General features: G+C 51.5%; 2 protein-coding genes and 2 long non-coding RNA genes across 8 annotated transcripts; 2 read left to right on the forward strand and 2 right to left on the reverse strand.

The window, feature by feature from the left end:
* Positions 1 to 32,054: 32,054 nt before the first annotated feature.
* Positions 32,055 to 36,919, reverse strand: LOC106021215. 3 transcript variants are annotated; one of them, XR_005873892.1, is made up of 4 exons: positions 35,656 to 36,906; positions 35,061 to 35,329; positions 34,559 to 34,634; positions 32,055 to 33,083 (listed from the first exon to the last, which is right to left on the reverse strand). It is a non-coding gene; the product is annotated as an uncharacterized LOC106021215 (long non-coding RNA). The 3 variants fall into 3 exon arrangements; XR_002382957.2 differs by having other exon boundaries at positions 34,559 to 35,329; positions 35,656 to 36,919; XR_005873891.1 differs by lacking the exon at positions 34,559 to 34,634 and having other exon boundaries at positions 35,656 to 36,897.
* Positions 36,920 to 37,048: 129 nt separating this feature from the next.
* Gata2 (GATA binding protein 2) lies at positions 37,049 to 45,241 on the forward strand. Of its 2 annotated transcripts, none has more exons than XM_013114246.3 (6): positions 37,049 to 37,280; positions 37,931 to 38,203; positions 38,621 to 39,262; positions 40,793 to 40,938; positions 42,838 to 42,963; positions 43,500 to 45,241. In XM_013114246.3, the coding sequence occupies exons 2-6, from the start codon at positions 37,975 to 37,977 to the stop codon at positions 43,797 to 43,799; spliced, it is 1,443 nt and encodes a 480-aa protein (XP_012969700.1). In that variant the 5' UTR covers positions 37,049 to 37,280; positions 37,931 to 37,974; the 3' UTR covers positions 43,800 to 45,241. The 2 variants fall into 2 exon arrangements, with proteins under 2 accessions (XP_012969700.1, XP_012969701.1); XM_013114247.3 differs by having other exon boundaries at positions 37,952 to 38,203.
* Positions 45,242 to 47,759: 2,518 nt separating this feature from the next.
* Positions 47,760 to 59,605, reverse strand: LOC121137241. Of its 2 annotated transcripts, none has more exons than XR_005874483.1 (5): positions 59,578 to 59,605; positions 53,777 to 53,842; positions 51,159 to 51,240; positions 48,075 to 48,195; positions 47,760 to 47,948 (listed from the first exon to the last, which is right to left on the reverse strand). It is a non-coding gene; the product is annotated as an uncharacterized LOC121137241 (long non-coding RNA). The 2 variants fall into 2 exon arrangements; XR_005874482.1 differs by lacking the exon at positions 59,578 to 59,605 and adding an exon at positions 58,420 to 58,625.
* A 73-nt stretch (positions 59,606 to 59,678) lies between these two features.
* Positions 59,679 to 60,708, forward strand: Dnajb8 (DnaJ heat shock protein family (Hsp40) member B8). The gene has a single exon (XM_005071142.2). The coding sequence runs from the start codon at positions 59,921 to 59,923 to the stop codon at positions 60,611 to 60,613; it is 693 nt and encodes a 230-aa protein (XP_005071199.1). The 5' UTR covers positions 59,679 to 59,920; the 3' UTR covers positions 60,614 to 60,708.
* Positions 60,709 to 64,946: the final 4,238 nt, after the last annotated feature.

The raw sequence follows: 64,946 nt of genomic DNA on the forward strand, positions 1-64,946 counted from the left end.
GTTGAAAGATAAAGCAGCAGGCTGGAGAGATGGCTCAGTGATGAAGGGTATCGCTGCTCTTCTCAAAGACCAGAGTTTGGTTCCCAGCACCCACACTGGGTGGCTCGCAACCGCCTGTGACTCCAGCTCCAGGGGTTCTGACGCCCTCCTCTGGCCTCTGCAGGTACCTGCACACCTGTGGCATATGCTTATATACATAAATAAAGTTTACATAAAAAAACAAGCAAAATGAAAGTAAAATCGCAAATGCTAGGGAATGTCCACAGTAGGTTTTAAAGTGGCTGAAGAGAGAATTAGTGAACTTGAAAGTAGACTGAGAGATCATTTTACACAGTGCATAAAGAGAGAATGAAGAAAAGGACTCCAAACCTAAGCACACCAGCATTTGCTCAATGGAAATGCCAGACAGGGAGAGGAGACAGAAGTAAAGAAGAATTTTTGCTACAGTTATGACAGAGAACTTCCTAGTGTTCTGGCAGTTCAATTAACTCCAAGCTGGACAGACATGATGACCCATGAAGGGGACATGGCAGGGTCAAAGCACCAAAGTCAAGAACGATGGTGAAGTCTTGAAGACAGCAGGAAAAAGTGGACTTGCTTTCCTGGGAGAAAGTGTCACGCCGCAATCAGGGGCACATTTAGTGCGAAGAGAGATGAGATAAAGACATTTCCGCACATACAAACCCTGAGATGATCTGTGGGTAGCAGGCAGACCCGTTTTGGGAGAAACACTGAAGGAAGTGCTTGGGGCAAGCCAGACACAGGAGACTTCAGACAGGGAGCAAAACTCACAAAACAAAAGCCAGAGAACTAGTAAGGTAACAACAACTTTTCTTTTCTATCTCTCTCTCTCTCTCTCTCTCTCTCTCTCTCTCTCTCTCTCTCTCTCTCTCTCTCTCTCTCTCTTTTTAGAGGGTTTTCCTGTGTAGCTTTGGAGCCTGTCCTGGAACAAGCTCTTGTAGACCAGGCTGGCCTCAAACTCACAGAGATCCTCCTGCCTCTGCCTCCCAAGTGCTGGGATTAAAGGCATGCACCACCACTACCCGCTGTAACAATGCCGTTTTAATAGAAGTAGAATTATACTTAGTGTAATTAAAAGTGAAATACAGTAAATACATGTGTGCATTCTTCTTCATTTATCTTAAGCAGTTGTACAAAACAGTATATGTAACCTAATGTACTATTGAGTTTACACTGTATTCAAATGTGACATTTAGTACAAAGGAAAACAAACAAACAAAAAAGACAGGAGACACAGAAAATAAACAATGAAAATGTCATGTATAAATCCAGTCACATCACTAAAAACTTTAAGGATGAGTGGGCAATTCAGTCCGAGACTGTCAGGGCCAAGGGGAAGCTTACTGGTGGCACACTGGCCTTGTCTGTTCAAGGACATGAACACAGCACTCAGTACGGAGGCAGGGAGACGCCAGAGAGTGTCACACAAGGAAACAAGCCCAACTACACATTGTCTACGGAGGTCCACTTCAGAGTCAGGTGATGGAAACAGGTGCGTCAGGCAGGCAGCTGCCACTAGAAGTCTGCATGGGAAAAATGGATTTCAGGGCACTGGGGATGCAGCTCGACAGTAGAATCCCTGCCTAGCATAACAATAAATAAGTAAATGAACACATACTTTTAGTTAGGTGTAATTTTGATTTGTTCTTTTTTTCTGAGATAGGGTCTCACTATGTGACCCCGGATGCTGGGATTAAAGGTGGGCACCACCACCCTGGCTTTAGGTTGGATTTTAAAGAAGAGAGAAAGGGTCTGGAGAGAATTCCCAGTGGTTAAAAGTACATTCTTCTCTTGCAGATCTGTTTCCAGCACCCATGTCAGGAGGCTCATAACCATTTATTAATTCCAGCTCTAGAGGATCTGACGCCCTCTTCTGGCCTCTGGTGGCACAAGCCCACACATAGATACATAATTAAAAATAAAGATGGCTCTTGAGGGAGAGAGGCAGGGAGGACTTATATTATTGGACTTAGCAATGAACTTGGGGATGACACCATCGGTCTTCAGAAGCAGTAACGCTCATGGAGCTGCCGTCCTATACGACAATGGCAAAGCCCTCTTACAGAACTCTGAGGGACCCCTTAAGGTGCTGATGCACTGAGCCCCAATAGAGCAGCTTATGAAGCAGTAACTTAATCTTCTCACACATATCAACTATGAACTGCGCAGCTGTGTTATGGGCTGTCACTATGTGACAGGAGTTTGTGGCTGTGTCCTGCATAGTTTTCTCCTTCAGGCGTCATGTGACCAGCAGCCATCACGGAGCAGAAGTTTCTACGGTAACCTAGAGAACTGTTGGCCTAGTAGCAGGTCTGTGGTGATGGAGTTTCTGACATTTGCGGTAGATGCAGGGGATAGGTCATCTCCAGATCCCCACCCACCGTTACCCCCAGCTTCCAGCTGCCTGTGGTTCTAGGGGGTGGGTACTAGAGTGTATAAGAAACACAAGTTACCTGGAGGTGGGATTCCATAATGCCACTCCCGTGAGGGTGCTCCCCCATGATGGGGTGTGACTTTCCAGTGATCTGGCTCCCGTGAGGGTGTTCCCCCATGATGGGGTGTGACTTTCCTGTGATCTGGCTGCTTGTGAGGGTGTTCCCCATGATGGGGTGTGACTTTCCTGTGATCTGGCTCCCGTGAGGGTGTTCCCCCATGATGGGGTGTGACTTTCCAGTGATCTGGCTGCTTGTGAGGGTGTTCCCCATGATGGGGTGTGACTTTCCAGTGATCTGGCTCCCGTGAGGGTGTTCCCCCATGATGGGGTGTGACTTTCCAGTGATCTGGCTGCTTGTGAGGGTGTTCCCCATGATGGGGTGTGACTTTCCAGTGATCTGGCTGCTTGTGAGGGTGTTCCCCATGATGGGGTGTGACTTTCCAGTGATCTGGCTGCTTGTGAGGGTGTTCCCCATGATGGGGTGTGACTTTCCAGTGATCTGGCTGCTTGTGAGGGTGTTCCCCATGATGGGGTGTGACTTTCCTGTGATCTGGCTGCTTGTGAGTCACCTGTGCTCCTGCAGGTAACCCCTCACCCATGCTCCTGTGGGTAAATACCTATGTTCCTGTGAGTGACCCCTCACCCATGCTCCTGTGGGTAAATACCTATGTTCCTGTGAGTGACCCCTCACCCATGCTCCTGTAAGAAACCTCTCATGCCTGAGCCTGTCAGTGATCCCAAGCCATTGGTTCACTGAGTTGGACTTCATGGAATTCTTTTGGTGTATCATTGGTACCCTATCTGGGGGAAACAGACTTTTTCTTCCGTGTCTGCAGAAAAAAGTCACAGCAGCAGTAACATTATCATATAGGGTCATATAGGATACATTGTAGCTCAAATGTCACACAACTGTACATGGGTAATACAGAGGCAAAGGCTAAGAATAAAAGCAAAGTCCCTACACTCTGGGCTGATGAGATAGCTCAGCAGGTAAAAGTACTTGTCACGCGAGCCTGACAACCCATGGCCCTAACACAGTCAGTCTGAAGAAAGACAACTTGGGGGCTAGAGAGTGAGTCAACAGTACTAGCAGCAGAGGACTACTCAGGGGCTTGAGTTTGATTCTCAGTACCCATGCCAGATGGCACCGTAACTCTAGTGCTGAGGGATCCAATACCTCTGTCCTCCATGGGCACCTACACCCACATGTACACACCGCAACACAGACACACATGCATGCGTACAATTAGAAATAATAAAGTAAATCAAAGCAAGACAGCTTTATACGTAACAAGATCCAATGGCAATAGAGTGAAGGACAAAATACATATAATTATCTTAAGATGTGTTGCACCCGCCGGGCGGTGGTGGCGCACACCTTTAATCCCAGCACTCGGGAGGCAGAGGCAGGCGGATCTCTGTGAGTTCGAGGCCGGGCTGGACCAATAGCCTCCGAAACAATACAGAGAAACCCTGTCTCGTAAAAACCAAAAAAAAAAAAAAAATGTGTTGCACCCATACAGGAGAATAATACTCAGAGGGATGAAATTTGATGCATGCTACCATGTGGGTGAAATTTCAAAGCATTATGCATAAGAAAGAGGCTTGTTACTATATAAACTATGGAAATTGCATTTTTTCTTAATGAATTTGTACCTTCCGGTATCCATTCCATTAAAATAACAAATGCATAGCTATCTGACAAAGGGACTCCACATCTTTGGATTCTCCAAGGCAACCGTGTAAGTGCTGGAAGGTGGTGAAGACTTCCATCGTCTGTAAGAGTGAAACGACGGGAAATAAGCTCATCGTCCAGTCCTGGGGGAGGGGGCTAAATAAGGTCTGACATATTGATTCACTAAACAACGCAGGAGCTGAGGCAAACAGGCCATCTTAGTAGTTTAGCAAGTCGGCCTCAGATACACCGGAGTAGTAAGAACATGGTAAAGTATGTAGTACAATGTCTAATGCGAATTCTGACAGACTCGTCCCCCTCAGCAGGGATCAGGAGACTGGGAGGGCTGGGATCCATGGCATGTTCCCCAGCCTCGGGGCTGGCAGTCTGAGCTGTAGGTAGCTGGGTAGCTGGAACAAGGCCAGCTTTTCCTCTCTCACCCTTCATCTGTGGCACCCTCAGAACTCAGAGCTAAGAAGTCTATGACCACCCAGGGCACCAGGAGGAGACAGGGCTGGAGTCCCATTCTAGGTAAACAAGGCTTTCACCCAATTAGGGCCTCTGGTCCGGGTTGGGAGATGTGGAGGAGGCTGGGATGGACTGGGGACTGGGAGACCCACTTAGCTCCAGGGTCCCTCTGGCTGTGCTGAACATCCTTCTCAGGAGTGTCTGACTGTGAGGTTGTGGCGGGTGTGGCTCCAGGATGATGAATGCCAGGACAGCAGCAGGATGGATAAACCTCTCACCACGAGGACTGGTCTTCATCCTCACTTCATCCTGCTGTGGGAGCTCTGAACAGGAGAACGCTCCAACGTGGAGCCTTGTGTAAAGCTGGCTCCTGATCCCTGACACCACGCACTCCTCCAGCTGGCCACCACAGCTCCTTGGAGCATGCTCTCTGGCCCCCTCAAGGGTTGGTCTCACTCTCAAGGTTCTTATAACCTCTGGAGGTTATAAGAAGTCAACTATCACTTTAGGCCTGCAGCTAACTGGGTACCCGGACCATCCACCTCTGCTCCCTGGGAGCACCTCAAGGTGGTTTCCGTAAGTTGGGGACTATTGCATAACTTCACCAACTGCCATGCCGGATATATTTTGCAACCCAGGCCACTGTGCCACACGTGCTGGTTGGCACAGCCAGGCTTCCCGCAGAGACCGGAGGAAGTCTGAGAGTGAGAGGTGCTGACTGACTGCACCCCGACACCTGGGAACCCCAGGCTGCCCCTCCTTCTGCGGGTCACACTTGGACCCAGTTGGAGATGACGGTCCCACTGTTGTGCTTCAGAGGGGAGAGAGACACCCACATGCCAATCAGAGGGGTTTGGGCTTTTGAGAAGCCACCATCACGTGTTACAAGCTTTTCTTGGAGCTCAAGGGGAGATACAGACTCAAAGTCCCATTGGGAGAGTTCACCTCACACACCCTGTGGACTGACTCCCACCATATTAGGCAAATACCCAGAATGCATAGAGTAAAGCTTAGCCATGTTCAAGGACACATAGACAGAGTTCCAGGGACTTGACAGATATTCTGGTCACTGGGAGGATGTGAGGGGTCCCTGGTAGGTAAAGGAAGAGAAGATCTATCTCCCCTCATCCTGTGCACCTCTCAACATGGGCAGTATGAGTGGGTGACCGAGCTAGCTCAGTCTTGGCTCTTTCCACATGTTCCTACAGACCATTGTCCCCAGTTGTTGGGACGCCATGGATTCAGAGAGGAGGATGTTCCCAATGCTTTGAGTTTCTGCCAGAGCATGGCCAGGGGTCACGGGGAAAGTGGGAGCAGACAAGGAATGGGACACATCTCCTTCCTCGTTTGGGTTGTCACAGAAACACTGCTGTGTTGCACATTCCTGATGTGTCCCCTCACTACTGGAAGAGCTGTTTGCTGAATCCACTCTTAAAAATAATGCCGAGGAGCCGGGCGTTGGTGGCGCACGCCTTTAATCCCAGCACTCGGGAGGCAGAGGCAGGCGGATCTCTGTGAGTTCGAGGCTGGACTGGACCGACAACCTCGAAAACAATACAGAGAAACCCTGTCTCGTAAAAACAAAACAAAAAACAAAAATAATGCCGAGGAAAAGGAGCTGCTCCCTGAGGGTCAGACATCTGCTTGGGGACAGCCTGGTCCCGACGACTGGCCAGGACTGAGGGTCAATGACACAGCCCCCTACTCTGCTCTGGCCGCAAGATAACAGAAGGTGCTCTAGCCCCGCTCTCCTCCAAGACCTACACTGCTGCACAGCTCTCCCCAACCCTCCCCTGCCCTCCCCCAGCCCTCCTCAGCCCTCCCCCAGCCCTCCCCAACCCTCCTCAGCCCTCCCCAACCCTCCTCAGCCCTCCTCAGCCCTCCCCAGTTCTCCCAAACCTCCCCCACCCTCCCCAGTCTCCCTTGCCCGCCCCAGTCCTCCTAGTCCTCCCAGTCCTCCCTCTCCTAGTCCTCCTAGTCCTACCTGTTCATCCTGCACCTTCACTCTCCAAAGAGATGCCCACTTCTGCCTTTCTTGGAGTCTGTTCTCTGGGGAGCCAACTTAGCAGGGAATCTGCTGGACCACAGAGCAGCCAGACCCAGGATATGGATGCTCAGTTCCATCTGTCAGTATCTGCCTCTCCATATCGGTCGGTTCCAGCCCATGTGGTCCTGGATGTCCTGCAGGCTGCCTGAAGCTAGTATGGTACCCACTAGTTTGAAGGAGAACTGCTTCGACAGGTTTGTGCCCATCAGGGTTTCTCTAGCGAGATCCCTACGAGATCAGAGGGCACATCGCATGGCAGAGCTTGGGTTGAGTCTATATACCTCTGCGTTGGTCTGTTTTGGAAATCTCTATTGTACGCCAAGGACAGGGAAGGCTTCTGGTCACCTTTTAATTCCTACAGTAAAGGGGATGCATGTGACACTACCTCCATGCAAAAACCAAGACGGCCACCAGCACTTCCCTACCCACCGAGCAGCAGGAGTAATGCCATGTACAGAGGGACCACTGTGCTGGTTAAATAGTTTTGTCAACTTGACACAAGCTATATTCATCTGGGAAGAGGGAATCTCAACTGAGGGATTGCCTCCCTCAGATTGAACTGTATACAAATCTGTAGGGGCATTTTCTTGATTAATGGTTGATGTGGGAGGGTCCGTTCCAGTGTGGGTGGTGTCACCCCTGGGCAGGTGGCCCTGGGTTGTATATGAAAGCAGGCTGAGCGAGCCATGAGAAGTAAGTCAGTAAGCAGCCTCCCTCCACGGTCCCTGCCCTTCTCCCCCAGTGATGGACAGTGATGTGGAACTCTGAGCCAAACAAACCCTTTCCTCCCCAAGCTGCTTTTGGTCATGATGTTTTATCACAGCAATAGGAAGCAAACGAGACTTGGGAGACAGAGGCAGGTGGGTGTCTGTAAATTTGGGGCCAGCCTGGTCTACATAGTGAGTTGCAGGCCAGCCAGGGCTACATCTAAAACAAACAAACAAACAAACAAGCAAACGACAACAAACTAGGACACGTGCTCACTGATGCCCTTCAGTTACTCAGCCAGGAGTCACAACCCCTCTCAAGGAAAAGCTGAGGAAGGGCTGCATATGACCGAAGACTCTGCAGGTGTTGGCTTGATCCAGGGCCTTAAGAAACAAACCTGGTTTTCTGTGGTTGGGGTCTGTTTCCTCTTTGGGGCTTATTCTTGGGGATCCTCTCGACTTGTGTGGCTTTAGCCCAGTCATTCTGGCATGCCACACATACATCCGTGGGGTGCAGAGTAGGACCATCATCGCATTCTAGCTGCCCAAAGCCCTGGACTCACCTTGACCAGTTTATTGGTGCGGCGCTGCCATTCATCAGTCAATCCCTGCGGCTTGAAGGGATTTCAGCGTCCTAATTGGTCACAGCTCACATTCACCTGTGTTTACAGAGCATCTGCCTGGTGTTAGGCCCTGTCTCAGGTTCTTGGATTACAGAGCTATGTTGCTCATTCATTCATCCTCACAAACTCACTTCCCAGTCTGTTTTCAAATAATCCATTATCTGATTTGATTCACACGAAGATCGTGTATAGGGACTGTTAGAGACAGTAGCTTATCTGCAGATAAGCTAGCAGAGTCCAGAGGGTTGGATAGTTCACGGACAGTAGATGCCTGATAAACCCTGACCCGGGGGAGGAGCAGATGCCAGCGGGCCTCAGCTTGCCTGGCTAGAGGTAGCAGAAGGTTGTAGATTGCAGAGGAGCCAAAGTCCCTGCACCCAAGTGGGAGGAAACTGAGGTGCTGCGGCTGTAGCAGCTTGGAGCCCAGCATGGCCCACCAGGATCTCTAAGCTGTAGGACTTACAAAGTTCCTTTACCTACAGCCGGCAGACCGGCTATGGGAAGTTTTACTGTTCCATGCCACAGAGACAGACATGGCGTTTTATGAAGTAGCCTGGGGGTGTCATCCTGCTCCTCCACCCCTGGCTGTCCCTCTCTATCCTCTGACATATTTGGTGGATTTTCTTCCATCGCTTTTAGCTGTCCCCTGCATGAGAAGGTGACTGTGTCAACTCAGGGGACAGAGAGGAAGGTCCCTTCCTGTGAGTCCATAAGAAGAGTGAGCCTCACCCCAAGAGTCCCCTCCTGTAGTCATGCAGCCACGGTCACAGGCCTCACCTAATCTACAGGTGAATCCAACGGAACAAATATGGCAGTGGGCCAAAGCGGAGTGAGGCCAGTTTCTGTCTCAGTGTGGAGTTTGAGGTGATGTGGCTGACTTGTGTGCCCACAGGAACACAGTTCCAGGTTCTCCCTGTCTCGTGTTATTGTCACTTTATTTGGAGGCTTTCTCGTGATACATGGTGCCCTGACTCCACCTATCACACCTCTCCCAGGCAGCTGGAATTGGGGAAGGTCCCAGAGACACTCCACTTTCCTCTAAAGGAAGGAGCTGCTAGATTAGTGTTTCTCAACCTGTGGGTCACGACCCCTTTGGCAAACTTCTATCTCCAGAAATATTTACATTACATTCATAACAGTTATAAAGTAGCAATGAAAATGATCTTGTGGTTGGGGTCCCCACAGCATGAGGAACTGTATTAAAGGGCCGCAGCGTTAGGGAGGTTGAGAGCCCTGCTCTGGATGGGGGGGCAGCTGTGGAAGTGGCTGGGGCTGGAGTCCAGTTGTGATCAACAAAGGTCAGCTATGCAGCTGGTCCTTGAGTCCCAGGGGTTACAAGTACCATCCTTGGCTTTTCTTTTAATGACTTCTTTTTATATAATTTATTTAAATTTATTTCATGTGCATTGGTGTGAAGGTGTCAGATCCCCTGGAACTGGAGTTACAGACAGTTGTGAGCTGCCATGTGTGTGCTGGGAATTGAACCTGGGTCCTTTGGAAGAGCAGACAGTGCTCTTAACCGCCAAGCCATCTCTCCAGTCCCCATCCCTGGCTTTTTAAAATGAGGGTTCTGGGGAGCAAACTCAGGTCCTCAATCTTACAAGGGAAGCCCTTCCAACTGAGTTCCTAAAAACAAACATTTGGACACAAGTTCACACAATACCAGCCTCCACACCTCTGAAGGCTTGTCAGGCTGCAGCTTGAGTTTCAGCTTTCAGTTGTGTTTCAAGAGAACTGTGCCTGCTCCCATCCCCCGAGGCTCCCACCCAACAAGAGCACTGCTTTGTTAGGTCATCACAAACCTTTTGGAATAAACAGCTAATTTTTCCCTGTTCCAAATGGGCTGCCCTCAGAAGGTGATGTCTTAGGCCTGTTCTCTTTGGTAAGGCATTTGTCTTTGCTAACCACAAGCTTGGAATCTAGAAGGCTAACAGGACAAACTGCATCTTCTCAGCTGCAACCTAGAGAAGGTCATCTGCTGGTCTCCTTTCCCTGTGTGGTGCATTGGTTCTCCAATGTCTTAGACAGAGTGTCTTAATTAGTTATCAATGCAATGACCAAAAGCAATCTGGGGAGGAAAAGGTTATGTAGCTTACACTTCCACATTATAGTCCATCACTGAAAGATGTCAAAATAGGAACTCCAGCAAGGCGGGAACCCGAAGGTGGGAGCTGATGAAGAAGCCATGGAAGGGTGCTGCTAACCAGCTTGCTCATCATGGCTTGCTCAGTCTGCTCTCTCATAGAACCCTGAACCACAATGGGCTGGGCCCTCCCACATCAATCCATGATAAGAAAATGCCCTTATGGAAGCATTTCTTCAACTGAGGTTCCTTCCTTTTCATGGACTCTAGCTTGTGTCAAGTTGACATAAAACTAGCTAGCACACGCAGGGATGCTAGACCTTCCTCTTTTGGCTTTCTCCCTCACAATGGTCAAACGTATCCTCTAGGAATTTCAGGAGCAGGGTAATATGAAAGACAAATTTCTTAAGAACCTGCAAGTCTGAAAGTATCTTTATTACTTGGCTTGATGGATAGTTTAGTTGGGTATAAACGTTGAAGCAGGAAACCATGATTTTTTTTTTTTTTTTGGTTTTTCGAGACAGGGTTTCTTTGTTTTGGAGCCTGTCCTGGAACTCACTTGGTAGACCAGGCTGGTCTCGAACTCACAGTGATCTGCCTGTCTCTGCCTCCCGAGGCCTGGCGAAACCATGACTCTTATGTGTGTTCTTCCCCCAATTTCAGGACAAAGCTGGTGAACTCTTTGTGCTCTGATGTCCCCTGGCTGGGTCTTGGCTTCTCCCATCACTGGTTTAAGTTTCAGTATTCTTGCCCCTACCACAACCTGGTTCCAAAGACTCTACAGGAACATCTTGAGGCAAAGTGGAAAATGAAGTCTGTGGTCTCAGAAGTCAGCAGAAGATTTGGGGAGAGTTTCAGGGAATCAGAGCCTGGATTAGTGTGAGGAATGTCTTCCAAACAGTAGGGGCTTAGAAGGGTGTTCTCAGAAGGAGTGAACTCCTAGACAAGGGAGGCATGCAAGAACTGGTGGCCATCTTGTAGAGAGTCTCTAGCCATGTTGAGGGGAGCATAGCAGTCTGGGTGAATCTGAGGAGCAGTGAAGTCGGGAGCAGTTTGAAGATCGCCCCTTTGGTCTGAGCTGAGGTAGAGGTAAGAGCTAGTGGCCAGCTGTTTTGCTTTTCTGATCTTCAGCTTGAAGCTTGAATCCCAATATCAGTCTCTGGGTCTTTTACTTTTTGTGCTACCGAATCTCATCCTACCATGCAACCAAGAGGTTGTCATTTTGCATCCCACCAACACCATATGAAAAATCTGGTTGGTTCACATCATCTCCACACTAGGTTCTGTTAACACTCACCAGTCATGTTTGTGAGTTCATTTGTGTTTCCTTGAAGATAAATGATGCTAAGGAATTTGTTGTTTCTATTGACCATTCAAACACCGTCTTTTATGAAGTGTCTGTTCAGACTACTGGTCCATTTAAAAGGCTTGTTGTGGGACCTCAAAAACTTTCTTTCACAGAGAAAAAATTAAGCAATCACAACAATGTATCCAACCTGCAGAGGCTGTTTCCTATGGCACAAGAGCAAGGAACACTTTTCAGCTAAATTTACAGGACAGGTGCTATCTTGATGACAAAACAGACATCATGGGTGTAGATGCAGATGTGCTAACAAAATGTTAACAATTTGAATTCAGCAATGTATCAAAAGAGTACAATGCATGATCGCCAGACAAGGCTTACCTCAGGAAAGCAATGTTGACTAATATTCAGCATCAATCTACATAATTCACTATGGTAAAAGAGCAATTATGAGCCCAGGAGGCTGGGAGGTGGCACAGTGTTTAAGACTGGTGCTCTTGCAGAGGGCCTGGGTTTGGTTCCCAGCACCCACATGGAGGCTCACAACCTTTTGCTACTTCAGTTTCAGAGGTGATCCGACATCCTCTCCTGACCTCCTTGAGCACCAGGCACCCATGTGGTGCATCTACATATATGTAGCTGTGCTGTGTAGCAGTTTGCTCCAAGATTAAAACATTCCATCCTTCAGGGAAACAAGGAAGACTGCTGAGAGTCATTCTCAGATAAGCTGCAAAGGTGATTCTCAGATAAACCCAGCAGTCAGGAGAAAGCAGAGAAGAAACAAAGCCAGACTGAGTCGCCTGGAAAAAGCTCAGGCCAACTGAGTCACCTGAAGGGACACTGTTCAACCCTTTGAGCTGCCTGCAGGCTGTGCAGTGAGCCCCAGGGTTTTTTAGCTTTTGTGAGCTGTCACCATGCTGAGGTGGGCCTTGGTGAGGCAGCTGTCTGTGAGTCATATCTGCTCCTATATGTGACCTGTCACCCACACTCCTGTAAATAACCCCAATATAACTCACTGGCTAACCAAGTTGGACTTGGTTGTATTCCATACTTTGGTCTGTTGTGGGTTCTCATCCTGGATGAGTAGACATATGTTTTGCCTCTCTGTAAGCAGGGTTTTTCATCGGAACTGAGATCTTTTCTGTTCCACCAGCCATCTCCCAAATAACCACTCAGAGACTTATTATTAACTATAAATGCTCAGCCGGTAGCTCAAACTTATTACTAACCAGGTCTTACCACTACAATGAACCCATTTCTATTAATATATGTGCTGCCCCAAGGCTCATGGCTTTTACCTCTCCAGCATATCCTACTTCCTTTCCAACTGACTGATGACTCCTCTGACTCCACCCTTCTTCTTCCCAACATTCTCTTTGCCCCAAAATCCTGCCTAGCTTTCACCCATCCACTTTTTATTAACAATGAGAGCACACATTTTCACAGTATACAGAAGGATTATTCCACAGGTCCTCTCCCCAGGAAAGATCTGTCTCACACAAGGACAAAACACTCAGACATATAAAATAAATAAATCTAAAACTAAATGAAGCCATCGTGAAGAGTCACAGAAAATATTTAGCATAAACTAAAAAGTAAAGAGTCTCAGCAAACTAGGAATAGAAGGAACAACAGTCTAATGAAGGGTGCCTGGGAAACCTACAGTTAACATCACAGTCAAAACCGAAGGACTCAATGGTACAATTAGGGTCAGCATTTGTTGACCAATGTAATAAGGCAAGGAAAAAATAAATGTCATAAAAATAAAAAAGGAATACATGGGCTGGCAAGATGGTACAGCAGATAGAGGCACTTGCTACCAAGCCCAGTAACCTGAGTTCCATTCCTGGGACCCACATAGTAAGTAGAAGGGTAGGACTGACTCCTGTAAACTGTCCTCTGACCTCCACATTTGTGCTATAGTATTGGTATACACACACACACACACACACACACACACACACACACACACACACACACACAGAAAGAGAGAGAGAGAGAAGACAGGAAACATGTAAAACTATCTTGAAGTTGGGTTGTGAGCCTTAGCCTTTAAGAGCTGAGCTATCTCTTCAGTCATGAAAACCTTCTTTATCTATAATCAACATGGGTATTACTCAAAACACTAATTAACTGAGAAATATAAAACTACTAGAATGCTGGGCAGTGGTGGCACAAGCACTCGGGAGGCAGAGGCAGGCGGATCTCTGTGAGTTCGAGGCCAGCCTGGTCTTCAAAGAGAGTTCCAGGACAGTCTCCAAAACCCTACAGAGAAACCCTGTCTCAAAACAAAACAAAACAAAACAAAAACCTACCAGAATAAGTGATTATACTAAGTTTTGAGAATAAAAATTAATACATAAATTTATCATTTTATACAAACTAACAATAAATGGGAAATGAGTTTTATCTTAATCTTTATTGATTTATTTATTTTTATTTCATGTGTATGGGTGTTTTATCTGCATATACATATAGGAAGCCAGAAGAGGGTGTTAGATCCCTAGAAGCAAGAATTACAAATGGTAGTGAGTCACTCTGTGGATGCTGAGAATCAAACTCAGGTCCTAGCCCTAAGGTGTCACTAAAAAGTGTTTTATAATAACCCTTATAGATTATCCAGTCCCTAAATACATGTGCATTAGAGCAATACTAATGGCCCCAGAGCTGTATTTGTATATACATATGTGTATCTGTGTATCAATAATAATTAAATAAGAGCTGGAGAAATGGCTCGGCGGTTAAAGGAACTTGATGCTCTTCCAGACAACCCAGGTTCAAGTCCCAGCACCCCCAGGGCAGCTCACAAGTGCCTGTAACTTCAGTTTCAGGTGATGCAATGCCCTCTTTTGTCCTCTGTGGGCCCCAGCCATGCACATGGTGCACAGATATACATACAGGTGAAACACTCACACACATAAAATAAAAAAGTTAAGAGATCCAGGCTGAGCTATGGGAGTCCAGTTGAAGAGAGGGAGGAAGGATTATACAAACAAGAGGGGTCAAGACCATGATGGGGAAACCCACAAAGACAGTTGACCCAAACTTGTGCGGGCTCACAGACTCTACACCAACAGCTGGGGAGACTGCATGGACTGAACCAGGCCCTCTGCATGTGGACGACAGTTTTTTAGCCTGGTCTGTTTGTGGGACCCCTGGCAGTGGGACCAGGATCTATCCCTAGCGCATGAGCTGACTTTTTGAAGTCCATTTCATATGATGGGATGCCTTGCTCAGCCTTGATGGGGGTGGACTTGGCCCTGCCTCAATTGGTTGTGCCAGGCTTTGTTGACTCCCCATGGGAGGCCTTACCCTTTCTGAGGAGTGGACAGAGGTGGGTTGCAGGGAGGTGATGGGAAAACTGTGATTGGTATGTAAAATGAATTTTAAAAAGTAAAATAATAATAATAATAAAGAGGCCATGTCTGGTGGCACACACCTTTAATTCCAGTACTTGTGAGGCAGAGGCAGGCAGATTTCTATGAGTTCAAAGCCAGCCTGGTCTACAGAGTGAGTTCCAGGCCAGCTAAGACTACATAATAGAGAGACCCTGTCTCAGATAAACAAAAACAATTGTTTTAAATAATAAAATCAGGGGATGGAGAAAAGAGTCAGCCGTTAAGAGCACTTGATACTCTTGCAGTTTAACTCCTAGCTGCCGCACTGGATGGCTCACAGATTGCTGTAACTCTAGAGCAGAGGATTCAATGTACTCTTCAGATTTCTGCCAGCACCTCACCACACACACACACACTCACACACACTCACACACACACACTCACACACACTCACACACACTCACCACACACACACACTCACACACACTCACACACACTCACACTCACACTCACACACACTCACACACACACTCACACTCACACTCACACACACTCTCACACACACACTCACACACTCACACACTCACACTCACACACACACTCACACACTCACCACACACACACTCACACACACTCACACACACTCACACACACTCACACACACTCACACACACTCACACACACACACTCACACACACTCACACACACTCACACACACTCACACACACACTCACACACACTCACACACACTCACACACACACTCACACTCACACACTCACACACACTCACACACACTCACACACACTCACACACACACAGAATCTCTCTCACACACACAATTAAAATTTAAATTTAGCAGAGTGTGGTGCATATGCTTTTAATCTCAGCAGTTGTGAAGAAGAGGGGGATGGAACTCTTTGAGTTCAAAATCGGTCTGGTGTAAATAGTGGATTAAAGGCAGGTCCACCAATGCCCTGCGTGTAATGTATTATTCTATAATTGGGCTTTTAAAAACATTTTTATTAGCCAGGTGGTAGTGACGCACACCTTTAATCCCAGCACTGGGAGGCAGAGACAGAAGGATCTCTGTGAGTTGGAGGCCATCTTGGTCTACAGAGCAAGTTCCAGGACAGCCAGGGTTTTTTGTTTTGTTTTGTTTAGAATTTCATGCAATGTGTTTTGGTCATAATCACCCCAACTCCTCCCCGTAAGTGTTCCCAGATCCACACCTACCTCTCTACCCCCAGAAACTTCTTGTCTTTTTTTCTCTAATTTTTAGACACGGTCTCACTCTGTAGTCCTGACTGGCCTGGCATTTACTGTGTAGGCTGACCTTGAACTCAGAAATCCACTTCCTTTGCCTCTTGAGGGCTGGGATTAAAGGCGTGGCCACCTCTACCAGCTTTAAAAGACTGTGGAAGAGTGCTTTTATGTTTGCTGAACAATTAGGAGGAAGGTAGACATTTCCCACACATCCCCTGCCCCGTACAGCTTATTCTCTCACTGCCAAACTCCTTCAGAGCATCCTAAAAAGGAGCTAGAATCCAATGCCGTTGTCACGTATCTGTCATTCATCAAAAAAGTTGTAGGGGTGGGGGCTGTGGCTCAGCAGTTAAGAGCACTAGGACCTGGGTTCAATTCCCAGCACTCACATGGTAGCTCACAACTGTCTGCAACTCCAGTTCCAGAAGATCTAAAACCCTCACACAGACACACATGTAAGTAAATGCCAATGTGCATGAAAAGTCATTAAAAAACAAAGCTGTGTTCAGAAAACAAAATCAAAAGTGAGGAACCTAAGAAAGTGGCTGTTAGAGGTACGAGGCATTGACTGGGATGGGAAGGAGGAAAGTGTGGGTAGGGCTAATCAGAATACATTATATGCATTTGTGAAACTGTCAAACAACAAAATTAATTTATACATGTAAATATGCACAGACAGGTATATGGGCATACATATATTATGCAGATATATGTGCATGTGTATGCAGATATGCATTGATACGCATATATATGTGTATTGTATAAGGACGCACATAGATATGTATATGTGTATATATGTATGCACATATATGTGCATGTTTATACATGCATACATAGATATGTATATGCATATGCATATGTGTGTGAACAGGTATGCATTGATATGTATATGTGTATGCATGTGTATGTATATACAGATATGCAGATATGCAGATGTATATACATATATGCACATATATGTGTACTGTATGCAGACATATATAGATACATATATGTGCTGTGTATTATGTATGTATGTTTTATGCAGTATGCATCGATATGTATATGCATGTATATATAGGTGTGTACATGCATACAGGTATGCATAGATATGTAAATACATATGTGTGTTATGCATGTATGTATAAATATGGATATGCATATGTGTGCACACAAATACAAGTATGCATAGATACACCCGTGTGTATACAGGTATGCATAGATATGTATATGTATATATGTGTGTAGTGTGCAGCATAGATATGTATACGTGTATATACATATACACATATATGTGTATGTTATATAGGTGTTACTTTCTTAAAGCTGCTTGGGCTGGGTACAGCTCAGTTGGTAGGGTGCTTGCTTAGCATATGTAAGACCGGGACCACCTCATGAGCCAGCCATGTAGTTCATACTTGTCATCCCAGCGCTCTGGAGGTAGAGACAAGAGGATCAGAAGTTCAAAGTCATCTTCAGCTACAGAAGAATTTGAGGCCAGGCTGGGCTACCTTGTGCTCATACTCCTGCCCACCATAAAGGAGAATCCCTGGTTTGCTGCTGGCTGAATGTTATTATTCTTGTCTGGGTAACACTTTTTAAAAAACCTGTCAGCTAAATGAAGAATAGTTTTGCTTTCAGTTTTTGTTAGTTTGACTGAGGATGAGGGCATTTTTTCTTCTCAGAGAGCAGCCTATTATTCTCTTGGGTTGTTTGTCTTATTGATTTTTAGGAGCATTTTGCATATTATAGATAACGACTATTGCTTCATTATATACATGGCAAATGTCCCTTCTCAATCTGTTGCTTGACACTTGAATTTGTTTGCAGAAGTGGGAATGTGTTGCAGAGTGAGTCAATCCTTTCCCTTACAGCTTCTGCTTTTTCGGCAATGCTTAGAAAGGCAAGTGGAAAAAATTGTCCTTTTTTTTTGAGACAGGGTTTCACTATATAGCTCTGGCTGGTCTAGAGCTCACTATGAGGTCCAGACTGGTCTCAAACTCATAGACCCACCTTCCTCTGCCTCGCGAGTGCTGGATAAAAGGTGTGCACCACCATGTCAGACTTCAGAACATTGTCCAGTTTACAGTAAAAACCCCTTGTCTCAACAGTATCCGTGTTTAAACCGGCTGTTAGGTACATAGGTTCTGTTTTGTTGTATATGCATGTGTGTGTACTCATGTTTGAATGTGTATGGGTGAATATGTAAACATGGATACACAAATGCATGTGGGGCCTAAAGTTACCTTTGGGTGTCTGTCTTAGGGTCATCATTTCTGTGATAAAACACCCTGACCAAAGTAACTTGGAAAGGAAAGGATTTATTTGACTTACACTTTCACATCACTGCTCATCGCTGAAGGCAGTCAGGGCAGGAACTCAAACAGGACAGGAACCTGGAGGCAGGAGCTGATGCAGAGGCCATGGAGGAGTGCTGCTCACTGTCTTGCTCCTCGTGGCTTGCTCAGCCTGCTTTCTTATAGAACCCAGGACACCAGCCCAGGGGTGGCTCCCACCACAATGGTCTGGGCCCTCCCATATCAATCACTAATTAAGAAAGTGCCCTATAGGCTTGTCTACAGCTCGATCTTTTTTTGTTTTTATTTTTTGCTTCTGTTGTTGCTTTGTTTTTCAAGACACTGTTTCTCTGTGTAGCCTTAGCTAGCCTAGAACTCGACTTGTAGACCATGTTGGTCTCAAACTCACAGAGATCTGTAGGGAGAGGTCTTGTGCCTCTGCTTCCTGAGTGCTGGCATTAAAGGCGTGCGCCACCACCGCCCAGCCACAGCCTCATCTTACAGAGGCATTTTCTCAGTTGAGGCTCCCTCTTCTGCAATGACCCTACCTTGTATCAGGTTGACATAAAACTAGTCTGCACAGTGTCTTTCTCAATCACTTCCACTTCATCTATTGAGGCATGGTCTTTCAACCTGGAGTGCCCCATTTTGTGGCTCATCTTGCTAGATAATTTGCTCAGGGGATCCTGTTTCTGTTTCCCAAGTACTGTGATTACAGGCTACTGCTATGTCTGTCCAGTTTTTGTTTTGTTTTGATGTGCATGGGTATTTCGCAGGCATGTGTGCCTGTTGCCCACGGAATCCAGAAGAGGGTGTCAGATCAATCCCATGGAACTGGAGTTATATGGTTCCTAGATGCCCAAGGGTGCTGGGAATCAGATCTGTGTCCTCTGGTGCAGTCAGTGAGTGCTCTCAGCCTCTGAGCCACATCTCCAAGTCCCAGTGTCTGCTCAGTTGTTTTTGGTTTGTTTTGTCTTTGCTTGGGTTCTGGGAATCTAAACATCAGAAAGCATCTACTGAACTGTCTGCCCAGTCCCACACAGATATTTTAAAAATATTATTCACTTAATTTCTTCTGTGCCTAAGTTTATTATACTTCAGAAGAAATGGGATTTTATATTTATGTGTACAGGTGTTTTCCCTGCATGTATATCTGTGCAATGCATGCATGCAGTGTCTACTGAGGGCACTGGACCCTGGGCCTGGAGTTAAGAGAGGGTTGTAATGAGCCATTTGGGTGATGGAAATCAAACCCAGATCCTCTTGAAGAGCAGCTGGTGGCTTCTAACTGCTGAGCCATCTCTCCAGCCAGGAAACTATATAGAAAGAGATTTGGGGGGGAGGGGTGCTAACACAGGATCTCACTGTATAGCCCTGGCTTGTGGAATTCAAAAGATTCCCTTGCCTTTGCCTCTGCCCCCAGTGCTGGGATTAAAGGGGTGAACCACCACCACTCCCCACAGTCTTCTCCATCTTTATTGGCTCTACACGTGGTGACACTAAATGTCCTTTGCATCTTTGTAGTGTAGCCTGCTTGTAAACCTGGCCCACGCGGCCATGTTTCAGTCATCGGTGTGTTGTGTAGATGCAGCTCAATCAGCAGAGTGTTGTCTACTGTGCACAAAGCTCCGGGTTCGAACCCTGACGCTTTATAAAACCAGGCGCCCATCTTAGTGAGCCACTAATTTTATTGGCACGGCTTACAGGACCAGGGATCACTCAGAGGCAACTGAGTCACAGAAAAGAAGCCCACCCCAACATGGGTGACGGAGTCATGCAAACTGCATCCCTGGAGCTCTCCACGTAGACTGCAGGCAGCACCAGCAGTCTCTCCCCAGCAATTGTTAGCTGCTTTTATAAACCTGGGGAATGTCCCTGTGAGTCCTGCAACTTTCTGAACTTGCTGGAGTCTTATAAGTTGCCTAAGTCTTAAGTCTCCCTCCAAAAAGGAATATTTTCAGGAGATCACTATGAAACAGTATTCCCCTTCTAACTTCCTCTCTGACCTCTGTGCCAGCCAGAGAAAGTTCTCTGTTCTGTGAGTTCACCAAGTTCATGTGAGCTAAGGTCCTCTTCAAGGTCTAGGTGAGTCAGTGGGGAGTGTTGGATATTGGTCCTTGAAGGGAGCTGCCTTCCCTTTCTCTCTTGAGCACTAGGTGAGGATCTTGGCTCTATCACTATTACCACAGAGCAGCAGTGTTATCTGACCAAGGCCTGGACCCTCCAAAACTGGGCCAGAAAGCCAGCCTTCTTTTTAAAGTCCTTACAGTAACAGGGCTGACTGACACAGGTGCATTCTGGTGTGTGGCTTTGTTTGCACAGGCTGCACTTCCAAGAACCACCTCCTCCTGAGTTCCCCAACCCAGGGGTGGTAACTGTTTGTGACTCATAGCTGGAGTGTCACTGTCCCCTGTTTTCCTGGAGTTCCATCCCCTATACCACTATGGCTTTGAACCAAAATTCTGTTTTGTTTGCTAATGTCCTTCCCTTTCCTTCCCTTTCCTTTCTGAGACAGGGTCTTACCGTGTAATTCTACATGATGGCTTAGAACCCCCTATGTAGCCCAGGCCAGACTCAAACTCACAGAGATCCCCCTGCCTCTAACCCTCGAGTGCTAAGATTAAAGATGTGTGCCACCACACCCAATTTAAAGTTTTAACAAATTGCTCAGTTTTCTTTTTAAATTTTTAAGCTTTGGAAATTTGGCTCGTGTTTACTGGAGCATTTATAATAATTAAAATAAAACCTTAATTTCTAATGACAGGAAAGCAATTTAGTAAATTGAAAAGTATTAAGCACCGAACAAAGGTTGAGAGAAATTCTATAAAAATGAGAAACTATGATGAAACAGCTTTTCAAATTGAAAGATTTTTATATATACTTTATTACATTTGTTTTAGGCTGGGCATTGGTGGCGCACCCCTTTAATCCCAGCACTCGGGAGGCAGAGGCAGGAGGATCTCTGTGAATTGGAGGCCAGCCTGGTCTACAGAGTGAGTTCCAGGACAGCCTCCAAAACAATACAGAGAAACCCTGTCTCGAAAAACCAAAAAAAAAATTGTTTTAGATAATTTCACACACATACAAAACATATACTGACCACTTCCAGTCCTCACCTGCCCCACTACTTTTTATCCTGCCCCACACAATTATATTGTCTGTATGTGCGAGCACGCATGTGCATATGTAGCATGTGTGTGCGTACGTTCCTGTACACAATGCACACGTCTGGGGGTTAGAGGACAATGAGAGCATGGCTCCTCCTTCCTCCATCCGGGTCCTAGGGATCAAACTCAGGTGTTCAGACTTGCTGGTAGGTGAAGGCATGTTTAAAGGAGTCCACAAATACCCAGATAAAGAATAAACGGTATTTACTTGGTATACTATTTGAGGAACATTCACACAATGATGGCAAATAACCCCGAGGTCTTCCTGCTCCTGGAGACACAGCCTCTGCCCTTCCGGATGCTCCCACCACAACCCAAGCCAGCCCCTACTCTTCCTTATAAGGGGTCATGTCTGCACACCGGAAGCCACACACTAAGGTGTGGCCACCACCCCAAGTCCACAGGTGGAACAAGATGCCACTACAGGTAGGTTCCTTTACCCACTGAGCCATCTTATGAACCCCTTTTTCATTTTTTACAAGTGAGTTCTGTTTTGTAGGTTAGATGCCAGATACCCCAGCCACCTTTGTAGACTGTTCGCATTGAAGACGGAAAATGAATGAGGGAAGAAACAAATCTTGGTAGATGAAGAAAGACTCACAGGGTTGCTCACCTGCGCTGTGGTATCTGTGTCCAGCTGATGGAGCTCTCTCCCGACTCCTGTGGACTTCCTCACTCACCCTGCAGTGGCCTTGAATGCACGGGCTTTTTTGTGTCTGCTTAGGATTCCCAAGACTTTCAAGAAAGCAGAAGTGGCCGGGCATTGGTGGCACACGCCTTTAATCCCAGCTCTCAGGAGGCAGAGGCAGGAGGATCAGCCTGGTCTACAGAGCAAGTTCCAGGACAGGCTCCAAAACAATACAGAGAAACCCTGTCTCAAAAACAAAACAAAACAAAACAAAAAAAACAAAAAAAAAAAAAGAAAGCAGAAGTGGGAATAGATAATCTAGGCTTGGGCCAGGATACTTGGAGACACCATTTCTACCACCCAAGGTCACTAGCAAGAGCCTACCAGTATCTGGTCAGAGGAGGACTGTCCTTCTCAGAGGCAAAGCCTGTAGCTGGTTTTGATCAGGGCATGCTCAGCTGTAAGAAGTAAACGCCCACCACGGACCAACAAATGGGAAAAGCATAGAGGTGCGATATTGTCTTAGGGAACTGTAAAGGGCATGCTGTAACTGGCCTAAAGCCCTGGGGTTTAGGGTAAAACAGCAGGAACTGGGCACACATTTAATCCCAGTACTCAGGAGGCAGAGGCAGGCAGATCTTTAAGTTTGAGGCCAGCTTGCTCAACAGAGCTTCAGGACAGGTAAGGATGCACAGAGAAACTCTGTCTCAAAACAAAACAAAACAAAAACAAAAAACACAAACAAACAAACAAAAACCCAAAACAAAAACAAAGGTGGGGAGGTGGGGCCGTGGTGGCTCACGCCTTTAATCTCAGCACTTGGGAGGCAGAGACAGGTGGATTTCTGTGCGTTCGAGGCCAACCTGGTCTATAGAGCAAGTTCCAGGACAGTTAGGACTGTTATACAAAGAAACGCTGTCTTGAAAAGAAGAGAAAAGAAAAACAAACACAAAAAACCATCCAAACAAACAAAATACATAGCATAGTACCCTCTCTCTCTCTCTCTCTCTCTCTCTCTCTCTCTCTCTCTCAGCTCTGTGCCCCTGTATGGCTATGCTCTCAGGCAGGCTTCTGTGTGGCACAAAGATGGCAGCAGCAGCTCTGTCTGACCAGGAGAGCAGATCCTGAGGAAGAGATGAGTGTCCGGGTGATTCTCCTAGGCCTGAATTATGTCACTGCCCACAGCCAATGTGTCTTACTCCAGGCTGGGGCTTGGGGGGAGCACGGGTGCTCTGCACTGAGTCCAAAGTGGAACCCTGTGTGTTGTAAGCACCAGTCCTGCAGCCCAGTCTCCACAGGTGGTCTAACCTTGCCCACAGCTGGCCTCCGGCCCTACACTGAGTCTTGGGCTTTTGTTTATTTTCATTCCAGGTCTTGTCTCCGGCCTGATCACCAGCCTTAAGCTGCCTGTGCCCTAGGAAATCCCAGGTACTGTTCGGCCCAATGGCCCACCCGAAGCTGCCAGTCTTAGGCCCCTCCTGGTCCCTGCTATGGCCTCCTCTCCCAACTGAACAAGAAGTGGGCTGGTGAGGTAACATGCAGCACCTGGGGAGAGGGCTGAACCGTGTAAGCGAGCCAGGAGGACAGCTCGGTGGCTGGAGGATAACAAAGGACCAGCTCTCGGGGCTTCTGGTACGGCAGGAGATTCCCATAGGACCCTGGCTGCAATGTCCAGAGAGAACGTTGCTATGGTAATCTAGCCGGGAAAAGACAGCAGCAGGGAGCAGGGGAACAGCCATGCAGTTGGGAGAAAAGGTCAGGTTTTGGGTAGACAGACTACAGGGTGGGACCCTCGCCACACCTCACCATCCTCCAGGTACTTCTCAGCCCTCCATGCTGCCACCTGTTTCCAAATGGCTGAGCAACTTCCAAAATGTAAATGAACCCATCCCAAACAAGGCCAGTAAGCCAGGGAGTTCTTTTTTGGTTTTTTATTTTGTTTTGTTTTGGTTTTTTTGTTTGTTTGTTTTTGAGACAATGTCTCTACATAGCCCTGGCTGTCCTGGAACTCTGTAGACTAGGCTGACCTAGAAATCAAAGGTCCACCTGGCTCTGCCTCTTGTATGCTGGGTAATTAAAAGTGTGTGACACCACTGCTCATGAATCTGACTCAGAGCTGCAATTTGTCTTTCAAAGTTGTGTCTCACTTAGCTCAGAGGTCATCACAGGGACCTGAGTTCCATCCCGAGCACACCCCACAAAACCATGACAATGACAGAGAGAGGGAAAGACAGAGAGAGAAAGCACAAAAATTGATACAGATGGAACTGAATTAATGAGATATATTAGGGGAATTGCATGTTTTGATTTATTTAAGAGACATCTTATTTTCAATGAAACTTCTCTCTATTCCCTTTTGCACTTTTCTATTGTGTTTCATAGGGTTTGTTGACACTTTTGTTTTGCACTTATTATGGGGTGGGTGAGGGCCAGAAGACAACTTGCAGAAGTTGATTAGCTCCTTCTGCTATGTGAGTCCTAGGGATTGAATTCAGGTCAGGTTTGGTGGCAAACCTTTATCCACCGAGCCATCTTGTTGGCCCAGTCAGCGCTCTGTATGTAATGTGTCCCTGAGCTCTTGTAAGAGGCTTCTCCTCAAGCCTCCTCATGGCTTTGCTGTGCCTACTGCCTTACCACACCTCTAACTGCTGCATACAGTGGCTGCATCCACCTTTCATTTACTCCCACTGTTTAGAGGAAGGCCTGGATATTAGAAAGCGTATCCTCTCCCAATTCTTACCATAATCTGATGGTTTATTAATCTGTATGATGAGTCAGGTCTGGCTGCTTCACTGTATTGGTACGTTGGACAAAGTTCAATATTGCACAGTCAGGGACCTTTATAGTATGGCTGTGTCTCCTTTAAATGTTGTTTGCATTAATTCCTTGACGAATTAGTTGCTAAGTGGTTTTCTGGTCCTGCAGGGAAAAAACAAGTCAGAAGGCCCCAGTGATGGAAGGGAAATCAAAACTAACGCAACCACTAGTACTCAGTGTCTAGGTGAGAGACACACTCTTTTTGTTTTGTTTTGTTTTTTCAAGACAGGGTTTCTCTGTATTGTTTTGGAGGCTGTCCTGGAACTCGACAGGCTGTAGACCAGGCTGGCCTCGAACTCACAGAGATTCTCCTACCTCTGCCTCCCAAGTGCTGGAATTAAAGGCATGTGCCACCAATGCCTGGTTGAGACACACTCTTGACCCAGGGGATGGGAATGGGCTGGCACCAGGTGCTCAGAGGAGGTTCTGCAGAACTTCAGCATACAGGAACTCAGGCACAAATTGGCCAATCTTGAAGTGTTTCACAAGAAGCAAGACATGAGATTCTTTATATGCGGGCGGGCATTGGAGATGGCACAGGCTGGAGACTTTGTCTGCCAACTTGATAAGCCAGGCTCACAAGATTATTTCAAAGGCAAGCTCGAACACAAGACCAACTGTGGAGACAGAACCAGAGGCTCAGAGTGGGAAAGAAAGTTGCATAAGGCTGCCCAGCTGGCAGAGGGTGTGGATGACGTGGGAGGGGTGTGGGTGGTGTGGGAGGGGGTTTGAGTGGTGTGGGAGGAGGTGTGGATGGTGTGGGGTTGTGGATGGTGTGGGTTGTGGATGGTGTGTGGGTTGTGGATGGTGTGTGGGTTGTGGATGGTGTGTGGGTTGTGGATGGTGTGGGTTGTGGATGGTGTGGGTTGTGGATGGTGTGGGTTGTGGATGGTGTGTGGGTTGTGGATGGTGTGGGTTGTGGATGGTGTGTGGGGTTGTGGATGGTGTGTGGGGTTGTGGATGGTGTGGTGTGGATGGTGTGGGGTGTGGATGGTGTGGGTTGTGGATGGTGTGTGGGGGTTGTGTATGGTGTGGGTTGTGGATGGTGTGTGTGGTGTGGATGGTGTGGGTTGTGGATGGTGTGGGTTGTGGATGGTGTGGGTTGTGGATGGTGTGGGTTGTGGATGGGTGTGGGTTGTGGATGGTGTGGGTTGTGGATGGTGTGTGTGGTGTGGAGGGTGTGGGTTGTGGATGGTGTGTGGGTTGTGGATGGTGTGTGGGTTGTGGATGGTGTGTAGGTTGTAGATGGTGTGGGTTGTGGATGGTGTGGGTTGTGGATGGTGTGTGGGTTGTGGATGGTGTGTGGGTTGTGGATGGTGTGTAGGTTGTGGATGGTGTGGGTTGTGGATGGTGTGTGGGTTGTGGATGGTGTGTGGGTTGTGGATGGTGTGGTGTGGATGGTGTGGGTTGTGGATGGTGTGTGGGTTGTGGATGGTGTGGGTTGTGGATGGTGTGGGTTGTGGATGGTGTGGGTTGTGGATGGTGTGTGGGTTGTGGATGGTGTGGGTTGTGGATGGTGTGGGTTGTGGATGGTGTGGGTTGTGGATGGTGTGGGTTGTGGATGGTGTGTGGGTTGTGGATGGTGTGTGGGTTGTGGATGGTGTGGTGTGGATGGTGTGGGTGGTGTGGGTGGTGTGGGTGGTGTGGGTGGTGTGGGTGGTGTGTGGTGTGGATGGTGTGGGTTGTGGATGGTGTGTGTGGTGTGGAGGGTGTGGGTGGTGTGGATGGTGTGGGTGGTGTGGGTGGTGTGGGTGGTGTGTGGTGTGGATGGTGTGGGTTGTGGATGGTGTGGGTGGTGTGGATGGTGTGGGTTGTGGATGGTGTGGGTTGTGGATGGTGTGTGGGTTGTGGATGGTGTGGGTTGTGGATGGTGTGGGTGGTGTGGATGGTGTGGGTTGTGGATGGTGTGGATGGTGTGGGTGGTGTGGGTGGTGTGGGTGGTGTGGGTGGTGTGGGTGGTGTGGGTGGTGTGGGTGGTGTGTGGTGTGGATGGTGTGGGTTGTGGATGGTGTGTGGGTTGTGGATGGTGTGTGGGTTGTAGATGGTGTGGGTTGTGGATGGTGTGGGTTGAGGATGGTGTGGGTGGTGTGCAGGGTGTGGGTGGTGTGGGTGGTGTGGGTGGTGTGGGTGGTGTGTGGTGTGGATGGTGTGGGTTGTGGATAGTGTGGAGGGTGTGGGTGGTGTGCAGGGTGTGGGGGGTGTGGGTGGTGTGCAGGGGTCCCCACTCAGCTCCTCTTCCAGGACAGTGCTGGGGAAGCTGCTAGAACCTGAAGGTAGCCTCCAGTACTCCTGGCCAAGACTCTCCCAGTGCTCCCACCCCCAGGAGGGAGTCTGCTGAGCTCCATTCGGCAGCACATGGCCCCAGCTTCACAGTCAGCAATGGACCCCCAAGGCCAGGATTGCTCTGCCTAATTGACCTAAATCTTGAGTGAGGTCTCCTGAGGCTCAGGTACCACCACTCAGGGCCGCTCTAAGACAGCCGGTGGGGTGAGTTCACCCTCACAGCAGGTGCAGAGGAGAGGAACTCCCCTCCGGATGGAGTAGGTGGGCACTGACCCTGGGGCAGGAGTGGCTATGGAGTAACTCTTGTAACTCACAGCTACTGAGTATCCTAGGTTCAACATGAAGAGAAAGCTGTGCAACCTGGCGCATGGGGCTTACCCCTCTAGTCCCCAACCAGTTCTTAACTTGTGATAATCCCAACCAGTCAGAATTCCACCTCTCCACCATTGTCCAGAACATCACAGACTGCCGAACAAGCAATTGGTATTAGAGAATTCATTAGATAATATGAAATTGACTAACAAACAGAGGAGGCATAGGGGAGAGCAGAACAACTTCTGTCTGATGGTTGACATTTGACCTCAAGCTGACGTCTCTGGGTGGAGGAACCAGCAGACACAGGGAGACAGGGTTCCTGTCCAGAGAACCCAAAGGCCATGGTTCCTGGAGAAAGAAGGAAGGAAGGAAACTGGGCCTGGGTCAGCAAGACTTCTACCAGGCTTGCAAGGGAGATCGGCTTTTATTCTTCATTCAGTGGTATGGGCTTTTGTTGACAACATGCGGTGGCCTTTGGAAGTCAGCCCCTGTTCCCGTCCATCCCTCCAGCAAATGGTGTGGGGGTACCTACTGAGTGCCAGCTTTTCCCTAGGGGTTGCCCAGGCGACCACACAAAGCCACAGCCCTGGGCACCTGCAGGCTCTTACGCAGCGCGCCGGGAACTCGCGGCCGCCAGGTGGCGCTCTGCACCCGCGTACGGGCCCCGCCGCGGGGGTCGCCCGCTCCGGCTGCGGAGGAGGAGCGGCCGGAGGCGGGGCTCACGCCGCAGGTTGTGTGACTTTGGGTTTGACCTGCCTGGAGATGAGCTAATCCCGCTGTATAATAGACTCCGGGGAGATAGGAAAATGGCCGCGCGCTATCTGCGTCGCCATGGGGACCATCGCGCGCAGGCGGGGCGCGGGCCTGGAAAAATACAGCCTTTGTGGCGGCGCGTGTCACTCACGGCCGGGACCTCGGGCGGCGGGCTGGGCTCTGTCGTCCCAGCTGCAGCGCTTTGGCGGAGGGGCCCCAGGACCAGGACCAGGACCGCTGGGCATTCTCGAAGTCCCCCAAAACAGCCGCTGGCCCGGTGTCACTCTCCAGCACTCTCCGGACCAGGCATACAGCGGTCTCTTCCTCACAGCCAATGTCCAGCCCCGAGTCTGCACAACACAGGCTCAAGCAAGGCCCGAAAGCGGACCTTCTTTTCGCGCATCTCTGGGCACACCCGGTCGCCCTGGGTACACACTGTCCCACAGATCCGTGCCGGTTCCAAAAGCCAGTGCCACTAGCTCAAATGCCCGCTACTGCGTCCATCCCGCAGCTTCGGAAACACACCTTGTGGAGTGCGGCCTGCGCTTGATACACATAACATTCTTGAGTGGCTGCAAACCCCTCTATTCCGCACCACTAACAGCATCCTCCGGGGCCAGGTACCTGTAGGCCCTCACAGTGAATTCTCTCGTGCACGCGGCTAGCACACCCATTGCATGCTTTCCCCGCGCGGTCACGTGCAGCACCGCTTACCGCCTGCGTCCCGGCGTCTCGTCCTGGCACTCGCCGCGAACACTCACGACGCGTGTGCTCAGGGGTTCGCACACGTGCACTCTGTCGAGGCACACTCGCACACTCACATCCTTGCTTGCTCAGGGTCCACTCACTGGCATACCCACGTGTTCCTCAAAACACACCGGGCAGAGCCGGGGCGCACACTCGCCGCCCGGCGAGCCCCCCGCGGACGCTATCTGCCTGCCCATCGGCGCGCGGATCTGCGGTGGTAAATGCTGCATTCGATGGCGGGCGCATTTGTTGTGCGCGCTCTGAAAGGGCTGCGATAATCTGGAAGGCAGAGATAAGAAAGACCATTTATTCCGCGGCACTTTGGAAACAATTCCCAGCCCTGTACAACCCCATTCTCGGGCAGCCTCCGGGAGCCGGGCAGATAACGATTGGCTATTCATTATCTTCGCCGGGAACAAAGATTAGCCGGCCGAGATGAAAAATTACCCCGGACAGCGGCTCAGCCCCACTCAGACCCCCCTGTCCGTCGCCACCGCCCCGTGATCGGTGCCCCGCCCGGGGTCCAAGCCTCGGCTCATGCTTTGCCCGGTCTCCAAGGCCCTGGCTTCCCCTCGACCGGGCAGACTCGGTCTCTCCATCTTTGGTCTGCCGTCTCCCCCAGCTCTGCTTCCCCCCAGCTCTGCTCCCCCCCACGCCTCTCTAGACTTTTCTTCTCTTGCTCTCATGTTTCTGTAGTTTGCATTTCCGCATCTCGATTCTGTCTCCTTGTCCGTGCCTCTCTCTGGTTGATACTTTCTTCGCCTCTATTCCCACCTCTCTAATTCATTCTGCCACTTGTTAGTTGTTTATTTCGGCCTAAGTACCCCAGTCCCTGGGCCCACCCTGCTCGCACCTCTGCCCGTTAGCGCGACTGCATTTTTAAAAATCTGTCCCTAGAGTCCCTGCTGCTTCAGTCCCTCCCTTTTTCTGGATCTTTCTGTCACTGGGACTCCAATTCCCTCCATCCCAAGTTCTGGACTTCATACTGAGCCTCCAGAAGCCAGACTGAGGGACTCTGGTTTTTCTAACCAGCCCAGACAAGTCCATGAAGAAGACAGGACTTGATTCCCCGATATAGCACCAAGGACCTTCCTCTAAGAAACAAGGCAAATCAAAAAATAATAATAATAAGGGTCTCTAGGACACAGGGTTTACCGGGTCTCTAGGGGATTGGCTCTGTGCTCTGGGTCTGGCTGGCCATGCCCCTACCCAATAGGAGGGGGGCCTGGGAGCTGGTGGTCCCAGTGAGGCCACCTCATTAGAACGGTTATTCAGCATGGCCCTGGTAATAGCAGATAAGGCTTATCAACTCATCTCCCCCTCCCACAGACAGACAGAAAGTGCCAGAGTAAATGGCACCCCGGGGCTCCACTGGCTGCCTGCCCTGCTGGTTAGGGAAGGTGCTTGGGTGGCCAGGGAGCCTGGAGGATACACATACTGTCTCCACACTCCTTCTTTACCAGACATAGAATAGCCCTGAATACAGAAACACAGATTCAGGATGGAGTGATAGACACAGGTGCCCACCCCTCAGACATGGCCACAAACACCAAGCCCAACACATCAGTTCCACTGAAGCAACAGATATGCTGACATACTTGGATACGTTTGTCACATCTGCCTTCAGCTCAAAGTTAGACATCAACACCTGCCATTAAGACATATTAACCATGAGTGGTAGGGCACACCTTTAATCCCGGCCCTCAGGAATCAGAGGTAGGTATATCACTGTGAGTTCCAGACCAGCCACAGTGACATAGCGAGACCTTGCCTTTAAACACATACACACCTGTATGGCCTCAGATACACAGACACACACACCCCTTATTAATAGACTTGTCAGTGAGTATCCAGATACATTGCAAACCCCCAGCTTTCACACACACACACACACACACACACACACACACACACACACACCTAAATACAAAATACAAGCTGAAACATATACATGGATGGATAGCCAGGTTTATTAAAGACACATATACAAATATATGTCTAGATACAAACACAAATACACAAAGGTAGCACACTGATTGAGACATACTTAGAGATATCCTCTGCCTATCACATGATTCTTGAAGATGATGGCCTGTCTCAGATATCTGGACACAGAGACATACACCCAGTTCCACAGAGCATTCTCATGTAAGAACAGAGAATTCTTACATGCACGTGCAGGATCACACTCTAGTAACAGTCATTCCTCGACCAACTACCCACTACAGGTGCTTAGGGACACTCTTGGATTCACAAACACTTCTGTGAGTTCTCTATTGTGAACGCATAGCCCACGGGGCACATAAACTGAACTGCATACAGAGGGTGCATAAACAATGCACCAGATTCAGAAGGACCTAAAACAGCTGGTTGGGAGAGAAGCAGCAGACCCACTCCCTGCACGGGGCACACCAGGACGCATAATCTTTCCAAACAGTAAGTCTGTATGGTTCTGTGAATTTCCCACAAGGACCTAAAGTAGTACTAGGAATGGGTCTCATTGCTACCTAGCTCAGGTACCTCTTTAGGGCGCAGACTGCCACCAGGCTGCCTCCTCTACCCCAGTAAGGACAAGTCTCTTGCTCTCCTTGCATTCTCTGATGCAAAAGGTTTGCCAGTAAATGGGCCAAGGACACACCAGAAACTCCATTCTTAAATTCTGCTGAGTTGGGAACGGGCATCTATGGGGAAGGAAGTGGGAATACATCTGCACTTCGCCAAATGTGCAGGAAATGAGGGAGTTGTGTGACTGTGTGTGTGTGTGTTGTGTGTGTGTGTACCTTATACCTATGTGTGCACATGGGTGTTTGTGTGCCAGAGAGCGCCTATCTGGGGACATTTACAGAGCGACAGCACGTGCATAATGTGTGTATGGAAGGAGGGGCAGGTGTCTGTGTACTTGCTTGTGAGGGAGAGTCTCAAAGGAGAGACATCCCAGGCTTTCTGAGATTACATCCCTGAGAGCAGAAGTGCTTGCATGGCCCTGAGAAGGCGGGAGTGGCCTGTCGGGTGTGCGCGCCTCGACTGACTAGTGGCCCGAGCCTGGCCAGCCCAGCGGCTGGACCCGGCAGACAGGGCGCAGAGCCCGGGCACCCTCCTGCCCCCCTGCGGCGCCCCCTTCCCCCCGCGAAGTGATGTCGAAATAAAAAGCTGCCGCGCGGCGGCCGAGAACCGAGAGGCAGCCAGAACCAAGAGAGGTGGCCAGGCCAGCCGGGCGGTAGCTCACTGCTCAGGTCTCTCTAGCCTGCGATCACCTCAACCATAGCTGGTCTTGGGGCCCATCAAGCGGACAAAAGCGACCGCCTGCGCACCGATCTTTCGTTAGGCGCTGCGCCGGAGTCCGGCTGGTGACCGCCGCTGTCTCACCGGCTCCAGCGGGCCGACTAGCCACGCCGCGTACACCGCTCCCTCCCTGCTGAGCCCTGGCCGTGGCCGCCCGAGGGCGCCGCCCACCGCGCCGCAGTCGGTAAGTTCCTGCATTCCGCCCGCGCTGTCCCGAACCTCCGGATCCCAGGCACGGCCTTCTCAACACCCGGATCGCACGGTCCGACTAGTGGCTCAAACCCAGGTCATCAGGAAACCCAAAGCCTGGGTGCTCCAGCCTTCGGTTTTTTTCCGGAGTCGTGGACCTCGAGACCTGGCTTTCGAGAGCTTTGCGACGCGCCCCCGCCCACTCCAGAGCTGGAGCCTTTGTCTCGGCGGTTCCCCACCCCCGGGTCGCGGCGGCCGATGCGCCCAAGCCGGGCCGCCGGTCGCTGGTTGCACCTGCCGGCTGGTCCCGTGCACCGGCTTTGCGCGGCTTAACCCGGCTCGCTCCTGCTTGTGCCCCCCGCTCGAAGCGCCCCGCGGCCCTTTATCCTGTGTGGCGAGCGAGGGTGCAGGTGGGGGAGAGCGCAGGGTGTTTAAGTCTTCCCCTGCCCAAGTCGGAGCCAGAATCCTTTCAGGGGGATTTCAATAAAAACGAAGCGGACGCGGGCTTGGGGATCTGCTGTGGATAGGCGTAGACAGAGCTCTGGACCTGTCTGGACGCCGAGCACTGAACCGTTCGGTGGCGGCCGGACTTGAACTCCGCTTACCCCAGCGGTGAGGGGAAAGGTCTTGTGTTCAGAAGGGCCTCCTGTGTGGCATCTACTCCTTTACCAGAAAACAAGGAAAGAAATTCGTTTGTTTGGAAAAATAAACTTGCCTCCCAAGGTCGGGAACATCTGGGGGTTAAGTTCTGGGTCTACACTGAGGCCCACGTCGGGATTCGTTTATAAGCAGTCAGGATCCAGGAACCAGATAGAGCCAAAGCGTCTGCCAGGCGTCTGGAGAGCGTTTCCCAGCCGGGTTGACAAATTGCAAGCAAATTGCATCTAACGAAATGCATTTAGCAGTTGTCAAGCCGCTGACCCCCAGGCCTCTGAGCAAAGCATAGCTGTTGGCGAAGAGGAGGCCCCCGATTGTCTGTGGGTGGGGTATGAAGGCTAGAAGTTGACTAGAAATTTCAGAGTCCTAGGCACCTGGCACCAGCGGGCCAGTCACCTAAGACACTGAGTACCAGTGTCTGTTATTTCCAAAAGACTCAGAGTAAGATGGCAGATGCTAGGGAAGTGGGAATCTTTTGATCTGAGAAGCTGGAATCGAATCCCAAGAGAGCAAGAGGTACTGTTAGAACCCTTCTGAATTGATGGATGCTGCCTGGGACATCTCTGACTCCTCCAGAGAGGACACTGTAGCCAAAGCTTCCCCACTTCCTTCCCAGTGCCCCTCAAAGCTTGTGGCTAATGTAGGGCTGGAGGCCTCTGGATTGTGAATGACTTCGGTTCTGAAGGCAGTCATAAGCTCGCCGACCAGGTAGCTGTCTTTAGGAGAGAATTAGATTGCAAGGAGAGGGCAGACGTGTGATCCCAGAGGTATGACTTGGAAGAGCAAAGTTTAAACAAAGGGCAAGTGGGGTGGGCAGCACCAACTAGGGGCCTATATGACTCCATCTTCTTTTAGACTGATTTGCAGGAGCCGGGCCACACCCAGAACAGGGCCTGGGTCCACAGAACCCAGCTCCCACTCAGAAGCACCCCCATTGCCCCCTCTCTACAGAAGATTCCAGATCTCTCTCTCTCTCTCTCTCTCTCTCTCTCTCTCTCTCTCTCTCTCTCTCTCTCTCTCTCTCTCTCTCTCTCTCTCTCTCTCTCTCTCTCTCTCAAATGGTGGTTAGATAATTCAGCTTGGGAGCCAAGCTCTCTCTATTCTCCTAGAAATCTTGTTCCCGCGGAAGGAAAAGCAGTTTTGTTCAGAGAAAAACAGCCCTAGGTGTGTTCCAAAATAAACAACAGCAGCAGCAACAACAAAAAGACAGAGTGCACCTGAAGGTGTTCTGGGGACCTCATAGTAGGAGGTTGTAAACTGGAATAAATCTGCTTTCGTTTTGGGGGGCCGGCGGGGGCTGGTGGAAACCGAATCTAAGCCATGCTGGGATGGGGATCGGCCCTCCCTGGTGTTTGTTTGGGCTTCATTAGCGGTTCATTTTCGGCCTAGTAGTGGGTTCTCAGCCGTGGATCCATCTGGTTCACACGCGTTCATCAGCGCGGGTTCCCCTTTATTTGTCAATTCAGTTCCCTGCTACCTACCCGGCAATTTTCCCTTTCAGACCGGTTCGTTCCTGCTGGAAAACTGCAGTCCCGCATCGGACGCAGGAGTTCCAACCTCGGCAAGGGCTCAGGCCAGCCGGTTGGTTGCTTGCACTTTCCAGAAGGCAGCCCCAGGGCCTCAGAGGACCTGGCAGGACACCCCTCGCCCCAACCCCATGCCCAGTCTGTGGGCAATCAGGATGTTGCGGGTCTCTTGAGGCCCTGGCTCAAGCGTCGCTTAACCGCCCGGCTTAGCGATTTTCTGAGCTGCCGAGTGGAGTAATTAAATCCCCTTCGGCCCCTTCTGCACCCCGCTCTGCGGTAGGCAGGTGGGCAACACTGGGGCTCGTGTTTCTAGTGGGGACCCGCCGGGCTGACCCCTTTCACCTATGCGAGAGGCAGGACCTGCCCTGTGCGAGACGTGGCGTGGAAACCGCAACCCCCATCTCGTTCAAACAGTGATAATTTTAATTGCGACTTTGGGAGAAAAGAGGGGAATTACCTGCTTTCGGGGGTGGTGTGGAAGAGCCCCCCCTCCCCGCGCCCTGCCAGCAGAGGCGCCGACGGCCAGGGCAGCTTCCTCTGTGCTCCGCGCTCTCCTGGAAGTCTGCAGTGCAGAGGCCTGGGATTCGTCCGCATGGGGCACCGTTGCCGAGAGGAGGGTTATCGCCGAGGCTGCGAGGCCTTTAGATGCTCAGCTAGGTTCCAGGGACAAGGAACACTGGAAACTCCATGACTATCTCGCTTTGCGTGTTAAAGAAGAATCGTGGTCTAAAGGCGGGGAGAAGTCGAGAAAGCCGTCCCGAGAGGGAGCGGGTCCTAGGTGGGAGCGCGAGCTTGGTGGCACAGAGACCACCTACCTGCCCAGCCGGCCCAAGGCACTGAGGCCTTGAGCCCCTGCAGCCCCTCGCCCTCTCCTCGCACGACCTCCCGCGTAGGCTGGCTGTGTACTCCCGAACCGCCTGGACCCCTGCTGGCTCAGGAGAGCTGAAGCGCAGGGAACACCTTGGACAGCAGGGACCCCCTCCCCCCCAGGGCGCGAGAGACGCGGGTTTCCGTCCCGGTGCAGTTCTGCACCCCGGGCTCAGGGCCTTTACCTGTTCCAAAGCCTCGGACAGTCAGACGGACGCCAGGCGCAGAGGCCGGAGGAGGCCCTGCGGTGTGCGCGCCCCCTCAGAGCTGTCCGCAGAGGACGTGGGAGGGGGGTGATGGGAGCGCGCCCGCAGAGCTGAGCCGGGCTGGGCGCCCCCCGAGCCGAGGGGACCGAGGGCTTTCCTCCCTCCTTGGATTATTAAAAAGTTCATTTCCTGGCGAATCGGGTGACGTCAGGGGCCCGGCGTCGCGGTGGCGGGGCCGCCGGGCCGGAGAAGCCGCCTCCAGTTACCCAATTACGGACTGTCAATCCTGCTGCCCCTCCCCCATCCTCGGGGGCGGCAGGGACCCCAGCCCTCCCTCTGCTCGGGACCCACCTGGGACCCCTCTGGGATCATTCCCTGGAGGTCTAGGGTCCTGCAAAGACAGAGGGGCTAGATGGAGGGCATCGAGCTCGGCCAATCCCTCGCACCTGTCTACATTGCCCTAAACTCTGACTCGAAATTCTCTTTCTGAGCTAAGGTCTTAGGTCTGTACCCAAGGAGGGAACTAGATTTGTGTGCCCGCCTCCGAGCTCACTGCCTTGCCATAATGGAGGTGCTGTGGAGAAAAAACTCCAGGTGATTTTAGGAACAAAGTGCTGAAAACATTGCTTCCCTCTCCCCGAAGGCCGTCTCGGGGACCCCTAGGCGGAAAAAATATACATAAGGCTAGTGCCCTGGGAGTCTCCCTCCAGCCGACTCTGGCGCCAGTCCCCGGCTCCAGCCTCGCCCCAGGCAGTTTGGCCTGGTGGTCTGCAAAGGCCATGCCCGGAGCCTTTTCTTCTCCTTGGGCCACTGGCCGGACCGCGACTATCGGTTCAGCACAGTCTTAAGCGTCCTAGTGGCCAAAGTCCGGTGTCCTAAAGGGGTCCACAGTCCTAGACTCATGCTGTCCAGCCGATCCTACCAGCCCCTTGCACAAGGAGGCAGAGGTCTGGGGAGTCCGCTGGACTGGGGCTGGCCGTGATCCGTAGCGAAGGAGGTGGGGCTCCGCCGGAGAGCTTGGAAGGCTGGGGTCCCAGCTGAGAGATACCCAGAAGATGCGTGTCTCGACTCCTGAGAAGTCAGGGACCCCACTGGTGGCTAGTTGCTGGGAGGGTAGAGGTTGGAGGACCCAAGCGTCAGCCGAAGGGGTGCAGGGTTCTGTCCGCGGCGAGGGACCCCTGGGGGGGCGTTGGCATCAGAGGCCGCCCGGAGGGCGCTGGGAGGGGGCCAGGCAGCCGAGGGGGGCCGGCTCCCGGGTCAGTCCCGAAGTCCAGCGGCCGAAGCAGAGGGCGCAGCCAATGGGGGGGCGGAGGCTGGGCGGCGCGCGGCGCTGATTGGCTGGCGCCAGCTTCTTAGGCGTGCGCGGCCCCCGCTTCATGTCTGTGCAGGAGTCGGCAGCTGGCGCCAGGGCGGCCGGAGGATGCCGAGGGGCCGGAGCCGGAGCCGGGCGGGCCGGAGGCCGAGGCGCGCGCTGTCCCCCGCCCCTATCCCGTGAACCCGCCAGTCTCTGGACGCGCTGTCGCGGGACCCGTGGTTCTAGGGTCTCTCCTAGTGTCCCTTACTCTCCACTGCTGAGCCCTCCCCTTCGCGCGCCGCCTGCGAGTGTAAGTTTGAGGAGCAGGGGTCTTGTGGGCACTCCTAGGTTGGAGGGATCTCTGTGGAACTCAGGCCAGGATCTCCTGTGGGCGATTACGTTTTTATGCCTTGGGAAGAGGTCTGGTTGGACTACTGGAGAGGACATTGGGGACCGGCTCTCGGCCCCAGGAACTGAGTGTGCGTGTGCGTGTTTGGGGTTGGGGGTGTCGAGGTTAGTCTGTATGCATTGACAATGTAAGTGAATGGGGGTGTGTGTGCAGTGTGCCCCAGAGTGGATGTCCAGACTCTTGTCTCTAACTTTTAGTCAGAGTTCGTGTGTTTGTATGCCCAGAGGACAGGGGCTCGGTGTGAGAACCCGATATCAGTTCCGCGTGCGTTTGTTTGGGGTCGCCGGTGTCAGGGTCCGTCCCTGTATGTGACCTCGTGTGCTTGGGTGTGCGGCTGTGGGAACGCGAGTTTCCTTGCGAGTGTGTGAGGCTGAACCCTTCCTCCGCCTTCCTTTCGTTTTGAACCTTGGTAGAGGGACCAGCGCTTTCCTCCCACCCGGGACTGCACCTCAGCGGACCTCCGCTGGAACGCCTTTGCGCTCAACACACTGACTCTGGGAGGGGGGTGTCAGAGGCCGGCAGTGTCCCCTCACATCCCCTATGTCACTTAGGGCCGCCCCGCCTTCGCCTAGATCCCAAGCCGCAGTAGCGGACCATGGAGGTGGCGCCCGAGCAGCCTCGCTGGATGGCGCACCCCGCCGTATTGAATGCGCAGCACCCCGACTCGCACCACCCGGGCCTGGCGCACAACTACATGGAGCCAGCGCAGCTGCTGCCTCCTGACGAAGTGGATGTCTTCTTCAACCATCTCGACTCACAAGGCAACCCCTACTACGCCAACCCGGCCCACGCGCGGGCGCGCGTTTCCTACAGCCCGGCGCACGGTGAGCTTCGGCCCTCCGGGTTTCTGCAAGCCCGGCGCATACACCAGGCCTCGGAGGGGAGGACAGCCCGCTGCTGCTTCCCGGATGTGGGATCCACAGGAATCTGAGCAGCTGCGAAATCGGGCTGGGGAAGGTGGAGGCAGTGACCTCTTGGGGAGGGTCTGAGACCTGTAGGGTTTTTGTCCATTCCCAGCTGTCTTGGGGGACACCTTTTGGGCCCTGTCCGGTGGGGTTGCTCTGTGCCGCTTGTCCTCCGGCCTTCCACGACCCTGCTGATGATTACAGGCTGAGCTGTTACGTTTCTGGTGTTTTAAAGGGTGGGGCTGCTGATGGTTGTTCCCTGAGTTGTGATCCTGTGTGCCTGTGTCATGGCTCTGAGGCCCCTGTCCAAACTCATCCCTTCTCCCTCTGCTGCAGCCCGTCTCACAGGAGGCCAGATGTGCCGACCACACTTGTTGCACAGCCCAGGCTTGCCATGGCTGGACGGGGGCAAAGCTGCTCTCTCTGCCGCCGCTGCCCATCACCACAGCCCCTGGACCGTCAGTCCGTTTTCCAAGACCCCGCTTCACCCCTCTGCTGCTGGCGCACCCGGGGGGCCTCTGTCTGTGTACCCAGGGGCTGCGGGTGGGAGCGGAGGAGGCAGCGGGAGTTCAGTGGCCTCCCTCACCCCCACTGCAGCCCACTCTGGCTCCCATCTCTTCGGCTTCCCACCCACACCCCCCAAAGAAGTGTCTCCAGATCCCAGCACCACGGGAGCCGCTTCCCCAGCCTCCTCTTCTGCAGGGGGTAGTGTAGCCCGGGGTGAGGACAAGGATGGTGTCAAGTACCAAGTGTCACTGTCTGAGAGCATGAAGATGGAAGGTGGCAGTCCCCTGCGCCCAGGCCTGGCTACCATGGGCACTCAGCCTGCAACTCACCACCCGATACCCACTTATCCCTCGTATGTCCCTGCCTCCGCTCATGACTATGGCAGCGGGCTCTTCCATCCTGGAGGCTTCCTGGGAGGTCCAGCCTCCAGCTTCACCCCTAAGCAGCGAAGCAAGGCACGCTCTTGCTCAGGTAAAGGCAGATGTGGGACTTCAGGGCCTGTGGGTGGAGCGTTCCTCTGTAGAGGGGGTTGTGATCTGAAGAGGGGCCATGCTGGTGCGCCTGATCCAAGAATGGGGTGGCAGTCCTCTCTGCCACAGGTGTGGGGAGGAAGGAACCCTTAAACTTCCATCCTGCCCCTGAGTATCCCTAAGTACCCAGAGCTCAGTTCCTTTCCTCACCCCTCACCATGCCCTCCAAGGTCAGCAAGCATCAGCTGACACTCAGAATGTGGTTCCAGTCTCTCAAACGCTCAGCTGAAACTGAGCGGCCTCATGACTGCATGTGGGGGAGCGTGCAGTGTGTAGGTGAGGGAAGGAGCCAGTGTGTGCATGTGTGTACGTGTATCTGTGAGCGTGTGTGCTTGCTGCGGGCTCTGCAGAGGTCCAGGCCCTAAAGGAATCTGGTTCTCCAACTCTGCTAGTCTAGTTTTAGGATTGCAGTGACTCCAGATCTCTTCGGAGATTTCCCCAAAGCAAAATTCCCAAGGCCTGTTTGTATCCCAGTGACCCTGATCCTTCCCCCTGAGGGTAGGAGCGAGGACCTCTGCAGCCCGCACCCCTTTGCCAGTGGTAGCTGGATCCAGCTGGGTTTGTCTAGCAATGTGGCCTTGAGGCGATAACCTATGGCTCTGGGGCTCCTTCCCATAACTTTTAGCAAGGGAGAGGGAGGCTTTCTTCAAAGCTTACCCCTGAGTTCAGAAACTACCTTCTCTTGCCTGACTTCATAGGTACTTAGTTCCAATAAACCAGGAAGAAATGTCCCGCCTTGCTAAGCACTCACTCCACTGAACTCCAACCCAGCTTGACTCTAGCTCCCGCCCTTCTAAGACCAGACTCTTTGCCTTTTTTGTAGTCCTTTCTTCCGAGTTTGTTTTGTATTTTGTTTGAATTCCAGGTGACCAAAAATAACAACAACAAAAAATAAGGCCACCTAACCTAAAGTGAAAGACCTTCTTGATTATTTCATTTTTTAAAAACAGCACCTTTGATCATTGAAATCTAGGGGTTTGGCTGAAAAAGGAGAAAATCTGGGGGAAGAGAAGTTTCCTTCCTGACCCTGGACCAAATATAAAGACAGCAAGGGGCTGATAGCAGAGATGGGAACAGACTTGGAGATGCTGGCACCTTGGGGGGGGGGAGTGAGAGGAAATAGGAGGAAAGAGGAGGAAGAGAGGCTCCCAGACTCAGGTCAGGCTGGGCGGCTGTGGCTGTAGCCTGCGCTCCACAAAGCTGACTTTCAATTCCTTTTCCGGGTATCTTGCTACTGGCTCTCAGAATCCCTGGCCCATGCTTCTCTCTGTTTTTTTTCTTCAGCAGCCTCTGAGATGGGGATTTGTCCTCAAAAGATTCAGGGCCTTTTCTCTGGGGACCCCCTAGACCCCTCTGCCTGCAGGGGTGGGACTGAAAGTCTCCCTTCATATAACCATGTGTGTCAGCCTTGATCCTCTGGCTCTCTGAAGCCGCTAAGCAGGCCTCGTGTCTCTCCTTGTCCCCCTCACAGAAGGCCGAGAGTGTGTCAACTGTGGGGCCACAGCCACCCCTCTCTGGCGACGTGATGGCACCGGCCACTACCTGTGCAACGCGTGCGGGCTCTACCACAAAATGAACGGTCAGAACCGGCCCCTCATCAAGCCGAAGCGGAGGCTGGTAGGAACGGGCACATCGCTGGGCAGGGCTGGGCCACAGTGGTCACCAACCGTGGGTAGAGCTGGTGGTTAGTAAGAGGAATTTAAAAAAAAAAAAGCAAACGAAAACAACTCAACAACAAAACTTCAAATGCAGAGACTTCACCACCTGAAAGTCTCTTATCAGTGAAATCATTTGGGGGTCAGTCAGGTCGGTCTTCATTCTGGTGGATTCTTTCCTGCCGAATTTCCTGTCCTGCAGCCACCGGGCACCCCGCCCCCGTCCCCACTGCTGAGGATTCCCAGAACCCAGGGTCCAGCAGCCCACCCTCATGTTCTGGCCTTCGATTTGCTCTTTTTAAAAATAGGGTCATGAAGTACTTTTCCCTGTGGCAGCTCTGCTGCCCCCACCAGCCCCCAGTCTCCTCCGCTTATTTAAATAACACACAGCAGCCACCAAAAAAACCTGCCCTTTATTATTTTTCCATGGAGTCACCTATACTGTGTATTTTCATTTGAGTGATTTTTAAAAAAATGTCCTTTCGGATCTCCTGCCGGAGTTTCCTATCCGGACATCTGCAGCCGGTAGATAAGGAAACTTCGTGTATCTGTTTCCGGACCGGCAAGTTTTCAGAGCCACCTCGACTCAGTCCTGCCTCTCGCTGGGCTGTTTTGAAATTTCTAATACCCTCCACTCTGCAAATAATGTGTAAAATGCTAAGAATAATAAATATATTTTTTCAGGGCAAAGTGATTTATGAGCTTAAATCGTTCGCCCGCTTTGGGGCCTTTTTCTTCTTTTCCCCCTGGAGCAGGGTGAGGGCGGGTGCGGGCTGGTGGGGGGAGGATACACCGCTGGCCCCTGAGTCAGAATTCCAGCTTCAGGCTGCTTACTCACCCTCCCTGCCCCCGCAGCAGCCAGCTCTGGTCCCCTCCATGAGCAGGCTCAGGCCTGGGGCCACTGCAGACTCCGCTGGACTTGGCCCCCACCCCACCCTGGCTGCCCCGTGGAGTTCAGTACTAGGGTTGGGGTGGGGGCCCGGACACGACCACCCCTCCTTTTACCTGGGGCAGGAGTGGCTGAAGGGTGATCTGTATTCTAGGAAAAGGCTTTTCTCTGTGGACCTTGAGTTCCTTGTTCTAGAGACCAGGCCTCCTCTCTTCCACTCCCCACCTCTGACTGGCATTTCCTGGGGGCTGGGACTAGGGGCTGGTGAAGGCGGCAGGTGAGAACTGCCCTGGTCCAGAGATCTAGACCGGCAGGGAGTGAGAATGTCTGCTCCTCCGGCCTGTGTGGAAGCCTCTGGCTAGTATGACTATTGATCGCTAGGAATGTGGTTCGTGCAGTCAAAGGAACTGAGTGTTTAGTTTTTAAACTGTAGTTAAATTTAATTTAAATCTCTCCTGGTGACTTGTATAGGACGAGGCAACTCCGTACTTTAATCCTGGGCTCAAACTTCCTCAGGCCTTTCTGGGATCCCCTGGGCAGTGCAGGGTCTTGCCGCCATGGCCTCCTGGCCATGACTCACCAGGATTCTGGATTTCCAGGGGAACAGTGGGGGAGGAGACTTGCAGCTGGAGACAGAGCAGTGCAGGATGGCTACAGGGCTAAGTCGTCCCTGGGAACCCAGTTTCCTTACCTATGAAATTAGATTGCTAGGCAGTGGGGGGACGTGGCTGGTTTTCCCTTCCGTGTTTATAATCATTTGGATTCTAAGAGCTCTTTATTCCAAAGTTCTGTGATTCCCAGCTAGTTTACTTCTCAAATTCTAAAATCCCCTGGTCTGAGATGCCTTGGCTCCCCTGTGGGACCCACTGCTCCTGGGCTGGGCGGCGAGACTGGGGGTGGTGCTAAGGGCCCTGGAGGAGGTCAAGGTGGGGCGTGGGAGAGACCTCGCTGACGCTGCCCCTCCCCTCCTAGTCTGCTGCCAGGAGAGCGGGCACCTGTTGTGCGAATTGTCAGACGACAACCACCACCTTATGGCGCCGGAACGCCAACGGGGACCCTGTGTGCAACGCCTGTGGCCTCTACTACAAACTGCACAATGTGAGTGCACCCCACCCCTCCCCAGGGACCTCAGGTCTTTGTGCAGCCCGGCCAGCGGCCCCAGCCACAATCTCCAGCTTGGCTTGGCTTGGGAAGCCGCAGCCGGCAGCCTGCTTGGCCAGCCCAGAGTGCCAGAAGGGCTTCCTGTAAGAAGGTCGCCTCTGCTGTGGAGGCGGGACCGGTGGGGGCAGGGCCGGCAGGGAACTTGTACCTCTGTCTTAGGAAAAGTTGGAAGCCCGGGAGGATTAGAGGGTACAGGGGTGGGACTAAAGTCTCCCTTGATATAACCAGTATAAAAGCGGTACAGGCTTTCAGCGGACTGGAAAGAGCGTGGGCTGTTATACCATGCAATCTCTTTTTCCTGAAAATGGTGACAGTGCAGGCTTAAGGGGACTTTGGTGAGTGACATTGGAGACCAGGCCCGAAGGCACAATTCCTGGCACCCTGGGGATATGTGTAACCCGGTCTCCCATGACCTGTGGAGAAGGGACTCATGGGTAGGGAACTTGTCCTAAAGGCTCCGTGGCTGCCCCCAGGTTAACAGGCCTCTGACCATGAAGAAGGAAGGGATCCAGACTCGCAACCGGAAGATGTCCAGCAAGTCTAAGAAGAGCAAGAAAGGGGCTGAGTGCTTTGAGGAGCTTTCCAAGTGTATGCAGGAGAAGTCGTCCCCGTTCAGTGCCGCTGCCCTGGCGGGACACATGGCGCCCGTGGGCCACCTCCCACCCTTCAGCCACTCTGGACACATCCTGCCCACGCCAACGCCCATCCACCCCTCCTCCAGTCTCTCCTTCGGCCACCCCCACCCGTCCAGCATGGTCACTGCCATGGGCTAGTCACAGCTTCCCACTGGACAGACATGGACTTCGAGGGTGGCTGGCAGAACCAGAGTGAGGTCGGGCACTCCCAGGATGGGTGGAACACACTTTTGGCTCCTGCTCATTCCAAGAGACCCACTTCCTCCTGCCGGCCTAGCCTGGCCGAAACCACCTCCTTGGAGGACTCCCAGCCTTGTGCCGCCATTACTGTGAATGTTTCTAACTGGGCTACAGCTCGTGTGCGCCCTGGGTGCTGCCCAGAAAAGTTTTTTTCACGGACAGTTGCTTAGAGAGCAAAACAGACAGGTTTATAGGAAGAAACAGGAGACTGGAGACAGAAAAATGAAACCATTTTTTGAAGGCAAAAAAATAATTTATTTTGCTCTTATTTCATACAAGGACGTGAAGACACAGAGGCACGGGCTGTTTGTGTTCTCTGGGGCCTACTGCCACCAGCCAGGGCTCTGGGGGGCAGACTTACAGGGCCTCAGCCTAAGCCTTCTCCCCAGCTGCCTGGAGGGTAGCCCCTGCCCTGACGCAGCCCTGGAGGGCAGAGACAATCGCAGGCGGTCCTGCACGGATTCCCAGGCCAGGGCTGGGTCACAGGAAGGAAGCATTCTCTGGAAAGGGGAAACGTCTCCCAGATCATTCCCTTGGCTTCGAGAGACCAAAGCTGGTGCGACCCAAATGGCCAAGTTGTGGCCTGTGTTGTTAGGCCAGCTGGACCCCTGTAAATACATCTTTTTTCTGCTAACCCCTCAACTCCCTCCCACTCTAAGATAAATAAGAGCATATTCAAACCCAAACTGCATAAGCTTAACTCACTGATGAGTGGTTTTATTTTTAAACTCATTTTGGGTCCAGTCAGTTGTACGTTGCCACAGAAGCCCCACCATGGAAAGGAATAAAACCTACAAACCAAGGCTGAGCTTCACGGTTCTTTCTTGAATGGTTCTCGAGTCCCATGGCCCTAGCAGGAGGTTGTGGACAAGGGAGAGCTTATGCTCTTGGTTGCTGGGGGACAGGGGCAGGCAGTGGTCCCATAATCCCTGGGGGGCTCTGCTCTCTTGTGGCTGGCTGGATCCTTCAAGGTACAGCTGTACATAAAATGTCTCCCAAGCTTCGATTCTGTGTGCGGCGGCGGCGGTGCGGCAGCCAGCAAGCGGCCCCTAGCCCAGGAAGACAATTGTGCTGACAAGTCAACTCCGTGCAATATTGGCGTCCAATTGCTGCAGAGCACCATACCCGGAAGTAACTTATTTTGTGTTAGTACCCGCATAAGAAAAAGAATCGGCAGTATTTTCTGTTTTTATGTTTTTGGCTCGTTTTATTTTTGAATTAGTGACCTAAGTTATTGTTAACTATGTACAACATTTAAATATTGTCTGTAAAAATTGTATGCTACCCTCCTATTCCTTTAAAGTGAATACTGTTAAAAATAATAAAATACTTTTTGTGAATGCTGCAGCCTGTCAAATGGGTCCCTGAGACTCCACATCCCCAGTGGGCTTTGAGCTGTCAGGTGGCCTTGTTTCTGCTATCTCTTGTCTTTCAGAGAGGCCCCATTTGGCTAAAGCCTTCTCCCTAGGGTGCAGGGGAAAGTACATGGGGATGGACAGGGCTCTTCTCCATCATCCTTTTCTGAGAGCCCAGGAAGGTGCCTGTTTGGGCTTTTCAAAGAGCCAGTAACTTCCCTGGCAGCACTCAGGTCCCCCCAGTTGTGGTCAGCTCTGGTTTCTAGGGTACCAGGTTGCCAACTGCGTTCATTAACAAACTTGATCACCCTGTCACTGATTGCTGTCTCTAACCAATGACCCATGACAGTTGCCATTACCAATATTCCGATCAATGCATCGGCCATCCTGTCCTTAGTGACTGCTAACCTATCACCGATATGTTATCATTGCATCTGATCAGTGACGTGTCCGGTCATAGCCCTGCACAAAAGTCATCTCTGGCAGTGATCTTGGCAATTGTCACAAATCATATGCCTAGAATCTCTCAAGGTTTCCCTTGGCCAACGTGTGGATCCCAGATACAGGCAGTCACTGGTGTCCTGGGCCACCAATGGTGTCAGTAGTGATTTTTTTGGGAGGGTGTGAGTTATGGGGTCTCTATGTTGCTCAGGCTGGCTTCAAACACCTAAGCACTGTGTATCTCCGTGAACTTCCTGCCTCTGACCACCCAACTACCCACATGCCCGTACCCTCTTCCTGCCACATCTCTGATGCTGTCCTCAGCTCTGGTATTGAGGCTCCTGAGAGCTCACCTCTAGTCACTATGATCCTGTTAGCAGTGTCAAAGTCCAATCCTAGCACCCCCATCCTCCAAAATCCCTTATCCCCACACTCCTGAATCAGACTGCTGGGTCATCACACGGAGCAGAAGGCTAGACTCCCAGCAAGGACCAGTGCCTCATCCAAAGTGCCACAGCCAGTCGGGGTGTAGTGGGTATCTCTGGGGCTTTGTCCTCAGGACACTGCCCTGGCAATGCCACCATTACCCTGTTCTCATCCTTTCCTGGGGAATAGATACCTGGGTCAGGCAGGAGCCAAACTGAAGCTTAATTGGGCTGCTGTGTCTCCCCCTGGGTACACTGTGGCCCCGGCACCACAGGACCTGGACCATACTGGCCTTCTAGCCTGCTAGTTGCAGCCACAGTGAAGGTAGGAGCAGCTTTCTGTCTTGTCTCCAGCCTTCAACTACAAGGTTGTGAGTTGATTTGATAACAGGCGGATCTGGGAGTAGGTATGCATGCACATGTGGGGTGTGTGTGTGTGTGTGTGTGTGTGTGTGCGTGCTATTAGCAACCCCCCTTTGCCACATACTGTTATAGGCATAGGAAGCCTCATCAGTGAGAACAAACAGGAACCACTTAAGGAGGTAATGTTCCCAGATGTGAGGCATAATGATACTTCTTGGCTCAGGGCAAACTTGACTGGCCCAAAGTTCAGAATGGACAGCCGATCAGTAGGTTCCAACCCCCTTGGGGATTGAACAACACTTCACAAGGGTCCCATATCAGACATACTGCATATCAGATATTTACATTGTGATTAATAACAGTAGCCAAATTACTTATGAAATAGCACCAAAATAATTTTATGGTTGGGGGTCACCACAGCATGAGGAACTGTATTAAAGGGTTACAGTATTAGGTAGGTTGAGAACTACTGGTAAAGAACCTGCTGTTTAAGTCCAAGAATCAGGAATCACAGCCTGGACTCAAAAACCATAGGAATTTATAGCTCAAACAGAATCTAGAGCATGGACACTCACATCCAAACTGAAGAACGGACCCTAGAACCCAGGGCCACAGAGTCCAAAGCCAGGTTCCTTAAGTCCAGAGCTCAGAACGTAGAACCCAGCTAGAACCCTGAAATGAGGCCTGCAGCCCAGTTGTCAGAATCCAGACCCTGGCACATGAGGCCTAGAACCTGGAATCTGGAACATGGAACTCCCACATCCTAGACCTAGAGTTTTTCAGAGGACAAGGTTCTAAGCCCAGAAGGCAGAGTAAGCTTACAAAAGGCCACGATGCCCTGGTTTATTTCCTTTCTCCTGTCAGCCCCAAACTGGAGCACCCATTCCCGGTACAGTGTTAGGCGCTGAGAGGCAGGCCAGGAGGAAGCCAGCAGGCGAGCGGCTTCCCTCTGTGAATGCGCAGTGCCAATGCATTCCTGGGATAGGTGTTCTAATGACTGCTGAATGGTTGTATTCTCCATGCACCCTTGCCTGTTGACCTTAGGGCTACCTGGGAGGAGTCATCGGGCCCGTGTGAGAGGCTGGTGTTATGAGAGGGTCACAGCTCAAACAAGCTCTAGGGGCTGCTGATCCCTGTTTGCAGTCCCTGCTCCAAACAATGATTTAGCCCCTCATTCTCCCACCACGCAGTCGTTACCCGGTAAACAATTGGGGTTTTGTGGACAAAAGCACCCAGACCGACCAGGAGCGACAAGCCTTGACCAGGGTGACCACTGTCTTTATGATCCCACAGGACCAGGCACCAGAGCGGCCAGGGCGGGGTGTGTTCCATCTGTTTGCACCTAGGAGGGGCTGGCCAACCCAGCCAAGCCCCTCCTCCCTTCCTCTTCTGGGACACTCCCAAGCCTAGCTTCTTACTCCCATTTTCCATGGTAGAAACCAAACCTCCTGCCTCCTGGCGACCTATTACCAGGAGAGAGAAGGGAACGAGTCTCGATGATCAATCCTAGGGCCTCAGAAGTGAACACAGCCCCCAGGAGAATGTTGAGAGGAATGCCTGTCATCTACCACAGGATAGGACAAGCTCACCTGAGGCAGGAAAGATGACCGACACCATGGAGCCATTCCCAAAGTGGGCGGATCCTCAATGAGTTTATGAGGTAAAAAAATTTGATTTTTCTCAAAAGACAAAAACAATTCCAAGCTTCATCTGGAAGAACAGGAAAGTCAACATAGTCAATCTGAAGCTTAGGAAAAAATGGAATGTGTGTACTGGGAGGGGGTTGTATACGGACATGTGAGTAAAACGTCATCCAAGATTCCCTGCCGATTGCTCCAACCTCTGCTTTCCCTGTGAGGGTGAACAGATGCCCGGGGACCAAGTGAGCCTAAAAACACACCATGACTTACAAGGCAGTTTGTGGTGCAGGTGGCACCCCAAATCTGTGCAAAGAGGTTCTCGATAGCCAATGATGAGCTTCAAGCTGAAAAACGGCCTCCAAACATAAGCTAGTTGGGAATAATTTCGCATCAGGAGACTCACATAAAAACACCCACTTCCAGTCATCTCTCAGTGAAGGACAGCTACTCTCACAACACCCAGACCCCGTTGCCAGGAGGCCCCTAGGTCCTACATCTACGTGGATCTTGGGGACATCGAGTCTTGACAATATCACATATGTCATATGAGATTTTAAAAAATGGATCTCTTTCTTGTATTTTGCAGTGCTGGGGATGGAACTCAAGTCCCCAAGTGCCAGGCAAGCCACACCCCAGCCCTAAAGATCTAATCTTGAGGCCAACTATTACAACCCACCCAGCTGGATCACCCAGTTTGGTTCCCTCCAGATAAACTTTCAGGACACCAGAAACAAATATAGAGGTTTCTTCTACATCAGAGTGGGGAAGCAGAATAATAAAAATGGACTCGAATACCCAAAGTAGTGTACAGACAGTTGTTCCAAGATGCGAACACTCCATGGCTGTCTAAATATCTTTCACTTTGGGCCCAGACATTTTCAGGACAGTCTTGATAAACCTGAAATCATGCACACTCAGAAGAAAGAAAGAAAGAAACAAAGAAACAAAGAAACAAAGAAACAAAGAAAGAAAGAAAGAAAGAAAGAAAGAAAGAAAGGAAGGAAGGAAAAGGAAAAGGAAAAAACCAAAACAATCCTGACTACAACAGAATAACAGAATTTGTCTGGGGTTACTGGAGCCATGATGGTTCAGAAGTTAAGCGCACTTGCTACAGTTGGACAGGCCCAGGGTTCCATTCCCAGCACCACAACATGGTGGCTCACAGCTGTCTGTAACTCCAGTTCCAGGAGGTCTGATGCCCTCTTCTAGCCTCCTCAGGCACTGTAATGTGTGAACATATATGCAGGCAAACACATGTATGAAAGAATATTTTGGAGGCTGGAGAGATGGCTCAGCACATGGCAGCTCACAGCTCTAACTCCAGTTCCAGGGGACCCAGCAGCCTCACACAGACACACATGCAGGCAAAACACCAATGCACATGAAATGAAAATAAGTATTTTAAAATTTTTAAAAATTAGAAGTTTTTAAAAAGTAGGGGGATGGCGAGAGAAGACACCTCAAAGGAGAAAGCGGGACTCGGCCGGTGTCTGCACAGCACATGTACAGTAGCACTTCTATAGCTATAGCCAGGGGTCCATCAAAAGATGGGACAGTAAGCTGAGGCTGTCCAAACAATGGTTGCCACTCGGCTCTCAGAAGTAAGGCAAGTTTATGCTACTTCATGGACACTATGCTCAGAAAAGCAAGCCCACAAGCATGAAGTCTCCAGAGCCAAGAGTTCACACAGATTCAGAGCCACACGGGGACACCAGCAGCTGTGGGGGAAGGAGTAGGGTTGGAGGGGAAGCTTTGATTGGGGAAGACAGGAACACTCTGAAGACTTAGGTTTTTGTTCTTATTTTAGGTGGTGTCTCATGTAGCCCAGGATGGCCTTGGGATTCCTGCTCCTCCTGGGAAGTTCTGGACCTGGCTGGTAGGGACAGCTTTGAGGCACTGTAAATGAGCTCCTGACACTGAGCTGCAAATCACAGAGACACCCATTTCCCTACATGTTAACAAAAGGTAACATTTATGTGACTGGAATTTTCCTTCTAGCTCCCAAATGTTCCATAACGTGCCTAAATAACTTCGGTAATAGAATGATGATCAAAATTAATTAGTAATGTTCAAAATAAAGCCTGCAGAAAGGGAGACAAGTTTGCAAAGTATGTAAAGACCCAGAATTACAAAACTAGAATAAAGAATGATAGAGTTAGGTGTGGTGGCACATGCCTTAAGTTCCAGCACTCGGGAGGCAGAGGCAAGCAAATCTCTGAGTTCAAGGCCAGCCTGGTCTACAGAGTGAGTTCCGGGATAGCCAGGGCTACACAGAGAGACTGGTCTCAAAAATAAGGAATGAAGACCACTCACCCACCTTCAAGAGAACAGGAAGAAGGTGTACAGAGGTCACCCCACAGACAGGCAAGTGCTGAGGGACGCGGTCTTACAGGTGTGGAGGCTGGGTGGTGTCTGTAAGCCCTATCAGGGTTACACCCCACACCCCCTGCCCACCCCACCCTGCCGCCACACCTTAGCATTGCTTCCTGAGGGGGTACTTCGATGGGCCATGCAGAAACTAAGCCAATGCATGACTGTCCATCCCTGGAAGCGACCACATCCTAGGGAAGGTATTTACTCATCCCTGAGCTACATCCCAGCCGTTTGCTTTTTCTTTCTTTCTTTTGAGATAAGATCTCACTGAATGTTCAGGCTGGCCTGGAAATTTTGATCCCTGTGCCTCCTGCCTCAGCCTGCTGAGCGTCTGGGATCACAGGCATGCACCAGCAGGTACAGTTATGATGGTGTTTTGTTTCTAAAACACGTGCAATAAGCCTGTCATGATGGTGCAATCCCGGCACTAGGTAGATGGTCACAAGTTCAAGGCTACCCTCTGCTACAAAGCAAGTGTGGAGCCAGCCTGAGACTTTGATAACCTGTCTCATAGAAACCGACAAGCCAGCTGTGCATACACAGCTAATTATATGTGCAATTCCTATGACTTAACATGTGAATCAAACTGTCATTTAAGTTAAAAAAGAAAAATATTTGTGTTGGCTTGGGATGTAGCTCTATGGTGGAGTGCTTACTTACCGTGTGGGAAGTTCGTGGTCCAACCCTCTGTTATGTAACAGTTTGCTCCAAGTTTGAAATACTCCATCCTGCAGGGAAGATCCTTAAACAGGAAGGTAAACAACTCAACATACATTCAGGAAGTCCCTGAAACTGACCAGATTCACTAGGCCCCTTGAGGTAAATCCAACCTGCAAGGAAGACTCCCAGGCCAGACCAGCGGCGTAGAAGGAACAGAAACCAACTAAGCTGCCTGGAAGAAGTTTAGACCAACTGAGGCATCTAGAAAGGACACTCTCCAAGCTGCCTACAGGCTGTGCCGTGTGCTCCAGGGTCCTAGCATTGTGAGCTGTCACCCATGCTGGGGTGGACTGGGATGAGGCAGCTGTCCTTGAGTCACTTCTGCTCCTGTGAGTGACCCCTCACCCATACTCCTGTAAGTCACCCCAATAAAACTCTCTGGTTCTCCAGGTTGGACTTTGGTGGATTCTGTCATAGGCGAGGAGACATGTGTGCTGTCCTGGACTCGCTGTCTCGGGTGGGTAGGTGTGTGAGTTGTCATAGACTACCTGTCACTGTGAACAGACCTGTGTGTTGCATCTCTGTGGGAAAAGCTTTGTCATACAACACCCTCAGCATCACATGTACAAATACATATAAGAAACACCCAGGAAGACACACAGCCAAGCAGAACAGTGATACGCCGAGGAGTGTGACCTGGGCATCTGGTCTGGAAGGACCCTTTTACTTTACAGACGTGCTAACAACTGTGATGTCCTTTACATAACATTTTGTCATTTAAATAGCAGGGAATCATGAGCCTCAGCTGTGACAAAAGAACCTCTCTATAGCCCTTGAAACCTCCCATGTCAAGACATACCTGACTTCTTCCTTGGGGACTCTTAGGGCCTCCCTGGAACAGTGTTACTCAGGGTTTGGGAGGGGGAATGGGCAGACAGACAGACAAGACTTGCCTCTTCATTGATGTAAAGCTTTGAACAAGTTGCTTAGCCACTCTGAAACCACGTCAGTAAAACAATGCAGAACCTTACAGATCTGCTGTAAGGACAATGTGAGCAGGTCCAGAGCCCTCAGAGGCCATCCAGCTAGGAGAGGTCCTTCTGGTTCCCGCCTCCAGGCTCCGGGCAATAAGTACCTTCCTTCCAGGCACTTTTCCTGCAGGACTAAAGCCTGCCTGTGGGATGCAATGGGATGGTCATGGGCATTCAGTGAGCCTGTCTATGCTGGCCCACTCCTGCCCCCCTCCCCAGCTTAGGTTGGGTTCATTAAGCTGGGGAAACTGAGGCCAGTGGGAAAAGGGATAGCTCAGTTCTTGGACAAAACGTGATGGCTGTGGTAGGGTTGCTCCCTGGAGAGGGTGGAGGGTCCTGCCAGCTGCTGACCCAGCCCATCTGTCCTTCCAGGCCCACGCCCAGCACACACTGGGACTCCCCAGGGAATCCTGGGAAAAATGCCGCTCTCCCCTCTGCCTACCTCCCCTCAGTGTGGGTGGGCGGTGCTTCTTTTCAGGGTGTGAAGCAAGCTTAAACTCGGAAAGGATGCTGATCCAGCCCCCCCACCCCAGGATGGAGGACCAGGGGCCTTATACCCCCTCCAGCTCCTGCCCCAGCCCACTCACTTCTAGAACATTCACGCCTACTCCTACTCTACTTCTCTCTCACAGGTAGATTGTCCCAGAGCTTTCTTTTATATTAGAAATATTTCAGCTGGGCGTTGGTGGCGCACGCCTTTAATCCCAGCACTCGGGAGGCAGAGGCAGGTGGATCTCTGTGAGTTCGAGGCCAGCCTGGTCTACAAAGTGAGTTCCAGGACAGCCTCCAAAGCTACAGAGAAACCCTGTCTCGAAAAACCAAAAAAAAAAAATATTTCAGACATCCCAAAACATAGGTGGCATAATCACTGCAGTTCTTGGTATGTCTCATGGCACACTTACCAACTTAAACAGTGTGCACAGGTGCTGGAGAGATGGCTCAGAGGTTAAGAGCACTGCATGTTCTTCCAGAGGTCCTGAGTTCAATTCCCAGCAACCACATGGTGGCTCACAACCATCTACAATGAGGTCTGACGCCTTCTCCTGGGGTACAAGCATGTACACAGATAAAAAAACTATGAATAATAAATAATTTAAAAAACTGTGCACAATTTTACCTCATGGTTTCTGTTGCCAGGAGCCTGTGTAGCCAGCTAGGTTTCTAATCAGCAGGGTTCCCTGCTATCCCAGAAGGCTAGATCTGAGGGCAAGCCCCAGCTAGCACTCACTGGAAGCTCAGGCTCTGCTGAGAGGACTCATGAAATGCTTGTCAGATCCCTTAAGTTAAACCCTGCTCACTTCTTCAAGCTGTAGGATTCCTGTAGCTTCTTCCAGAGAGACACCTGTGTCGCCACCACAGTGGAGTCTTACCTAACCAGCAGTGACCCCATGAATGACACCCACATACCAGTGCATGGCAGTGGGATCTGGGGGGCTGGAGGAATCTGACCTCACCAGGGCCACCAAGGTTCCCTTTCCTCAATGGGGGGCCAGGGCTTCCTCACCCCTCACTGTGGGAATCCTGAAGATGGACTTGCATCTTTCTGCATGTTTTCATATTTGACAAATGTGGGAGATCTCTCCTCACCTGCGGAGGATGCAGCCCAAGATTCTCATGGGTCCCAGAAACTTATCTGGAGGCGAGGTGTTTTTCCTAGGATAGAGTTCAGTTTGTAAGTGAGGCTCAGTAAAAGATGAACAATGGCAACAATAAAACAGAACAGTCACACAACAAAACCACCAACATCACCATCCTCTCTCCAGCCAATAGTGAACAGGATGTGTGTATCTGAACGTTGACTCCCTGGCTGCAGCTAAGTGACTGACAGTGGGTAACACATCACAGTGGATACACTGGATAAAGGATGCTTTATGTTCTGGGTAGAATGGGAGTAAGGGATGATGATATCAAGCTACTTAGAATGGTGCATAATTTAAAGCTTATGAATTACTTCTGGAATTTTCCATCTAATATTTTCCAACCAAAACATCAGGTAAGGGGGAGGCTGTCATTGAAGTGCCATATACTAAAAAACAAACAAACAAACATTAAAGAAACACTTTTGTTTTTTGTTTACCATCACATTTGAGATATTCACATTAATATATAAAGTTCTGGTTCATTCCCTTTGTTGCGATATAAAAGTTCACAGCATAAAGTTCATGTGGTCCATTTGCTCAATTTCCATAAGATGCTTCTGTGAGTGAGCTGGAGAGATGGTGCAGTGATTAAGAGCACTGGTTGCTCATGCAGAGGACCCAGTCTTGGTTTCCAGCGCCTGCATACATGGTGGTTCACAACCATCTCTCTCTCTCCAGTTCCAGGGAATCTGACGACACCCTCTTCTGACCTCCACCGGCACCACACACGTGGTGCCCAGATGCACATGCAGGCAAGATACCCATACACTCACATAAAATCAATTTTTTTTGGTTTTATGAGACAGGCTTTCTCTGTATTGTTTTGGAGGCTGTCAGTCCAGCCCGGCCTTGAACTCACAGAGATCTGCCTGTCTCTGCCTCCCAAGTGCTGGGATTAAAGGTGTGTGCCACCACCGCCCAGAAAAATCAATTTTTTTTGAGACAGGGTTTCTCTGTAGCTTTGGAGCCTGTCCTGGAACTGCTCTGTAGACCAAACTGGCCTCGAACTCACAGAGATCCGACTGCCTCTGCCTCCTGAGTGCTGGGATTAAAGGCATGTGCCACCACCACCTGGCCTTGATTAATCAATTTTTAAAAAGGGCTTAAGTGATCCGTTCTGTTTACTGCTACATACAGGGCACAAGGAGTGCTGCTCTCTCTGCGTCCATGTTACGTTCCTCTGGGGTCAGAGTTTGGAGGCTCACTGAGACAAGGGTCTTCATATACTTGACTCTCTAAGCTAAAAATTTCCCACCTCGTCTTTTTGTTTCATACTAACCAGCAGAGAATGGTGATACCAGGTGCCCTAGTTCCGTCCACTCTTGGTAATGCCCAGACTTGGTAGGTATCACGCTCAATACCATTGCTGCCGAGGATCCTCCTGGAACCTGCAACTGATCTACCTTCCTCCTACTCCAACTCTCTCCAAGGCCTCCTATCTCAGTACACTCTCCAAGCTTAGACCTGGCCCTGAACCTCTGGTCTCCTCAGGTACCTGTCCCGGCCCCTCTGCTGGAGCCACTCACACTTCCGGTCTTCGTTTCACCGAGAAACAAGCCACCCCCAGATCCTGTGTAATCAAACTGTCCACAGTGAAGACAATACTGCCCTTGGCACAGAAAAACAGTGCAGAACTGTGTTTAACAGCTGCGTGGTCTAGGGCTTGGGACAAGTTCTTTCTTCTTGCTGCTGACATTGGGCTTAGTCACTATGTGGAGGGTGGTATGGCTACCCTGGATCAGGGATGTCAGCAGCATCTTCCCCCAGTTACTGCCAAACGCCCCTGGGAGAAGAGCTATTATCCCTGCTTTACAGATGAAATGAGGAAACCGAGTCACAGCAGTTAAGCGACTTCCCCAAGAACACACAGCTGTGAAGTGACAGAGCTGGGATTCGAACCTAGGTCGTCCGACTTGGCAGTCTACACCCTTAGTCACTGTATGACCTTATCCCTCAGTCTATCTGCTCACCCTTTCATCTATTCCTCATGGATGCCTGCCACCCAGTCCCATCACTCACCTGTCGCTGTCAATCCAGCAACCCATCCATCCATCCCTGTCACCCATCCATCCTGAAGGAAAGGCAGTTGGCTACCTCAGGCCCCGAGAGGAGAGGAGGCCCCACAGCTGCCCATCTGGTGGAGCGGACGGGTGGGTGGGCTGCCCCCATAGGCAGGGTGCAGAGGCTGGGGGGAATTAGGCAAGTTCCTGCCAGGACCATCTAATTAGGGATTCTGGCGATAAGCAGATAGCATCGGGGTGATTAGAATCCTTTTAAAAAGCCACTCCATTAATTAGAGAGACAGAGAGGCCTCTGGCTGCCTAATCAGCCTCCATCAGCTTGCCTGGGGAGGGCTTTCTAGGGCTGCTGTGTGACCTTGGGTGTGCCTTGCCCTCTCTGGGCCTGCTTCTGGACTGAGCTGGACTCTGCTGAGATCACCTAATCATCTGAGGTCCTTTCTCTTCCCAGAGTCCTTTCGGAGACTGTGGATTTGAGGTGTCAGATGCTGACTCCCCAGAGAGGGGGAGGGGAGGGGATCTCACCATCCCACTAGTGAATGAGGACAGAGATTTACAGAATAGAAGTGACCTATCAGTTGTGGAATCAGGAGCACAGGGGCTGGCTAATGTTCCTGCCTATTCACCGCAGTCTACACTCAAATGTTATGCTCCTTCCACTTGGACCCCCAAACACTTTAGGCTTTGGAACCTCACAGGACATTAGTTTGTAGAATTCTGTGGAAGAGGAAGTCACCTCAGCATGCTGCCACCAAGCGGCTATCCAATTCTAGGTTCTGTATCTCCCTTCATGGCCCACCTAGGGGGTCTCCACTGTCAAGGTTCCTTTAGCCCTGAGAGACCCTGGATGTGTTGATGCCCTAAGTCATTGTGAGTGTCCTCTGTCCTGGGCAGTCCCTGAGCCTCAGCGTTTTTGGGGCAGATAGATTCCATCTGGAGGAGAGGTCCAGGAGTTAGCAGCAGGCAGAGGTTCCTCCTGGGAGATGAGTAGGACAGCACCAGAGACGCCAGCAAGACAGGAGAGGTGCCTGGCTGGGGCCGGAGGGGACGACAGGATTTCAGCACACATCATCACCCTGAATCTCTTGAACTCAACGCCGTAAGCACACCAAGGCCCTGATGACAGCATATGGGAACCTCAGACTGCTCCAACACCTACTGACCTGGCTGTCAGCATCGTGTAAACCCCCGGTCATGATGCCCATCTCTTCAGTTCCAGTTAACATCAGTGACTCCCTCTGACACTATAATGCACCTCTATTACTGCCACTGTCCCTACCTCCATCAGTGCCACTACTCCATGGCCACCCTCAGACATCATCACCATCGCTATCATCATCTCTGATGGTGTCACTGTCATTGCCTTCCCCTGATCACGACTTCAGCATCACCACCCCCTCTACTGTTTCAACCAAGATTCACCACCACCATGTCCTCCCTCGGCATCACCTTCACCACCACCATAATCACCACCACCGTCACTTTCTGTCACCGCCATTGCTACCACCGTCACCACCATCTCCATCGGCGCCACCGTCGTCACCCTTCCCATCACCGCCATCAGCTCCATCACTGCCATCAGCACCACAATCATCACCTTCTTCACCATCTTCACCTTCACAATTACCCCATCATGCCCTCCTCCATCAGCCCACTGCTGCCCCCGCCCCAGCCCACCATCCCTATCACCACTACCTTCTCCTCCTCCATCATCGAGCACACATCCTCACAGTCACCCATCATCCTCTGTGGCCACCTAGAGTTTCCTGTAGAGTTGCTTCCTCCCTCCCTCAACCCGACTCTCCAGCAGTTGCCATGGGACTTGCATAATCATCTGGCAGGAGGAGGGGCTTTCCTACCCGGCAGATAGTAGCCTTCACCAGGTGGTGGGCAAGGGCTGTCACCACCCACCGACAGGGGATTGCAGTGACTCCTGGGGCTTGGCATCCTCAGTCCCTCTGCCAACCTCGGGTCAGAACAGCTTCTCTTCAGGGCTGCACTGATGAGGCCTGGGAGGCGTAGTCCCAGCAACCCCTACAGTGCGGGCAGATGAGGAAGGCGCATCCTGAGTGTTTCTCACTACTGGGTGTGGCGCTGCACCTTAGCTCTTTTTTTTGTTTGTTTGTTTGTTTTTTTTTTGTTTTTGTTTTTCGAGACAGGGTTTCTCTGTGGCTTTGGAGGCTGTCCTGGAACTTGCTCTTGTAGACCAGGCTGGCTTCGAACTCACAGAGATCCGCCTGCCTCTGCCTCCCAAGTGCTGGGATTAAAGGCATGCGCCACCAACGCCCGGCTGGTGCTGCACCTTAGCAAGCTGGGCCACACATGGCTTCCACTCCTTGCCATCCTCATGGGAGTGTCACAATCACTACCATCTCCATGGCCTCTGTCATTACCTCCTGCTCCTCCCATCGTTTCCATCACGAACATGGCTATTACCATCACTACCCCAATGGAGGGTACAGCCATCTCTACCTGAAGCCGCCAGCGGCAGCCTGGGTTAGTGAGGACAGGTGCGGAGCATGGAGCCTGTCCTGCTCTTGGTGAGATGAATGTGAGTGATAGTGACAGTTACCTAAGTGTCTCCAGACTCTGTTGTTGTCCTTCCTGGCCTGTGGACTCAAGAGAACTGCTATGTCTCCTGCAAGGTGTCTGCAACTGGGACCCTGGGAGATGAAAGAATGAGGGGGGGATAATGGAGACAAAGACTCAAAGGTGCAGAGGAGGGAGGAGGAGGAGGAGGAGGAGGAAGGAGGAAGGAGGAGGAGGAGGAGGAGGAGGAAGGAGGAGGAAGGAGGAGGAGGAGGAGGAGGAAGGAGGAGGAGGAGGAGGAGGAGGAGGAGGGAGGAGGAAGGAGGAGGAGGAGGAGGAGGAGGATGGCGTCTTAGAAGTCTTGGAAGTTCAGTGTCTTATTGACACTCTGAGGAGTTGAGTCCGCTGCTTCCATCTGCTGCGGGAGATCTCAATGCTGGTACTCCAGACAGAATCCAATAGCAGAGCACAAGCCAAGGACCACAAACCCGGAGACTTCCCAGGGCTGCTGTGAGAGCAGCACCAGTGACACCACAGAGCTCTACTCTCCGATAGCAGCCTGCTGTCCCATGCTCCCATGGCGCTCGATGTCCTTGTAGCTGTGAACCTCAGGGTCTGTCCGCCCCTTCACACCACCTACTCCAGAGGACAAATGTCCTCCAGTTCTAGGATGAGCTGCTTTCTACATTTCTCCTTCCATGTGTGGGATCAGGAGGTGGCGTGTGGCTGGGGGCTCCTGCTCCGTCTTCCTTCACCTGCACTTTGTATGAACCACCTTCTATACCTGAGTTAAACAGAATGCATCTTCTCACTGGCCACCCCAATCCAGATGGTCCTAGTTCCAGTTTCCTTCTCCCTCCAAATTTGCTGTGTGACCCTAAGCTGTGTCTATACGTCTCTGAGCCTCATACATTAAGCAGATCTTTGCTGATCATGCACTGTGGGCTGGATCTGTCCCAACCTTCCTGATGTCTGAGAATCTAGAGATAACAGGCCACAAATATCACTGCCCCTGGCGCTTGGGACCTCTTCAACCCATCGCAGCAAGCAGACTCGGCTCAGACAACTGATCCCAGGAAGCCCTTGCTCCTTCTGCTGACAACTGCCATCTAACACTGGCGCCACTGACCCAGTCCCGTAGCTGACCCTGCCTCTCCTCTTTGGCTCCCGAGCGCAACAGCCTCCACATAGACAAACTCACACTTCAGGCCTTCCGCAGCGATCAGGACTCCCACAGCCCTGTGATGAGTAGAGCTTGGCTGAGGGGGTGGGGACTTGCTACTCAGTGTTTATGTCACAAAGGGCCCTGGTCCCAGCTTGGAAGGGGCCACCTAGGCCTAGCCCAGAGCGACACTGTCCCTACCCCCTTCCCCTCTCAGTGGAGGCTCCACCTGTCCCTGAGAACCAGAAGGATGGAAAGCTGAACCCTTGCCACCCAGAGCCAGCAGATTCCAACAAGTCCCCCACCCAAGGGAGGACCCCAGCCACTTGCCTCAGCCCTCCTCAGCCCTCCTTAGTCTGGTCCGGTCCCCTCCACCCTTGCCATGGCCAACTACTATGAAGTGTTAGGTGTGCAGTCGAGTGCCTCCCCTGAGGACATCAAGAAGGCGTATCGAAAGCTGGCTTTGCGTTGGCATCCCGACAAGAACCCTGACAACAAGGAGGAGGCCGAGAAGAAGTTCAAGCAGGTGTCTGAGGCCTATGAGGTCTTGTCGGACTCCAAGAAGCGCTCTGTGTATGACCGGGCAGGCTGTGACAGCTGGAGGGCTGGTGGCAGTGGCAATGTAACCCATGGCAGTCCCTTTGGTGCTGGCTATTCCTTCCGCAATCCTGAGGATATCTTCCGTGAGTTTTTTGGGGGAATGGACCCTTTCTCCTTTGATTTCTGGGACGCCCCATTCAGTGACCGAGGACGGAACCACGGTTTACGTGGGGCCTTCTCTTCGGGCTTCGGTGAGTTCCCATCGTTCATGGAGGCCTTCTCGTCCTTTGATACCCTGGGCCGTGGCGGGGGCAGCCGCAGCGCCTTCTCGTCCACTTCCATCGGTGGCTCCAGTTCAGGTAACTCAGGGTTCAAGTCAGTGATGTCATCCACGGAGATAGTGAATGGCCGCAAGGTGACCACCAAGCGGATTGTGGAGAACGGCCAGGAGCGTGTGGAGGTGGAAGAGGATGGAAAGCTCCGGTCAGTAACCATCAATGGCAAGGAGAAGGTCATGCGGGTGGACAACAAGTGAGGGCCACCTGGCCCTGCCCTGCACCAGGCACCATCCATCACAAGGGGGCCACAGTAGTCGCAAGCTAATCATTAATAAATAAATGTGCTAAGTGAGTTCAAGTAGATACCTCTCCCAACCTCGGGTGGGGTGTGTCGCCGTCGGCCCACTGTGTGCCTGCCACAGCTCCACAGACACACTCAGGAGCTTGTGGCCTCTATGCCCAGCACCAGCTGCTTCCCACAGGGCGCCTAGGACCAGGCCTTTGGGTGGTTGTTGATCCCTACACCATCCTGTCACCCTCATCCCTCTCTTACCTGCTCCTCCCATGTCCCTCCTCCAGGATGACCACCATCCTCACGGCCCTCCTACTTAATCCCCACTTTTCCTTAATCACTAATAGAGTGGCAGTCATCCACCCCAGACCCAGGCTCTCATGTCTTTCTTTCCTACCCTGCTTTCAATCTTCCCTCCTTTTCTGCTCTGACCTCATCCCCACCATGAAGCCCTTGTGGTCTGACCTCAACCACCTCCCTGGCCTCAGCATCCCCATGTTCCCCCTGTGCCTCCCATCATGCTTCTGTCTGCAAATACTCCAGGGTCCTTGCATGGGTAGCAGGTGAGATCCCTGTCCCCACCATGAGTATGTTTATGTTTGGTCCCGGGAACCATGGGGTGGGCTGGGAGCAGCGGTGTCACAAGCTGAGAGATGGGCAGGGAGAGTCTGTATCAGGTCTCCCGGAAAGATCTTCCGAGATGCTGACAACTTGAGAAAAGCATTCTGGGTGGTGGGAACAGCGTGTGAAAAGGTCCTGGGGCAGGAGCAGGCTGCACTGTTGGAAGAACAGGAAGAGACAAGAGAAGTAAATGTAAGCAACTGTGCAACACCCCCAATTTTCACATATCAGGGTTCTTGACTCTATATTATGGAAGAGATAAAGGGAGGGGTTACAGAATTGACAGGCAGCTGAGCTCCATGCTGGGTATTAGGGTAGAGGGACCAGCCTTTAAACAGTGCCCACGGTGATTATAGGGCAATGGGGCTGCACCAACCAACCCCTAAGGACTCCAGAGTTAACACTGGCTAGTGACAGAGTGTCGCTCACTGTCAGGTAGGGGACCAGCCCTGTGGGTGCTGAGCGCATGAGCTGAACAGACATTGCTTGCATGTGAACTCCAGCTTCGGAAGGGGTCCAGCCGGTGGTGTGGAGAGGAAGTGACATGCAAAGTTCCAGGGCACAGAAGGCCAAGGGGTGTCCTGGTGCTCATGGGGAGAAGCGACAGGAGGCTGGGAGGTGTTAAGAGAACCTGGTTAGCTGAGGGAACCAAGGAAGAATGTATCCATTTCTCCACACAGTGCTAGGAAGAGGAGGAGTGCAGGCCACCGAGAGGTGGGCCCAGGAATCGTCTTCCTGTTCTGGGAAGCTAGGTATCACCCCAAGATTTCCAGGGCCAGTCGAGTGCTGCAAGTGTGGTGGCCAGAAGCTGTTGACCCCGAGGCCTGACCTGGGTCCCATTCCCTGGAACATGCCTCAGAGGCCCTCAGCCCGCCGGCAGCTGGAGGCAGCTAACCACGTTACTGGTTAGGGCAAGGGAGCCGGGGCACACAGAAGGCAGAGTCCAAGCTCCCAGCCCTGCTTGGGGACTAACTTTATCAAAGTCCCAGGGCACTAACCACCCGACCTCTGCCCCTGTTGACCTGCTAATGTCCCTGATCACTGACCAGCTACGGCTGCCTCAAGTGGGCCTGCTTAGGGCAGGCAGCTGCTGGGCAAATCCAATTACAGCCTAGCAGCGCCAAACAACCACACACTCCAGTTGAGTGCCCAGAAGAGATCTGGGTGCTTGCCAGACTCGGGGGTCTGTCCCAGTATCCCAAGAACATTGTGCCAGGGACCACTAACTTCCCCCTTCCTGAGTCTCACCTGTGTCCTCTCTCCCTCCGGCACAGACGAGATATGGCATTCCCAACCCCCCTCAGGGCTGCCTTGGGTCCTCAACCCTGAGGCCCTGTAGGCTGTGGAGCCTGGTGGGCTACCACAGGGTAAAGGGATGCTCCAGAGAAGAGACAGAATCTGAAGCTGCTTCAGGGCCTTTGGTTCTCCCCACAGTGTTGCTTGGCATCACACTGTCCTCTGCTGCGCCACACTTCTGACAGTCATGGGCAGTGTCCACGCTGGTTCTTCTGTGGGAATCCCATCTCAAAGTGCACCTGTGTGGGAGTAAGGCCTGCTAGTATCTTCCCGGCTCCCTAAATTCCTCCTGAGACCCCACTCTCTGTCGTCTCCCGGTGGTCTCAACAAGCCTCTCTGGGCAGGGCGTTCTGCCCAAGATAAATGTCTTCTAGAGCCCTTCTGGTCTAGAGTGAGGACTGGCTGCCCGTGTCCCATCCATGTCTTACCTCCCTGAAAGGTACATTGTGGTGTACCACATTGTACCTGTCCCCATGCTATCTACCTGGACATCCTACCCCTTCCCCGCCCCTGTTTGTTTACTCTCAACCCATAGCCAGAGAAGTTTCTAGAAACCTAAAAGCGAAAACTAAGAGCACTCTGAGACACTCACTGGTATAAGCCATCATTGCTTACCCTCTCTGGAGGCCACGAGTCACCTGCCCCACAACCTCTGGCTTCCCCTTCCTCTGCTCCAGCCTCACCATCGTCCTCACTGCCTGCGCCCAGCACAGTCCTGCCTCAGGACATTTGCACAGGCTGTGCCCTCTGTCACAGCCTGCTTCTTCCCAGATTCCTTGCAGCTTGGCCTCAATCCTCTGCTCTCTCCCCCTTCCCAGCTTCTGTATAGTGTATCCTGTTTGGACTCTCAACTCCAATTCATCCACCCATCTTTTCCAGTCTCCAAGGCCCTTTCAGCCTCACTCTCTGCTACATCCTGGAGAGGTCCTGACTGTCCAAAAATGCCTAGCTCTGCTGGGGAGAAGGCAGAGCACTGATGTGAATTGTAGAGTGTGTTACATGCAGGATACTATGGCCTCGGCAGTGAGGTCCAGGAGAACAAGCTAAAACCTCTGCTCTGGGTAGCTGGTGTCTCTGTGTCCCAGGCTAGGTAGGCTTTCGGAGGGCTAAGGGTCCTTGTAAGCTGAAGGGCTTCAATCCTGCCCACTGCTCCAGAGCTTTCCACTGACCTAAGCAATAAATATGATCAACCTGTTTTATAGATGGAGAGACTGAGGCTGCAGGGGCAAGAGACCGGGCCAAGATCACCTGACCACACTGTGAGCTGGTCTGCCCCCTGGTCCCCTCCCCTGAGCAGGCATGGTGGGTGGGGCACAGGCAGCCTCCCCTCCCTCTGGCCCTTGATGTTATCACAGCTGATTTAATTTCAAAGACGGATTGAGCCACGGTGGGAGGGAGAGCCACTATCACAGGGCCATCTGCCCTGTTGTCATGGGGATGGGCTCCCTGGATTGTGCGGGACCCAGATAAGGGAGTGGGCTGAGGGGGTGTGGGTGGTGGGACTGCAGAAAGACCAAGATCAGAGAGAGTCAGCGAGGAGAGGGACATGGAGGAGAGGCATGGGGACAGGAGGAGCCCTGCAGGATGGAGGGCTGAGCCGGATTCAAGCAAGGCCAATGGTTGCCACACAGGTGACTGGGAACAGCATGCTTGTTCACCCACATCCTGCCTGTCTATGAGGCCAGCCTGCCGTGGGCCTAAAGGTGTTCCTGCTGGTCTGGGACTCCTCTGTCCCCTGGGACAGGATGATAGGCTGTGCCAGACATCCCAGTCAGCCGGTCTGCTGTGACAGGTTGACAGACCCCTGGCAGCCCAGTTCAGCCTGGAGCCCAGTTACTTCCCTCCAGAAACTTCCAGAAGCTTCTACCGCACCATTATCAGTTACCGTGGTAACAGAGACTGTATTTTGCCAATGGCAGAACAGTGCGGAGTGTCCTGTGCTGGGCTGTGTCTGCCACACACCATCCAACCTCCAGCATCTCTCGAACACACCCTGCAGAGTGGGATTGTCAGACATACCCCAGAAAAGATCTAAGCAGGGAGCCCTGGAACTCACGCAGCCACAGCTGTCACCTCTGAGGACAGTGCAAGGGGGACGGTCCCGGAAGGAGACCCAAGTCAGCTCTGCCTCCCAAATGAAGGCCTGGAACCTTCCACGATAGCCTATGCTTTTCCTCATGGGGGCTGGAGCAGGGGCAGTTCCAGCTCAGCAGTTCCAGGGCATCTTTTCTGCTCTCTGTGGCAGCCTCCGCCTCACACAGGGCCACTTCTTTCTCCCCTCTCTGTTATCTTAGCTGTGGAAAAGTACATGCAGCATAAAATTTACCACTTCAACCGTTTTTCAAGGTGCCAGTCAGTGGCTTGAAACCCACTGGGTCCTG

This window comes from Mesocricetus auratus, unplaced genomic scaffold (assembly GCF_017639785.1).
Source record: "Mesocricetus auratus isolate SY011 unplaced genomic scaffold, BCM_Maur_2.0 Super-Scaffold_100676, whole genome shotgun sequence".
NCBI lineage: Eukaryota > Metazoa > Chordata > Mammalia > Rodentia > Cricetidae > Mesocricetus > Mesocricetus auratus.

What these genes read in the sequence shown, in the direction of transcription:
- Gata2 (XM_013114246.3), top strand. Translation starts at nt 37,975, where the DNA reads ATGGAGGTGGCGCCCGAGCAGCCTCGCTGGATGGCGCACCCCGCCGTA. An exon ending in CAAGGCACGCTCTTGCTCAG is followed by an intron (nt 39,263 to 40,792) that starts GTAAAGGCAGAT and finishes TCCCCCTCACAG; the next exon opens with AAGGCCGAGAGTGTGTCAAC. An exon ending in TCTACTACAAACTGCACAAT is followed by an intron (nt 42,964 to 43,499) that starts GTGAGTGCACCC and finishes GGCTGCCCCCAG; the next exon opens with GTTAACAGGCCTCTGACCAT.
- Dnajb8 (XM_005071142.2), top strand. Translation starts at nt 59,921, where the DNA reads ATGGCCAACTACTATGAAGTGTTAGGTGTGCAGTCGAGTGCCTCCCCT.